The following is a 60,356-nucleotide window of genomic DNA, read 5'->3' as shown; positions in this document are numbered from 1 at the left end:
TTCCCCTCAAAAAAAGAGGCTGAAAATCTGGTGTGTCTTATAAATTGAATATAGCATTTTTTGCCTCCCGAAACCCCATCCCCTTCACCAAAATGGCCATGCATAGCCTTTAGGAGGCTTCAGAGTGCTCCTGGGGGCTGGGGAGGGCAGAAATGACCGAAAAACATGCCGTTTTTTGCTCAACCACCCCCCTAGCCCCCAGGAGCACACTATAAGTCACCTAAAGGCTATGCATGCCTTTTTTTAAAAAACCAGGCCCATTTTCATAAAAACAGGCTGTTTTTGGGAGGTCTGCAGAGTTCAAAAACTTTTTTAAAAAAATTGCCTCTTCAAAATCTTGGTGCGTCTTATATTCCAGTGAGTCTTACACTCCAAAAATATAGTACTTGTCCTATTTCTCTGGGTCAAATCTGGAAGGTGGGTCATATTCTTTAGGACAGCAAGTGGGCCTCTCTGGTGACACAAACTAGCATTGTCTACATTTCTCCAGAACCTCTTTCGTACAGAACTTACTAAGGGTGAAGCCTGAATCTTCTCCAGCCCACTTTTCTCTATCTGTGCAACATGGATTACTTTAGGAATTATAGGGTCTCCTATATGTTTGTTGCTTCCAAAGCAGGTGTGGGTTCCGGCAGTCACTACTGCTGGTTTGCTCATAGCCGTGCGCGCGCATGCACAGTGCAATAAAAATTGCTCTGCACATGCACAGAACCAAAAAGCAAGATGAGAAACAGTTCGGGGGCGTGGCAGGCCTGGGTCACTGCTGGTTCCAGCGACCCAGGCTGCCAAACCACTACTGATTCGGCCGAACCAGTCTGAACCCACCACTGCTCCAAAGACCTTGGGAGTATGAAGACAGGACTGGGTCTCTGCTCTTTCTCCTCATTCACAGGAGGAAATGGGGAGGTGTGAGAAAGTGTGTTGATACATAATATGCTTTGTATTGTTGCTTTCAGTTCATTGCTGATGCATGCTTTACTTTGTTATTGTGAAGGGCGCAGCAAGGCAGTTGAGCTACTGCCAGTTCATGCCATTTATACATTGTGGAGGGCTTTTAAGTTGCTTTGGATCAGAGGAAAATAAGTTGTTCTTCCTTTCCCCTGCTCAGAGCTATAGCAGTTCCTACAACATTTGTAGTCATTGTTTTCTCCATAATACAGGCATTAAGAAGAGACAAGAGATGGGCATATCAGAGGTAAAGACTCTGGAAACAAAATTGCTTCAGGCTTCCCTCACTTCCAACTTATCGTTAGCAGATTGTTTTACAGGTTCATAGCCGAGCTGTGAACAATGCAGCTTTAATCCTGAAACCGGTAATTCTATTTCTGTCGCCAGCTGCAGCCGAGGCGCAGATGAGAACTTGGGTGGAAATGGGGTGGGGAAGGGAATGAAGAGAAGTACACGATGAAGGACAAGGGCTTGTAGAAACCCAGGGGACTAATTGTATGAAACCTGAAAAATTCTGCTCCTGAAAATACAGAATCCCTATTCCTCATGTCCTACTTAAAGCCTTTCCCCTCCCTCCCGAGAGACGATAAAAAACCTCATTTTGCAAACTCAAGCCCTGCAGGGAACAAAGGCCCCCTGACCCAGTTCACTCTCGGTGAGGAAGTCTTGAAAACCAAGTTTTGGTTACGTCACATTATGGCGATATAGGGCAAAGTTATCCATTTTCCCTCTCTCTCAAAGATTTGCCTTTTCTCTCTTTTTAAAGGTCCTCTACAGCAGCAGTCACCAACCAGTGGTCTGCAGACCACTGGTGGTCCAGAAGAAAATTTTGGTGGTCTTCAGAAAAATCATTTGCATTTTTAATATTGCATTAAATACTATTTACGTATCTTCTTAAAACATTCATATTAGTGATCCACAGGATTTAAAATTATGAATTTAGTGGTCCCTGAGGTCCGAAAGCTTGGTGACCCCTGCTCTATGTTCTCTTCCTCTTTGCAAGCAAGAAAGTCAGGTTGTTCTTGCCATAACTGTAAACTAATCACTTGCAATCAGCCTTGAAATTGGTTAAGTCCTGCCTATGCTCCTGGAGCTGCAGATTGCCCATTCCTGGTTGTAAACAGAAACTCACAGCCTGATTCTCTGTTCTGCTTTCCATCACGTGTTATATTTCTGGGCAAGATCCTGAATGAAATGACATTGCCCTAGAGTAGACCATCCTGCCACAACCTAGTGCTCCTTTGATGGATAGATTTATATATGGGAATAGGCATTAGATTTTTGTGCAGGATTAGTAGTCCCAGTTCTTCTAAAGGGCATCTGGCTAGAAAAGGACTGATTGTTTCAATCAGATGTTATCTGGAAGGTGTATCTACAGTTTATATGTTCATGTATGTACATGAAAAAACAATTACTGCCAACCTGCCTTCCATTGAGGACCTGTACACTGCACGAGTCCAAAAGAGGGCCGTGAAAATATTTACAGATCCCTCTCATCCTGGACATAAATTGTTTCAACTCCTCCTACCCTCAAAATGACACTATAGAGCACTGCACACCAAGACAACTAGATACAAGAACAGTTTTCCCCCCAAACGCCATCACTCTGCTAAATAAATAATTCTCTCACCACTGTCAAACCAAGGCTGCATTACTATTATTATTAGTCTTCTCATTGTCCCTATCACCCATCTCCTCCCATTTATGACTGCAGGACTGTTTCTTGTATCCTGACGACTTATAGTGATATTGTTTCCTGATTGCTTATTTGTACCCTATGACTATCATTAAGTGCTGTACCTTATGATTTTTGATGAATGTATCTTGTCTTTTTATGTACACTGAGAGCATATGCACCAAAGACAAATTTCCTGTATGTCCTATCACACTTGGCCAATAAAGAATTCTATTCTATTCTATTCTATTCTGTTTTGTTCTGTTCTATTCTATTCCATGTGCAGCAAGTTTTATTTTATGATAGCTATGTTTCCATCCAAATGCTTTGAATTTAAAAATCATGTTCTGCAGAATTAGAAACCATTAAAAAATAGAAAAGCTAACAATTATTTTGAGAATTTAACAGGGACAGGACTAATGTCTTGCTTCATCTAAGCTGAAAATAATAGCATAGCACCTAAGACAATTTAACCAACGCTTCCTGTATAGACACCCACAGCTGATCCAGGCATACAGAACAGAAATAATTTCCAGAGACAGAGAAACAGGCTGGCCAGGTGAATTTTAAAACTATTTCTACGCAACGTATAGAAGTGAAGATGAGTTCTGTATGAGGTTTGGGTCATGCTGTTCCATATTTATTTGTAGGAGATAGGCTGGATTTCTCTAAAGCCATAGAGCAGTAAACCAAGAGCTGAGGTAGAAAAATAATTTTTCCCCACTTTACTCCCATTTACCTTACATATTTTAATTGCTGGAGGACAGGACCAGATGTTGGTTGATTTCTATTCCTTACATCAGATCAATAAAAATGATTTTTAGGATTGGAAATAGGGGTGATGTAGAAATCTGATTTTCAAGGGCAGACCATGTGCATCAACTTGCTGAGGTCATAAAGACATGAATTTATATCCTATCTGCTTTGAAATTAAAACCAGAGCTAATGTGTGGCCCCCTATGCTTATTGGGTGGTCTCCTTCTGGCCTCCATGGTGGTGACTTTTCTCCCAGGAAAAGCAAACTAAAGAACCTTGAGGGCAGAAGCTTGAGGAAGCTTGTGGAAATGAGTCAGCAACCTGGCAGTGAGTCCAGCTGCTCAAGCAGGGATGGAGCATGTGATGGTGGTGTATAATGGAAATGGCAATCCCAATTCATCACTGAAGCCCTATCTCCAAAAAACCCCACCCCATCCCCTTCAGATTTATTGGTAAAACAGTGTGTGAGAGAGAGAGCCTTCCAAGAAACAGCTGCTGCTTCTCCTTGCTTCTCCCCCAGGTCGACCACTCCCCTCATGCATCCTGATCTTGGGGATACAAGTTTTTTTTCATCTGATAAAATCATGATCAGAGCTTTTTTATATATATTATAAGCAAACTTGGTATTCATGGCTCTCAAAGGCTGAACAACATGGCTTTGGGAAATGGTCAAACCAGTGGTGAAGACTGGCCTCAAATTTCCAATCCCCCTTTTCTAAAAGCAGCCTTCTCAATGCCATTCCCCATATTTCCATGTTACCACCATGATCCTCCCCTCCTTCTCAGTCTCATTTTCCCCTTTCAACCTGAAACACTCAACAAGGCTACCTCTCTCCCTACCCATCTCCCAACCCTTGGTCCCTGTTAACATTCCCACCATCTATCCCTTCCCAGTGACTGTTTTCTGGTAACCATCTAGGGTAGAATATTTGTCATGCCTTGGAATTTAAATCTCGATATCATAAGTTAGCCAAGTCTTTACTGCCTAAAGGAGGCTAGGCTAGCTGGAAAAAGTGAATAAGAGAAGTCATCATAAATGCTATTACATACAAAGATCCTTTACCTTTACCTTTACCTTTATTTCGATTTTATACCGCCCCCTCTCCCCAAAGGGACTCGGGGCGGTGTACAGTCAAATGAAATAGATAAAATGGATTACAAACATGCAAACATAAAAGAGGAGGCAATACAACACTGTACAGGTAAAGCAGATAAAAACAGTATATAAACAATCCTAAAAAATACCCAATTAAAATTACCCAGTTAAAATATATCTGCCAAGAGGTATAATGAGGTTATGAATGGTCCAGGGCGGCTAAACGGAACAGGTGAGTCTTCAGTTTTCGTCGAAAGGAAAGTCGGTGGTGGTTCTGATATCGGGGGGGAGGTCATTCCAGAGGGTTGGGCCCATCACAGAGAAGGCTCTACTCCTAGGTGTCGCCCGTTGGCACTGCCTAGTGAACGGCACCCGGAGGAGCCCCTCCCTGTGAGAGCGAATCGGTCGCAGGGAAGTGTGTGGTAGGATGCGATCCCGCAAGTACCTAGGTCCTGAGCCATGGAGCGCTTTAAAGATGGTGATTAACACCTTGAAACGCACCCGAAAGACCACAGGCAGCCAGTGCAGCTCGCGCAGGAGCGGTGTTACGTGGGAGTACCTAGTACTCCCAAAAATAGCCCGCGCGGCTGCGTTCTGGACTAGCTGCAGTCTTCGAGCGCGTCCCAAGGGAAGCCCCATGTAGAGGGCATTGCAGTAGTCCAGCCGAGACGTCACCAGTGCATGAGTGACCGTGCGTAGGGCATCCCGGTCCAGTAGGGGGCGCAATTGGCGCACCAGGCGAACCTGGTGGAACGTCCCCCTTGCCACGGCTGCCACATGGTCATCCATTGACAGCCGGGCATCTAGGACGCCCAAATTGCGCGCCCGTTCCACAGGGGGCAATTGCTCGCCCCCTATGGTCAGCGATGGAATCAACTGACTGAACCGGGGTGCCGGTAGCCACAGCCACTCAGTCTTGGAGGGGTTGAGCTTGAGTCTGTTGTCCCCCATCCAGACCCCGACGGCTTCCAAACACCGGGTCATCACCTCGACAGCCTCGTTGGGGTGGTCTGGGGTGGAAATGTACAGCTGCGTATCGTCAGCGTACAGCTGATACTCCACCCCAAAACCACGGATGATCTCCCCCAGCGGCTTCACATATGCATTGAACAGAAGGGGCGAGAGGACCGACCCCTGAGGCACCCCACAAGTGAGTGGCCTCAGAGTTGACCTCTGCCCCCCTGCCAACACACATTGCGTCCGGTCGGAGAGGTAGGAGCCGAACCACCGCAAAACGGTGCCTCCAACTCCCATCCCCCCCAGCCGGCGCAATAGGATACCATGGTTGATGGTATCAAAAGCCGCCGAGAGATCTAATAGGACCAGGATAGAGGAACAACCCCTATCTCTGGCCCTCCAGAGATCATCGACCAACGCGACCAAGGCCGTCTCCGTGCTGTGTCCGAGCCGGAAGCCGGACTGGCGTGGGTCTAGATATTCGGATTCCTCAAGGTGTCGTGGAAACTGCTGTGCCACCACATTCTCTACAACCTTCGCTAAAAAAGGGAAGGTTGGAGACTGGACGATAATTAGCTAGCTCCATTGGGTCAAGGGAAGGCCTCTTGAGTAAGGGCCTCACCACCGCCTCTTTCAAGGTGGCAGGAAAGGACCCCTCGCTCAAAGAGGCGTTCACCAGGCCCAGTAGCCAGCCTCGTGTCACTTCCCAGGATGCCAGTACCAACCAGGAGGGACACGGGTCCATTAAACATGTGGTCGGTCGCAGCCGTCCACGCAACCTATCCAAATCCTCAGGGGCAACAGACGCAAACTCCTCCCAGAGTGGTCTCACAAGACTCACTGTTGGCGGCTCCTCTGGTCCACTGAAGGGGGTCCATCCGCTCCGGATCTGAGCGATTTTGTCCTGCAGATATTCCCCAAACTTCTCTGCTCTGCCCTGTAGAGGGGCTTCCAGCGTCCTCTGTGATAAGAGAGAGCGGGTCACCCGAAACAGGGCGGCAGGGCGGTTATCAGCGGACGCAATAAGAGTGGCACAATGTCTGCGTTTAGCTACTCTTAATGCCACAAGGTAAGTCCGTAAATAGGCTCTTAATTGTGTTCGGTCAGATTCGGAGCGTGAAGACCTCCACCTGCCCTCTAGGCGTCTCCTATGGCGCTTCATCACCCTCAGGTCCTCGGTGAACCAAGGAGCCCGGGTGGGTCGTCGCCGCAGGAGAGGCCGCAAAGACGCAACTCGGTCCAGGGCCCCAGCGGCCGCCCTATTCCAGGCGGCCACTAGGTTCTCGGAGCGAGAGCGGGTCAGGGCTACAGGGAATGGCCCAAGCTCCGTCTGGAACCTATCCGGTTCCATCAGGCGCCTGGGGCAGTACCAACTTGGACAGTTTGGTTCCGCCTCCTCGCGGTGGGGGGTAGCGCCAGGGAAGTCCAGCCGGAGACATGAGTGATCTGACCATGACAGGGGAGTAATGGTTACATCCCCTCTTCCCAGATCACTCGCCCACTGTTCTAAATATCCTAAATATTCACATGAAAAAAATAAAATAAAGCTTGCTTTCCTCCATATGGAGTTAGATTAAAAGCACCATCAGTTCAACTAGGCATCTGGAAGACACTGAGCTGGGAATGGCTGACCTATTTGGATTATTAAGTATTGCAAACCAGAAACTTTTTTTGCTAGATATTCTGCTAGCAAATTTATATCTCTGTGAAGTGCTTGCTTCTAATACGTGTTGTATCTCTACTGCTTTTCAACTGCGTCATTCTTGACCCTTCCTTTTTCCCCTCTGTGATGTTGCTGGCTCATACAAGGCACTGCTTCCATTACAGCCTTTCCTGGAGACATTGCAAGGAAGCATAAGATGTATTCCAGTTCAGACAAGTGCCCATCTGAGCACTCAGATGTTTTGCATTGTCATTTCAGTTAAAGCAAATAAACGGAACCAGAGTTACCAAACAGGACTAAACAATGTAAAGGCCAAAGCAAGGTTAAGAGCAAGGTTAACTTTGAGGGGGGAAAAACATTGCTTGACAATAGCTTAATTCATAAACTTGACTGCTAGGTCAAGATAAACTTCAAGCTTTTGGCTGCAACATCATCATCAACAACAAAAAACAGCATATCATTTAATGTTTACTTTTTAAAGAGGGCCATTGCTTATATTATACCAAATACATATTGGAGAGAATGAGTGTTAAACAGAAGCTTCTATTGAGCATGGACAAGCAGCTGTTACAATATTTTGTAATACCCTTGAAATCTATTCTGAAGCTTTGGCTGATGCAAAATGCAGCAGCAAGAACAGTTTTGGGAGCCCCCAGAATGGCCCTCTGCTCCATAAGCTTCATTGGCTACTGGTCTACCTCCAAGTGTAGTTCAAGATGTTGGTTATGACTTTTAAAGCCCTTAATATCCAGGCTACCAGTCATTCAATCATCCAACGGCCCTGCTCCAGTCAGTTTCTTACTTCTGATGCCTTTAGATCTTATTTTATTATTAGTTTTAGGATTACATTCCTCCCAAAGTGTTTGGTATCTATCTTCTATTCTGTTTCCAGATATTTTAATCTTTGTCTAAAAACAGTTTTCCTGCAGCAGTTCAAGAAGCACTGATTTGACTCGTTTCTGCTTTGTCTCTGGCCTGCTTTTAGGCTCACATATAAAACTAGAGCTAGCCTACCAAATAGGTCCCTTTACTCATTGCAAACGTTGGACTATTAGCAAATAGCAGCTGTCCAGAACAGCACGGTCAATCAGACACACTAATGCGAAGTCCTTGTGTAGCTTGTTCTCTTCCTACAGAAGCTACAGCTCACCTACAGCTAAATAAGAACCACAGTCAGAAATGCAATGTAACATTTATTGATACAAGAGATGAAATTTGCACTCTCCTTAATGCGAGGTTTTATAAGTGAACCTAAGTAATAATTAGCAATTTATATAGAAGTTTCAGTCTGTTACATCAATGTAAGCTTAGGCTGATTTTCTGTTTCGAACATATAAATACAAATCCTTTCTTTCTGGAAGGTCAGGGTGGCATACAAAACCCTGTTCCCTTGTCCCATAGTATAAATGTACATCCTGGTGACATCTTTTCACAGACATGTCCCTATAACATTGCCTTTCTCTGATCCCCAGCTAGAGGCAGATTTAAGTGGTCCTTAGCTGTTCTGCTGCCCAAGTATTGTTTTCCCCTTTAAGACAGTGGACACCCACAAGGCATATATCCCTTCCATTTTGATCAATAGTAAGGCTGAGGTGCTATGGCTTCACTAAATATACTGAAACGCACTGTTGATGTTACCTAGTTTGATAATGTGCAAGAAAACAACCAAGCTCAGAGAGCACCAAGGTCCCTGCAATTCAACTCAGGGCTACAAATGTTCTCTTCTCTTAGTACATCACTAAATAGATAGTACAGTAATGTGGAGGAATCCTTCACATTTGCTTAAGAATGGTAGAGCTCCATTGTTTAGCCCAAGGGCTGAGTCTCTGGCAATTTTGCTTTAGCCATGTACAAACCATTTCCTGACACAAGAACATGACTTCCTGTAGCACATATTTACATTGACAGCCAGTTAATTTAAGCAACCATTTATCACAATTACACAATAGCGCTAGGCTGCCCTACTGTGAGCATTTTAACCCTGTGGCCCTTATTGGAATATACTAATGCTGAATGAGAGTGGAATGAAGGAACTGATCCCCTGGTCCATTTCTTTTCCAAGAAGAACCCAAGATGGTGGTATTTATTGGATAAGGAAGGAGAGGATAGAGGAAACCCTACATACACAAATTGTTTATTGATCAGCTCCTTTGTGCCTCTTATTTTCCCCCCTTTTAACTACGGTATTTCCAGCCTGAATTACAACAAAATGGAGGAGAGGACAAAAGGCACACAGAGAGAAGGAAAAGCATACAGAGAGGAATATAGCTATATGCTATAGCTAAGTAACCATAACATGAGAAGTCTAGTCCATAAGTACCTTGCTAAGGGAAATGGGAAAGATTTTCACCAATCACATATTGCCTATGCATACTTGGGCAAATAAATAGAAGGAAGAGGGAATGGCAGTGGGGAGAGCACATTTCATCCGGATTCAGTTTTCTGCCAACTAAAGGAGTGTGTGTGAATTTAGATTGCAAAGACCAGTAGTTGCTCTCCAACTACCATATTATCCTTGCAACTGCCTTAAATTAGATTCACATTAAGGACTGCTCTCAATTTTCAGCACACTTTTTGAATTTGTACCATCCCATTCCCAGTACAAGGCTTTGGTTAGTCACAGGGCCAGATAATCATAGTTTATGCTTAAGTAGGAATACACCAGATGGCTTCTTTGCTCAACCTGTGTGGCCTGAATATTGCCATTCCTAGGTTAAGCTTTAGCATACCATCTTCATATAGATCTGACTGCTGTTGCTAGAGGAACAAACATAAAGCAGCCCATATGTTATTTTCTAATTTTGTCTCCTGTAGTTAGTGATGGCAAATGTCGTGGGCAGGTGATATCCCATGTGTCACGCAACTCAACAGGGTCTGTTTTGAGTTCTGCAGATAGGGGAGAAAAAGCCAGTTTCAATGTTTATACTTAATTTTGTAAATTGTGGTAATTCAATTCTCCCAATTTCCTCCAATAATTAAAAAAAATTCTAATATCCAGTTGGAGTACTAAACCAGATGAGTTTTGTTGTGATTCAATATGCCATGTTGCTAATTGTTGAAATACAACTTTGCTCATCAGCATGAATGAAACCACAGTCTATTAACAATAAAACAGCAACCTTAATAAGCATCTCAAATCTTTTCTGGCCAGCATTTTATTAGAGTGTTTTTGACTAATTACACTAAACATAGAAAGAAAATTGCTAGCAAATCTAGAACTTAGAAGGGGATGTACCATATTAAATAGTTTCCAAACTTGATTGGTATATAGACCAAAACTGAAGGCACTCACCACTTCCTGTACACTTCCAATATTAAATCAATCTTTTAATTATTATTTATTAATTATTTCAAGCACCACCTTGAAAAATAGTTAATACAGCAACTGAAACATTTCCTTTCTTTAGAACGAGAGCTTTACGTTCACGTTTATGACATATCCCACATGTTTCTGGATTACTATTCACTGGATGTAATATAAAAGAAAATGACTACTTATATTCATGAAATTATATACCATAGTATATTTTCAAAATTATTTCATCCATGCAGGCTGCAGTTCCATCTCCTTTGCTAGCAACAGATAGTAAGATGCAATCCCTATGACATTTTCCTTTTTACCCTTTTTTTCATCACATCTAAAATATTCAGATATAGGGAAACTGCTTCCACAGTAAAAAATTTAGACACTGGAATTTCAATTGCTGTGTTAGCAGAATATGCTATAGCTAAGTAACCATAAAATGAGCAACCTAGTTCACCTAACATGCAAAGACAATGGCTGACTTCCCACAATATGTGAAGCCACAAATTGTCTAACCCCCCTTTTAGGCTACTGTGTAAATGACAGCCCTCTGCAACAGAGATTCAAGATATTGGGAAGGTTGGGGTTTGCATTTAAGGCTCAGCAGGGGATGGAGAGAGAACAGCTGTATTAGGAGACAGGGCAATAATACAAAATGGGGAAGGAAAAATCATTGTATCCTTTTAGGATTTTTGAGGTTTTTTTGGGTGGGTAAAGATTTCCTAGTAAGACATTTATATCAGATACACATAGATTTTTTTTTAATTGCGGCAGGATAAACTATAAGCTAATCCCAGTAACCCATTAGCCTTCTTCAACTTAGTGCTATTTGGTTTCATTAGGACTACAACACCCCATATTGTTATGTTAGGGAAAACTAGACTAGTTTTTCTTTTTTAACAGAAGCGTTTACTTTTTTAATTTGATTTTTATCCCAACTTTATTTCTTTATAAATACAGGTAGTCCTTGACTTACAACACTCCACTTAGTTATTATTCAAAGTTATGATACTGAAAAAAGTAAGTTACAACCATTTCTCATACTTATGACTGGTGCAGCATCCCCATGGTCATGTGGTTTACATTTGGATGCTTGACAATTGACTCACACTTGACACGGTTGCGGTTTCCCAGGGTCACGTGATCCTCTTTTGCAACCTTCTGACAAGTGATTCACTTAACCATGTTACTAATTAAACTACTGCAGTGATTCACTTAACAAATGTGGCAAGAAGCCGTACAATGGGGCAAAACTTAACAAATTTCTCACCTAGCAACATAAATTTTGGGCTCAATTGTGGTTGTAAGTTGAGGACTACCTGTAACTCAAAGCAGCAAACATACTTGATACTCCTTGTTCCTCCTGTTTTCCCCATAACCACCACCCCGAGGCGAATTGGGCTGAGAGTGAGTGACTGGTCCAAAGTCACTCAGCTGACTTTGATGCCTAAGGTGGGACTAGAACTCACTCTCCTGGTTTCCAGGACAATACCTACACTACTACACCAAACCAGCTGTCATAATGTAGTGTATGATAAATATACAGTATACTAGTATAATGAAATGCATGACCGTTTACTTTTGGGGTGTATTACTGTTTCTCTGATTTTCTCTAGGGGTAAAAGTGACCATTTCTAAACTTGCAGAATTCCTGCTGCCTAATAAATTGCAAGATAGGGCCCCTCTTTTTTAAGTCTCATGTCACAATAATGTGGAATGTTTATGCATATTGAGTGGGTATTCAGCACAACTGGAGTGTTGGTTTGATAAGGAAGTTATATATGAAAACCAAAAAATTGTGGAAGAGGAAAAACGCTCAGCTACAAAAAATGAAGATCTAAAGCCAAGGTGGAAGGAAAGAGGACAACCAGCAGAAAAAGTTTGTATTCAATTAGTTACACGCCTTTTGCACAACCAGATGAGTATCTAAATCAGTGGTTCCCAAACTTTTTCAGTCCACTGCCGCCTTGGTGCTACAAACTGATCCTCAGTGCCCCCCCCCACCCAGTGGTGGAATTCAAATTTTTTTACGACCGGTTCTGTGGGCGTGGCTTGATGGGCGTGGCTAGGGGAGTCATGTGACTGGGTGGTTTGCATGAAGGAATAAAGATAGTAACAGTAAAATTCAAAACTGTAACAATTAATTGCACATTTATTCAAAATCCAATTTAAAAACCTTTGTAGTTAGTTAATTCAACAAAATTGTTGAACATGATCCAGTGATACCAAGTTTCCAAAGTCTGATAGTCATTTATCAAGAACCTTAGTAACTAGTAACTTAGTAAACTTAGCAAAATTTAGTAACTACTTCACTGTTCAATAAATTCTTAATGTGATGGATGGGCTTGATGAAGTGATACCAGTTTTCCAATGTCTGGTTTTAAGTCACTTAGCAGGAATCTTAAATTACCACATTCAGTAATCTGGAGTCATTTTCTTTGCTTGGAGACCACACTGAAGCCATGTTCCACCAAATATGATGATGGAAATGCAACAAGGAGCTTCTTAACCACTGTCCATAGAGCAGGATAGCGATCAAAAATTTCTTTCTGTAACTAAAACTCTTGGTACAATTTCTTGAACTTTGGCTTCAGCTCAATGTCACCAACATTTGCTTGAAATATTTGATGAGATTATTGCATGGTACCTAGGGATTCCCAATATGGAAAGTGAGAATGGGAACATTTTAACAGATCTATATGTTCTTGGGTTATAGTTTTCACTAAAGAACCATGGGGATGAAAAGGGAAATATAGACAATGGAGTCCAAGGCCCCTCCTCAACAGTTTGGAAGAATAACTCTAGCAAAATGTAGCCTTTTACCTCTTTGGGGAATCATTATTATTATTATTATTATTATTATTATTATTATTATTATTATTATTATTATTATTCCCAATACAACTCATGCAAAGGGTCATCCACAACTACATTACATTTTCCACACTCGTATTTGTGATTCCTTATAACTTCTTTAAATTAAACATTTTTAGTACAAATCAACGCATTGACATATATATCACTAATGCAGTTTCCTATCTCCATTCACATAATTAACACCTTATGTATTGAATACAAGTATATCAAGTATAGGTTAAGCATGAATTGAATAACATCTAATTCAAATGTATAAGCTGTGAATTTATTATATAATCACAGGCAAACATTGCACTTATGCCTAAGTCCTCTAACCACGCACATTATAAGACAGATAAAACTATCTTAGCTGGCTGTTGTAAATATTACTCTGCTAATTCAACAAGAAATGCTAGTGCATGAATTCTTAATGCAGAACACAACTAAAAGTGATTTTAGCAATTTTCTTCCCAAGTTAATTCAAAATGTATATCCAAATGTTCCTCTTATTTTTTCCCCAAGCACTAGGGAGGATTATATTCAAAACCAGACACTTTTGCTGTGTGCGGCCGGGCAGGCGAGCAATGGAGGATCAGGTAGCTCTCTCGCTCGCTTGCCCCCCTGGCTTCCCCGCCGCTCTAGCTACCTCTGTCCGTCAGCGCCCACAGCTGCAGCGACCTCAAGACAAAGTGGGAGCGAAGGGAGGCGAAGTGGCCTCCCTTTGATCACTCGCTCCCCCGCCTGTCCGCACTATGCTAGCCCTGCGCTCACTGATTGGCTGGCTCACCAATCATCCCGCCCACCTCTAAGAGCCCTATCTATAGAAAGCCAAGCAGAAAAAAAGATAACTAGGTTTAGATAGGGCTCTTAGAGGCAGGTGGGGCAATTGGTGAGCCAGCCAATCAGTGAGTGGGCAGGGCTAGCATAGTGCAGATGGGCGGGGGAAGTGAGCGATCGAGCAGCTTCTGAATGGGCGGGGGTGAGTGAGCAAACTTGTTCTGAATAGCTCGCTAGAGGAAGCCACCTCCAGCACTCCTTTGCCGCCCCCCCTTGCCTCTTACCGCCCCTCTTACCACCCCCCTAAGCCATCTACCGCCCCCCCAGGGGGCGGTAGCACCCACTTTGGGAACCACTGATCTAAATGAACCTACATTGAGCTGTTAACATTTCCTTTGGTGGGTCAATGGTGGAATACAAATATACACACACACACAACCAACTGGCAGTTGGTTCTCTACCTTGATCATATTTGCTGTCTACTACAACCAAACAAAATAAAAATTACAGAAAAAAAGATGGGAGTGGAAGCAGACAGTTTATAGGGGGGAAGTGGCTAAGACATCACTCAAAGCCAGAAACACCCCAGAACACTACCGCGTTTCCCTGGAAATAAGACAGGGTCTTGTTTTCTTTTGACCCTCGAAATAAGCACTTGGTCTTATTTTCGGGGAGGTCTTATTTTTGAGGTGCAGGAGGCGGCGAGCATGGTCACCTCAAGGCTGCTGCTGTATCACGTTTTGGGTGAGGACTTATTTTTTGGGGGGAGCTTATTTTAGCACATCTACTCAAAAGCTCTATTGGACTTATTATCTGGGGAGGTCTTATTTTCGGGGAAACAGGGTATGATTGCTAGATTGAAGACAAGCATCCTGGGGTTCAGAACAGGAGTTCCATTCAAGGTAACGGTTGCTCTACAAAAGAAAGTTTTTTCTCGTGAGTAGAGATTGAGCTGTTTAATTTGCAGAAGTAGCTCAGTTTTGAAGACTATTAGGGCTTTCATGACATTGAGGGACATGCTAGGGCAGCGATGGCGAACCTTTTTTGGCTCGCGTGCCACAACTGGGGGGAGCGCAGGGGGGTCGTGCCGCACCCATAATGCCATGCGCCCCCCCAGTGTGCATGTGCGCACTAAAGGCACCCCCCCCATTTTACATGCTTTTTCGGCCCTCCCCAGGCTCCAGAGGCTTTATAGGAGCCTCGGAGAGCGAAGAGCCTCCCCCCAGCCCCCGGAGGCCCTCCAGAGGCTTCAGGGATCGTCCAGAGGCTTCAGGGACTGTCTGGAGGCTTTCCTGACGCCTTCGGAACGCTTAAAACAACCCTCCGAACAAACCGGAAGTCACTTCCGGTTTGCTCGGAGGGTCGTTTTAAGCGTTCCGAAGGCTTCAGGGACCTCTGGAGGGCGGGGGAGGCTCTTTTCGCCCTCCCCAGGCTCCTATAAAGCCTCTGGAGCCTGGGAAGGGCGAAAAATGGCTTTTAAAAATGATGAACTCAGCTGACCAGTGCGCACATGCGCGCTGGCCACCTGACAGGGCAGCGCCTCGCATGCCCTGACAAATGGCTCTGCGTGCCACCTATGGCACGAGTGCCATGGGTTCGCCATCACTGTGCTAGGGCAATGCCAAAGACATATCAGCATGACTCTTGCACATGGAAGAGCTTCTGTCCACTTTCTGGAGATTTCCAGTAGCCCAATTAGTGTAATGGAGCAATACACTAATAAAGCATGCATTTTAGGGAATACCAGAAAAGGAAATTAATATTCACATAATGCTGACATACTGAAAAATAAGGATTATTTCTTAGGTAAACTGGACTTTGTTTGAATATACCATTTCTAGTGCATGAGTTGTCAGAATTCAACATTTCTAGTTCATATCAAGAATCTTGATATGAAATTACAGTATAGGACTTATTGCAGAGGGACCCAGTTTAACTCTGAAAGAGCCTAGGTGTACTGAACCCATTCTCTTCCCACTTCCCAAAGCTATTGGGATGAATGCATGAAGGTGAAACAGCTGAGCACTGATAGCAGGAAAAGTTTGACATCATCTCTTTGCTCAAGTTATTCATTACTCTGTTGACTAGTTTCTAGGCAACCCTGAGAAAGGGATACTGAGCTCCATTTTTTATAAGCTGGCCAGCTGCTGAATCCCATTCTCCCATTAAAGATTTAATGGGCAGTATATTCTGGAGCCAGCTAATGCATATTTCCTGTCATTTACTTGGTAACAGATATGTCCTCCTCCCTTAACTTCTTTAAAAAGAATGATGGAAGGAGGCCAGCAAGAGTAGACATCTTCACCTCGGCTTTGAAATATAAGCTTGCTTATGTGACTTTAAAAATGCATAGCTACACTTTTGCTCCCTTTTGCTTCTGAGACCTAATAAAATGCTAAATCTAACCATAATTTAGGAGAAAGTAATATAATGCTGTTTATTTTAAATTTTGGGTTGTTTATTAAGTGAAGGCAGGAATTCCATAGTACAGAAGCATGCTTTGCAGGTCCTCATATCTGGTACCTAGATGAGGAAAGGAATCACTTGGAGTATTATCTTCAACATAAGAACTTTTGCAGAATTTTAGGAACAGCTCAAGGAGTCTCATAAGCATGGTCATTGTTAAATTTTGTTCAGGAAATCTGTGGAAAAAAGATATCGAAGTTGGGAGTGAAATTTTATAAGGTCACCCTTATAGATTTGATATGGTGGCTACATATAGTTCACAGCTGAAGCCACATTTGGAATTAGGAACTTATGGTCTACAACTGGTTTGCTTATACAGGTGAAACTCGAAAAATTAGAATATGTGCAAAAGTTCATTTATTTCAGTAATGCAACTTAAAAGGTGAAACTAATATATGAGATAAGACTCATTACATGCAAAGCAAGATAGTTCAAGCCATGATTTGTCATAATTGTGATGATTATGGCTTACAGCTCATGAAAACCCCAAATCCACAATCTCAGAAAATTAGAATATTGTGAAAAGATGAAATATTCTAGGGTCAAAGTGTCCCACTCTAATCAGCTAATTAAGCCATAACACCTGCAAAGGGTTCCCGATCCTTTAAATGGTCTCTCAATCTGGTTCAGTAGGAATCACAATCATGGGAAAGACTGCTGACCTGATTGTTGTGCAGAAAACCATCATTGACGCCCTCCATAAGGAGGGAAAGCTTCAAAAGGTAATTGCAAAAGAAGTTGGATGTTCCCAAAGTGCTGTATCAAAGCACACTAATAGAAAGGTGAAAGGGGAAGGGAAAAGTGTGGAAGAAAAAGATGCACAAGCAGCAGGGATGACCGCAGCCTGGAGAGGATTGTCAGGAAAAGGCCATTCAAAAGTGTTGGGGACTTTCACAAGGAGTGGACTGAGGCTGGAATCAGTACGTCAAGAGCCACCACACACAGACGGATCCTGGACATGGGCTTCAAATGTCGTATTCCTCTTGTCAAGCCGCTTCTGAACAACAAACGTCAGAAGCGTCTTACCTGGGATAAAGAAAAACAGACCTGGTCTGTTGCTCAGTGGTCCAAAGTCCTCTTTTCTGATGAGAGCAACTTTTGCATTTCATTTGGAAACCAAGGACCCAGATTATGGAGGAAGAATGGAAAGGCACACACTACAAGATGCTTGAAGTCCAGTGTGAAGTTTCCACAGTCTGTTTTGATTTGGGGAGCCATGTCATCTACTGGTGTTAGTCCACTGTACTTCATTAAGTCCAGGGTCAACATAGCCATCTACCAGGAGATTTTGGAGCACTTCATGCTTCCTCCCGCAGACGAGGTTTATGGGGATGCTGACTTCATTTTCCAGCAGGACTTGGCACCTGGACACACTGCCAAAAGCACCAAAACCTGGTTCAATGACCGTGGGATTACTGTGTTTGATTGGCCAGCAAACTTGCCTGACCTGAACCCCATAGATAATCTATGGGGCATTGCCAAGAGAAAGATGAGAGACATGAGACTGAACAATGCAGAAGAGCTAAAGGCCGCTATTGAAGCATCCTGGTCTTCCATAACACCTCAGCAGTGTTACAGGCTGATAGCTTCCATGCCACGCTGCATTGAGGCAGTAATTGCTGCAAAAGGGGCCCAAACCAAGTACTGAGTACATATGCATGCTTATACTTTTCAGAGGTCCGATATTGTTCTATGTACAATCCTTGTTTTATTGATTGCATGTAATATCTTAATTTTCTGAGATTGTGGATTTGGGGTTTTCATGAGCTGTAAGCCATAATCATCACAATTATGACAAATCATGGCTTGAACTATCTTGCTTTTCATGTAATGAGTCCATATCATATATTAGTTTTACCTTTTAAGTTGCATTACTGAAATAAATGAACTTTTGCACGACACTCTAATTTTTCGAGTTTCACCTGTAATTCTCATGAGAATTAAATTTGAATTTCCTGGAATGCAGAGGGGAAAATCCCTACTAATAATTCATGATTACTATACATGGAAGAGCACAATCTGTGGTCCTACAGTCAAATATCCCTTGCTAGTGATATAGGTTTTCTGATAAATACTAACCATACCAATACCTGTGTGAAACAATACAAGGACATTAGAAAACATTTCTTAAAAGGCTTATGCTTTTGAGCCACAGCTTTGTCAGAAACATAGGATGAGGTTTAACTCAAGAATGCTTGCATCTTTTGATTTTTGTCTGAAAAGGTACCACTTGATTCATTGTTTTGCTACTAACATGATTCTCCTCATATAATGTCCACTTTTATAAATCTATAGTTTTTTTTTTCTACTTAGGTGAAGGGACGGAAGAATATACTCATTGCATATAGAAGATCCTAGTCAATTCTTGGCATCTAGGATGACTTGATAAACTGCATGAAACCTGGGAGATACTGTTATTCGGATTTCACATAGACAAGCAAGGCCCAAAGTCTAGCCTAGTAGGTAACACTAAGGAAAATGACATTTTTAAAGATTGGCAATATGGGATCCAAGAAAGGTATTCCAGAACAATTTATTGCAGCAAAACAATGTATTATGCTTACTTACATATTGAATCAGGTAATAGATTTGAGTTAGAGCCTTGCAGCAATTATATCTCATCCTATGTAGATTCATTTTGAAAGTCCTAAATTGTGTGGAACAGAAGGATTTTGTCAAAAGCAGTACTTGATCTCAATTGCTCTGCCCCAATGTCTTTCCTGGAAGGAGACAATTTCCTGCCTAGTTATCATGTTAGTAAAGTGCTCAACTCCTGATAATTGCATGGAGAAACTCAGTTTCAGAAGTGTGCTTAGTTCTCTTTTTATTTATTTACCTGTTTGTATGGTGTTTTAATCTTGGAATCACTTATCAATGTAAAGTTGTTGGATAATTAGCCAGATAAGCATTTTAGAAATTGTAAAGGCCTCTCTTGGAATTTTCAGGAAACGGCTTTCTTAAGGATGGTTATGTTAGAATTGGCACATAAATCTCCATGCTATAAAAGCACCCGTGAAGAGTAATAAATCATCCAATTTATTGGGACTTTATCCAATCTGGGACCTGTTAGTTCCAAGAAAGTGATATAGCTCAGTGAAAAAGCATGTTCTTATTTCAAAGGGATTTATGTTTGTATAACATCTCTGGACAGGGCTAGAGAATCACTGTCAACACAAATATTTTGCTAATAGGCCTACCAGTAATAGCCTGACTTCTTAGCATCCTCTTCCTATATAAAAGGTGTGTTTCTTTGTTAGAAAACATACCATACTCCATACCTTGACTCTATCTTCTAAAATACAGGAATCTATGTTTATTTTATAAGATTAGCCATTAGCATCAGCTGCTTTGGAGACTAGACTTCAGTATACAGGAAGTTCCCAGAGTAAGAACATCCAATTTAAGGACAACCCTTAAATACAAATGGGCTGCCTATAACTAAAAGTTCAACCACTGAGGCTGTGCAATCCTTTTAGGAACTGCTGAAACTATGTTTTTAATGTACAAATGGTTTTCAGTGGTTACTGAAAGCACTGTGTGGCTTCAGCAGTAAGTCAGCTTAATAACACCATTGGCCATTTTTAGTAATATGCCATCTGTCTGTGAACTGAGTTCCAACTTACATTCAAATTTAAGTTAAAGATATAATTAGCAAGTGAACTAGTTCTTAACTAGGAGACTGCTTGCTTTTTATTAACCTGTATAATGCCAACATGCACTACCACTCAAGACTGAATTTGTCAATTGCACCCAAATAAAATATATGGAAGGAGTGAATTTCAAGAATAAAGCTTTGAGTTCCAGGACTTCCTTTTTTTGCCGAATCTTTTCAGAGAGATCCCTAATCTTCCAGAGAAAATACAGATACCATCTAATGGAATATAGAGGGGGGAATCTAATACATTCATGTAGATATTGAAACCCAAGAAAGGGAATTGAGCAAGGTTTCCTATACCATCAACAAAACTAAATATGATGAATGTATGTTTCCAGGCTTCCACGTCTATCAATTTTTGCATAAAATGTTTCATACAGATTTAAACTAATTGTTTTAATAAGATGTTTCTTATTTTTTGAAAACAGAATAAACTATGTTCTATAATTATCTGTACAAACTGGCAAAACAAACAACATAGCAATACAGGTTCTTCAAATATCTGGAACAGGGCTGTCAAACTCCTGGCCCGTGGGCAGAAGCGTCACACACTGGCCACGCCCACACCATTTTGCAAAGGGGAAAAAAGTATCAATACATCACGTGACGCCGCTGTGACGTGAGTTTGACATAGAGATACCACCTTTTCCTAAAGCCTTTTACAATCCTGCAATATAAGTAATCATCACCCTGATTTTAGTGAACATGTAAGTCAGGGGTAAAATCAACTTACCTTTGCTACCGATTCACAAATGCACACGTGCAGAGCGTCAAAAACGGGACGTGAAGACGTCTGGGTGGGTGGGTGGAGCTTCCCGCCACCATCACTTTGCCCGAACCGGATAGAACCGGCTAAATTGAACCATTGATATAAGCATGAAACTGTTCCAAGTAGTCTATACAAACACACTTTCCCCAAATATACTTACTTTAAATCTTTCTGTGACGACTGACAATTAAAAACGATTATATTATTATTTTGTTGGTAATTATTTTTAGGTGCTACTGCTTATTTCTAATCCTTAACAATACCACAGAAACACACTTTAAATCTGCAACACCATTGTACATCCCCGCAGCAGGCAAATTTACAAATCAAACGCACAAGGATAGTAACTGATTAATAACATTTTACTGAGACCTGTGATTTCTACATTATTTTCACTTAGGATATTATACATTGATTATCATATGCGTGCTTTTAAAGCAGTTTTCTACAGAAATATGATAGAAATTTCATTACTTCAGTGTACTTGAACAAAAATAATCTAGAACCATACAATACTCTTTTAAGAATGAAAAAAAAATATTTCTGGTAAGGAATAGTGTGCAGTTCTTAACAAACCCTTCCGAAGTAATTTGTTCAGCTGTTCTGCATGTGATTTCTTGCTATGACATTGCTACTTACCTTTTCAAGAGTCAACTTCCTCAGCAGTGGACGCTGAAATTTCAAGCACTACTGCAAAGCAATCAGAGTCCAACATTTTTTCGACACTGGTCAAACGTAGCTTTGCATTACCATTAAAGGTTAAGCATTATGATTTTTACTAGAATGATACATTAGTAAGTAAGTAGTAGTAGTGCAGTAATATTAGTGAATCTGGGATGTGAAGTTTTTATTTAAAACTTTCCAATTTCAGCAAAAACAGTTATAGAATGGGTTGTGTGTAACACTTCTTTCAGGTAGAATGGCAGTCATTTTCAAATTTTAAAAAAACCTGAATGAATTATAATAGTTTTACTTTCTCACGTTCAACAATTCTCCAGACCAATAATTATTTTGCATGTATGTTACATTCAAGCCAAATTTTGCTCTTTGTAAAGAGATGGTTATATCTTTGTAATGATAATTCTGGAACACAAATATTTAGCTGCCCAGAATTACCCTGTAGTAACATGGGTGGGCAATAAATTTTATAAATAAATATCCTCCAAAAACCAAAACCAGAAAAACATGAAACCTCCAAGAGACAAGTTAATTGACGAATAGCCAATTACGAGTTATAAAAAAAAAAGTTTTGATACTCTTTATTTTGTATATATTTTTTTCTCTTGACAAGTACGTGCTGCACAATCTCTTGTTTTGAGACTCTTGAAACTAGACATTTCACTCATCGGATACTTTAATACAGAAGGATTTATATCCAATATTGTGTAAACATTTTGTTTTATTCTCATGAGATTTTATTTTCCTTGTCCTATTATTGTTTTTCACTGTTATATGGCCCAAGGCCTAATCCAACTCACTGTTGTAAAAGTTCTTCACATAAGAAATATGAGTTAATCTTGCATTGACCAAACATATCCCTCTAAATTCAATCTGAAATACGAATACATTTTTCTAGAGACCGGGGGAATCCCATGCAGGGGAAAGCAAAGGGAGATTCTGCTGCATGAAAAATGTACTCTGCCCATTTCTAGTATGTAATCTGTTAACTAAAATCCAACCATTATTTGAATGTCAATCTGTACATTCAGTACTTACCGGTCATGATTAAAGACAACTACTGTAGTCACCTGATAGCAATTAGAGAACCAGCATTAGCTCTCTGAATCAAGTTTTATTAGCATATTTAACTCTTCAGTATATTCAATAAAAGGAAAAAATTCAAAGCTACATTGAGCCATTTAAATCAGCCGTCCCTTTCAAATATTAATTTTTAACTAACTGTTATCATCAGTCTAGATGTTATTAATCCTGAGATTAAAATAATAAAATTAATAATGATCGAGAAGGAATGACTAAGAAATAGCCTGCCAAAAAATCAGCAGGCACTGTTTTGGGATAGATAACTCTTCCCTCCCCCCCATTATTTTGCAACTAATGTTTTGGTCAATATAAAAGTTCCTTAATAATATCAAACTACTAATCCATCCGGTCATTTTCAAGTTAGGAATTTATCAGTGCAAAATCCACAAGCAGGAAGCATTTTGTCTAGTTTTGTGTGCATTTTGCTATTTCATACTGTATTGACAATGAAATCTTTATACAGCATCTTACTAAGATAAAGCATATTCTCCCTGAAAGGAACTTAGCTACTATAAAAATGTGAAGTTCTGCTTTTAATAGCTGGATATATTTATATGTGCCTCATCTTCCATTAGTAGGATTCAACTACATATATAAGCAATTTATTATTTCCATCCTTCACCATCATTTATACAGTTTCAATTGTTAAAGAAAATGAAACTTACATTCATAAGAATTATATAACCTGAATGAGTTTTGAGAAATTTCTAAGTTTGTTTTCAAGAAAAAAAAACCCCACCTGAGCAAAACTGTACAAAGCATATCCAAAAATTTGCACACTCTATATCTTAATGTTGCCCTCCAAGTATCCATGCTCAAATAACAATAGTATAAAATATAAGTAATCACTTTGTGAAAAAGGAGTTGTTTAAAGGAGCTTCAATGTCTCATACTGAAATATGAACTGGGACATAATCTGATAAAACACAGAAGAGATGTGCAAGTCATAAAAAAACCATGTACACAATAGGCATCTGGCAGTAATTTCAGACAACTTTTAAAATTTATTCTGACATGCTATAAAGGAGTAAGTTACACTGTTATATGAATCACCAGCAGTAAGAATATTTTTCAGCTGGATTGGAGTGAAAAGATAGCCTAAGGTAGTAACCAGTAACCAATGTGAGAAGCTGCCTGAGACCAAGAGTAAACCTGTCATATTTGTGTCACAAGAACACAAAAGAACATTCTTCCTTTTTCATACCATTTTAAATCTGCAAAAAATAAAGAGTCTAGCCAATGCAGTTATGGCAGGATTTGTAAGCTGTTGCAATGGGTCTGAAAAGATTCCTTTATTTTCATCTGATCTCTTGTTACAGCAGACTGGGTATCAATGCAACAGATTATAAAAATGCAAGAGTGCCCCTCCCCATCAGGAAAACAAATACAAAATTTATTTAAAAACAAAAGTGAGGAAGAGTTACAACACTAGATCTAAAATGATTAAGAAACAGGACTGTTGCTGTAACAAATGGTATTGTAACTGCCATTTTAAAAAAAGGTGGTGTCTAATTTAGTTGCAAATTATCAAGGCAAATTAAAAACAGATTCCTAATAGGAACAGTTTAGTTTTTAATGAACTTGTAAACAAAAATGCTCCCATTTCAAAATAAAAACAAAATCCCAGATCTTCTAGATGTTTACAGTGATTACATTTATCAAAGCAACTTTTACATAGAGTTTCAATTGGAGGATGTTAACTAAATTTGTGACAAATATGCTGTTTCTCCTTTTATACCAATAACATTATAGAGTTAATGCAAAGTCCTAAAGATAATCTAGTAGTCGCTAAATTTCTCTTGTCTTCACTTTAGATGCTGTTATTTCTATGCACAGGTAAGCAGGCAGAGTCTTTCATATGCTTAAAACTGGAATCTTTGGTTACTACCACAATAGCTGGCTTGTTACATCACTCAAGTTACCAGCAATTTAATGAATGTTTTAAGTGTACAACTTTCAGAACCAGGGAGGAATACTCAGAAGGAGTGCACAATTGTGAGCATTTACAATTATCGCAACTGTTCTGAAGACTTGTTCATGCCATTCTTCCAAAATAATGAGATCTCATAAGCAGTGTAGTTCAAAGTAAAAAGGTTACAAAAATTGGCATATGCACAATTCTCTCCACCACTTGTGTGTCAACCACTCGGTTAATTTTTCCACTTGAAAAAATGCAATAGAAAACTGGACACCATGTTCAACTATCTCAGTAATATTCACAATTACAGCTGCTACAACTCAGAGATGCAGCATCAATGGTGCTGCCCAGAGCCAGTTTATACTGAAAGCAAGTTCTTTACATCAAGTAGATGGTTGCCCACAACCACTGGTATGTGTATTTATGAACTAAGATTTCTAGGATTTGGGAGGTGATACATCCTGCTCCATTCAGCTCTGCCTCATCTGTTCTCTTCTTCATGCTCAAAAACCTGGAAAACAAACAAAACACTTTGATATTTGGAAAGAGTCAAGCAACTGAGTGGAAAATCTTAAAAGAGATTGTGATTTTAATAGGAAAGAAATCCATTTGAAATTAGACTGATCTTCCACTTGGTAAGTGCTTTATTCCGTAACTGACAGTAGTGCCCCCAGGTTGAGCGTCCCATTTATGCACCAAGAGAAAAACATGCAAGAACCCTACTTTTCAAGGAAAACCGCACCCAGCCACCAGCTTTTTTGACAGGTCAACACTGTTAATTTGGCAACTGTATCAAATTCCATGGAAGATCAATTATGCTCAGGCTGCCAATCAAAAAGTATTTTTAGTTGAGAATCCTTTTGAATTAATTAAGTATACTTAAAAACAATTTTGCATATTGCCAGTTTCAAATACTGCATCACGTTGATTAAGTCATGGTTTAAATATTTAAAAACAGACTTTTCACATGTCTCCTATGTATACAGAAGAGAATCATACTCCTAATATAGTTTACTAAAGGGCATATCTTTTGATGAACTACTTCAGATACACTATATAATGTCCTGCAGAAAAGTGATAAACTAAAGCAGTTTACACTGCATATTAGTTCCATCATCTGAAGTTGCCCTCATTTAATTAACATTTACAACCCAAAATCAAATATATGTAAGTTGATACTATAAGATTGGCAGTAAGATTCACAGATAACAGTATAACGTTGCCACATAGGCTGTTTGTTTGTATGTATGTTTATTTTCAATATACAGTCTGTACATGGAAATACATCTTCTATATATCCAAAATTGTAAAAGCATAGATCTTGTCATTCCAAAATGGCACATATAGGAGATCTACAGCATTATCCAGCTATTCCCAGAAAGAAGATTGATAAGCATGACAATATTATTACCTACATAAGTTCTAGCCTGTTCGAATAACAACCCATTTTACTGGAACTACTACATGATCCAGTTACATTTCATGTTGTCTATAACTGAGTTGAGTTACTTCACCTGCTTAATAAACAGCCTTAAACTTTGAAACAAATCCTATCGCCATTTAATGCTGTTGCTTAAAAATTACAAGAAAGTTACTGTTACGTGGTTCAAGGCATTGTATCAAACAAATGAACATAAAATTAGACAATGGTATTATAATTGTTTTAAATTTCTAAAAAAGAATGTAGTCTTTCAAAATATCAATGGCTATGGAAAATCAATTATGTTAAGACTGCCAAGAGTAATATCTAGATGAAAGCTACCTAAAAACAGTTGACATCTAATAACTACATTCTCTGCAAGTGTACAGTTTGTTACTTTCCACCCAAAAGGCTCCAATCAACACTGAACTGCACTGCTGTGAAATTACAGGAAATCTTTCATTTCTACAATTGAAGGAAAAAATCTTAAAATCTGAATAATGAAAGAAAGAAATGGAAAGCTAGGATAGGTTAAGAAAATTAAATGGAAAAAAGGTTACTTCTGGCTCCAGATTATGATGTAAAATGCCTGTACTATCTTTTGTTAAAGAGCTGCAATCTCCCTAGCTAAAGTAGCAGACAGGATGAAAATATCTTCTGACCATTCACTAGAATTTTGGGAGCAAGTCATTATACCTATATCTTCCACTCTACAATGCTGTCTGGGACGAATATGTCTGGAAAAAACATTACAATACATTTTTCCATCTATTCAAAATTGTATAGTTATCCTTTTCTATGTATCACTAACAGACATTCAATTAAAACTGATATCTCTTTTTTGCTATGTCTGTTAAATGGAATATTGACCTGCCTAGCAGAAAGTGTTTAATAAAGAAATGTTAGATGATACTTTTAAGAATGATTCTAAAGAATGTTCTGCTTTATGATAATATCAAGGCTGCGAAGGCTTTGAAAAAGACAAAAAGGAAGCTCATTTTTTCCAGACTCATGCAGAAATAAGATACTTAACTGTCTCTAGTCTTTTTCCGTTGAGTCTAGATCTCTAAAAATGGTATTTTTTATCAGTTTTTACCTCAAGTAGAATCATCTTTATAATTGAAGGATTTAATTTATCTGTACAATTTATAGGTCAACTTTGGGGGACTCACAGCTTAAAAAGTAGGAAAAGTATAAAAAAGAGAAATAAAAAATTAGTGGCCTCAGAGCAAATTTTTGAACATTTCACCCATCCAACCACATTGACTGAGAAGTATTTGAACTAGAGACTTCATATCAGTCCAGGATTCTCTGCCCATAAGGGCATTTAAGGGCAGTTCGAATAAGCTGCAACTTAACCATACTGACTCACCTTCCACTCTTGATTGTACTTTAAATAAAGGTTACAGCCTTCATTAAATTCTATCTTTTCCAGATATGAGTTAGACACTTAAGCTGGTTATCACAGGTAGAAGAATAAATAAACATAAGCACTGTCTCTAGGATAATGTTCTAGCCCCCCCCCCCCCCCCAATCATTTGTTTGGAAAATCAGATATGGATGTTTCCATGACCATCTTGCCCAACTACACTCAGGCAGCTACGTTGTATACTGAGCCAAAATAAATACTAGAGCAATAAAAAATCAACGACATCCTCCTCCAAAACTATACATGAGGCTGCACCTAGTACATTCAGTACCTATCGCACTGGTATTTTAGAGAAAATAATACTGTGGTCAGAACAATTATTAAGTTCAATAAAGGGTGATGAAAATCTTACTTAACCATTCCTTATAGATAAATAGTCCAGTTGTTTAAAGCAAAGTTGCAAAGCACTACAGAATACACAAGTCTGGAAAGGTATACACAATCATAAAGCTATGACTGGTAATTCCTTACAAAATACTCAAATCAGAATAAACTTAACATTTTGATTATTCTAGCTACTATGTGCATATCAATTCCCATCTGAATGCAGTCCTGTAAAAAAGAGTGACGTTTTGCAGACTGGCAACTAAAATTAACTTGCATTAAAGTAGTTATCAGACTTCAGCCTTTGGAGTTTTTCTCGATACGTTGTTTATTTAATAGGTAAATCTGCATCCAATATAGTACAGGTAGTCCTCAATTTACAACAGTTCATTCAGAGACTGTTTATAATTACAACCACTAAAAAAGTGGCTTCTGACCATTTTTCACACTTACAGCCATTACAGCATTTCCATGGTCACGTGATCAGAATTCAGATGCCTGGCAACTAATGACAGCAGCAGTTTCCTGATGTAATGTGATCATGTTGTGACCTCCTGACAAGCAAAGTCAATGGGGAAGCCAGATTCACTTAACAACTGTGTTACTAGCTTAACTGGGGTGATTCACCTAACAACTGTTGCAAGACAGGTCGTAAAATGAGGCAAAATTCACTTAACAATTGTCTCTGTTACCAACAGAAATTTTGGGCTCAGTTGTGATCCTAACTTGAGGACTACCTGTACCATACCATATGTAAAGAGATACTGTAAAGAAAATTAAGTCCTTTAAATTAACTATTTCAAGTGGATTATATTAGTGTTTTTCCAACTTTTTTAGTTAGCAATTTTTACTCATATAGTGTACAAACAGCCTTTTTCATCTTCCTTCTGATTTTTCATTCTTGGATGAATAATTTGTAAATGAGAAAAAAGTCTGAATTACCCACTGAAGTAGCAATTGTAAATTAATACTTTGCATTTAAAAAGCTTTTAATATAACTCTGTTTTATTGTTCCTATCATCCGAATTCCATAAATCTGCCCTAATTCAAAATTCCAATGGGAATGGTGCCTCTGCCATAACAGAAATCTAGCTGTGTGCATAACATTATAGAATAAGAAATATAATTTGTCTTTCCTTTTAACATACAGATATCAAGCAAGATGATCTACTGCAGCACCATATTTTCTGGTGTATTCCTGGCATTCTGTTCACCAAAACAAAAAGCCAACCAACCAGCCAACCAACAATGGAATTAAAAAAGCCTCACTGAGACATTCCAGATTATGATCTGGGATATATATGAAAGATGGATTGATACAACTTGAGTTGTATAACATGTAACTTAATATATTAAGTTTCAAAATGCTGAGGTTCAGAGCCTTTCAGAATGCCAGCCTCACTAGCGTTTTCCTCTTTGGAAGATAAAGCACTAGTAATTGCCATCATTCTTAGCTTGGAAGATTCCTTCTCCAAATTGCACAGGCAGAAGGGTCCGCATTCTGCTGGGCCTAGCCGATTGATGCTTCTGGTCTCGTGGCAAGTTTCTGCATGCAGAGGGCACAGGGCCTCCTGCATTCCCAGAACCAGTACCACAATGACAAGAGCTCAAAGCAAGGCAAACACAGGGCTGCCTTGTTTAAATGATTGCAGCGATTTATGACTGAAATCCCAAGCTCAATTGTGGCCGTAAATCAAGGATTAAATACACTTTCACACTTTCTACCATCACCTCCCTCCCCAAGATATAATTATTGTAGTATTTGTTTTATGTAACTCTTTTTCCTGCTAACACGATCTCAATCAGTCACGAATTCCAGCCCTTGTCCTCCTTCTCCAACATAATCCTTCCACTTGCAACTCCACTGGTGGAAACACCTTTCTTCCTTCTCTTCACCTCTTTCCAATTAAGCCATCTCTTTCCCCATTTTATGCACATTACTACAAGATAGATGTTTCTTTCAAATCTGTGCCGTTTGAGAGGATTTTTTGGTGTAGTCACTAGGAAAATATCTACTACCACTACTATTTACAATTTAGGTGAAATTAATTAACTTGTTTTATTCTGGTTTTCAATAAATTCAAACAATATTTAACGAACATATCTCTGAACAGTTAGCTATACACATAAAATGCTATTTTAAACAAGTAGAACAGGTAGAACAAATCTCATGATTTGTAAACTGGAAAAAAACATTTCCTCTTTTCAAATCGCAAATTACTTCTGAATTTAAAATGAATGCAAAGAAAGAAAAGACTTTTCTTTAAAAGTTCAGATAGAGGATACTGTTGTTAGATAAAAGGATTATCATTCCAGTAGTCTGAAATCGAATACAGGAATATTGCTTTTAAAACTTTTAAAGAAAAAAATGTTCCTTAAATAGATCTGACTAGGCATGAAACTAAGTATAATTGGTATATTTTAGCAATATCAATAGCACTTAGACTTATATACCACTTCACAGTGCTTTACAGCCATTTTGATGGGTTAATTGCTGGCCATCCTTTATATTTCCTTAAAAATATTTCTTCTATATTGAATACTGAAAACAATGAGAAGAAAATGAGTATAGATTCTCCTAATTAATACTTCATGTTAATGTCTGCATTTAGCTCTGTCTTTAGAAGATTTAATTTAAAATATTGGTCAATTCCTTTCGCACTTCAACAAAACAGCCAAAATGAAACAATATTTTCTTGCTCTTAGTTCAAAGAGCTAAGGGGATAGGTTCAAGGAGACTGCATATGTTTGTAGGTTTGCTTTAGTCCCATCTTTTCAAAATACTGGCTATAATTTTTCTATAATACTGGCTATAAGCATTATTATCCTTACTTCTGGAATAGCTTGAAGGATAGTCCAGAAAGTGGTATTTTATTGGTTTTGGTTTTCTTGATTTCTGTATCTTCATTCTGATATCTTCGCATCATTATGACAAAAATACATATTAGCCTTTTAATAAAATATTTTTACAGTTTGGAATTCTTGCTAGCATTCAATAATACATACATTTATGTCTCAATAATTTAAGTAAGGAAACAATCCTCTTTTTCTGTTGATTCAAAACATATACGATTGGATTATTGTGAATATGATCACATAGTTCAACCAATAGAGGTTCCTTCTAGATTTGCACACTTTTGTATTATCTTCTTATATGTTTTATCCAATAATTTCCTTATGAACTTTGTTTTGCTCTGATGGACTGCATCCTGGCAAAGAGAGTGTATTGTATCAACGATATGTTCTCATCCGTAAGAAAAAGGGACTGCTGCATAAAGAGAGACACTGTTGTCATCAATTACCTCTTGCTGTAATCTGTTATCATAAATTTATCTATGCCTATTTGTGGATAGTAGGTTTCTATTCTTCTTTTTCCAGCTAAATGTTTTTCTTTTTTCAAAAAATTTCTGACATATTTGATGTAATTGAAATATTTTTAATCAGGTAATTCTAAAATGGTGGGCACTGATGATATGATTGAAAATGGTGTGTGCAGTCAGTTATCAGAGTCCTGTATAGAGTCTCCTAAATAAAAAAAAAGCATCATTAGTACTGTGTTTTTTTTAAACACATTCTTTGTTATATGTGTACTTATAAGAGGAATGTGCATCTTTTTATTTCAATTGAATAAAAATGGAAGCACTGATTTGTTTTATTTATACACAATTCAAAAAATAAACCAACCTCAAAACAGAGAAAAGTAAACTCCCAATTTTGAAAAATTATGACAACAATATTTACTGACCTGAAGATCTTGCATGTGCAGACTTGATTTGTTTTCCTTTCCAGTTCTCTTCAAAGAGGACCAAGCCTCATGGCGTTTCATTTGGATACTCAGGGCTTGCATTTCTTTGTTACACTGTTTGCATTTTGTGTGCTTGCCCATCTTATTTACAGATATAGAAACATAATTAAAATATTCCCAAATGTGATCCATTTACTGCCTGCTGCCACAGAAAGTTGCTTTTTATTATTTTGTCAATAAATCTCATATAGATCTATAATTAAAATTACAGACAGAGCCCCCAGGAACGTAGAACTAATTTCAGTTGAATTTGTTTACTTTCTCTCCCCCATCCCTTATATATACATATATTTGATAGATTCTGCCTAAATTTAACCCACCCTCCTAAATTGTCTGATCGTTATCTTTCTTGTCTTTTACTGAGGGAGAGGGGTGAGAAAGGTTTGACGTTTGTGGAAGAATATGGGAACTCTCGTCTCCCTGTAACATTGTTAGCTACACTATTCAGAGAATACATCATGTATGTCATCATGCTGAAACTGTCTATGTCCTAATTTTTTTTAAAAAGAAGTAACCTAATTTTACTTATTTATTTAATAATGTACATGCTGCCTCCTAAGATTGTCCGTATTAAAATTGATGTCATTTACCAGGGTGGGGAGGAGAAATATATTCAAAGAAAACGTTTACCTCTGGGGAAGGGGAGTGTTTCCCCCCCCCCAAAGAAACCCATACCAAAGCCGCATCTATAACGGCCCAATACAAAAAGTAATAGAAAATTTCATCCTTAAAATGTTAGGTCCAGGATTTTTGTTCATATTATGTTCCCAACACCAAGCCAGCTTATTTTGAAGAGGGGTTAATGAGGGAGCAGAAGATGCAGTGGTTAAAATGACCCAACATACCCAAAGAAATGATATGAAAACAAGGACACTTGGTTTAAAGTTAGTAGTCAAATTTTCCAAGGACGTCCATTTTTTAAATACTAAATAGCCAAATAAGTGTTTTTAATGACCTCCTTGAGCTAACACGTATCACCAACAGGATCCAAATTAGTGTTTATCATTTTTGGTCTGTAACGTCACTTGGTTCTTGGCTACTAACCTTTCATGTTATTCTTGGATTTGTCAGTTTGCTTGCCTGTGGGGGTTTGGGTTTGTTGCCCCTGCCCACTGGAAGAGGCTGCCTGCTGTGCGGCTTTCTGCTTTAACATTGTCCAGTCAAATGTGTAGTCATATTGATGATTCAGAGTCCTACAGAGGGTACAATTTAAAAAGTAAGAATACCATCACTGAAATATAATACTTGAATTGCTGTTGCATAAGCAGGTTTAACTGGCATTCAAAATGTACCATTTTGTAAAACGTTGAACATTAGGCAGGGTGGTGGCTAATAATTAAACTATGCTTGCAGCAACTTTCAAAGTCCTTTGTACTTCTAAAAAAATGCACAGAAGCTTTGGCTTGAGTAGAAAGAGTCCCATGCATAGTGTATAAAACCCTTCAAACTGGTTAATAGAGGAAGGGGAAATACCAATCTTCATCCCCATTTCTCTCTTTTTTTAGCAGACCCCTGCACTAAGTGCACAGATAAACTTCTGCAATTCTGCAAATGACCATGTATGACTATTGCGATCTTGATCACTCACTTTAACCTCCTCTGCAGTCAACATTAATTTTGAGCAAATTCAGCACTGCAAAAAATAAATAAATTCACTAACGGTTACAGCACAATACTAATTTCAAGTGTAGTTTATGTTGAATTGACTAAATTATCATATAACCAACCTTTGTAGACCAAAGAAAATACTTCCTAAAATGGTTGTTGCAGAGTACAGCTTGCTTAGTTCCAAAATAACTGATATGACCAATATAGCCAATCATAAAACAGACATCACGGAGCAATAAAAGGTGGGCTACCCAGTCACAAAATCATTTTGATACAGTATCAGTAAAGGACCTCTTCCCAATGAAGTCTGTTTCTAGTATATCCAAATTTATTTTACATATTTTTATATTTTCAGCCAAACCTCTATAATGATAGAGTGTTATCTAGCCAAGCTAACCATGTGAACAACGATTGTTGTTAAAACTGTTCTATTTGAATATTCAAGAAGTATCCTACAAGACCAACCTGAAAAGGATACGGAATAGCTGCCTCAGATACATATAATCAGGAGCTTCTTCAAAGCGCAGGCCACGGCAGTAGTTCAGGTACATTGCAAATTCTGCAGGAAATCCCTGTAAACAGAAGAAATCAAAGCAAGAGTTGGAGGCAGAATCCCCGCAATTTTTATACTCAGAAATTCAGTTCTGTACCATTCTTTTTTAGGAAAATAGTAAGTAATGGACAAAATTAAAGATAGATCAGTTATAACTAAAGAAAATTCTACTAGTGCGTGCAATTAAGCATCTATATAATATTAAGTATACCTTCCAACATTATTGGCTTATTTACAAAAGAAAATGATTCATTATCAAAGGCTTAAATTTTTTTAAAACAGTTTGTACCTTACACAAAACTTCAACAGGAGTAGACATCTTCTTTTCACTAATCTTTTCATATTTTTGCTTTTTTGTTGCAGCCTGCAGAAAATATGGAGAGAGAGATATATATATAAATGGAACAATACTACCGTATTTTTGTACTATAAGACACACCAAGGTTTAGAGGAGGAAAACAAGAAAAAAAAATCAGGTGGAGCCTGAGAGGACCAGATAGGTATCCTCTCATGTGCCAGCTCTGCCTATTGATCCCTGCACTGCAGAAAAGAGCTAGAAGAGGCAGGCAATGAAAAAGACAGAAGAGGCGGGGTTCAGCAGTGTTAAAGGACCCCACCGCCACAGCCCAGCTGCTATTCACCAAAGGACTGGCACAGTTTCCCCCACTTTTTTTTGGGGGGGGGGGAATACGGTAATTTTTTAATTATCTAAATTAAAAAATTTAGGGGAAATTTAAAGGAAATTACCAAATTCCAGAATTCACTGCAAAAAGAATAAAAATCTTTCTTACATGCTCTACTGCAACTTAATTAGCTCATGATAGGATTATATGGCTGTTTCTAGTATTTTTCCTATACAGTCAGGTTATGAGTAAATATAGAAATCTCATAAATGCTCTTGGTATTAAGATTGCATCTGATAGCTTAACATTGCTAGCACAAATTGCTTTCTACCATCAATATACTCAAAATCATCATCTGAATTATAAGTACCAACAGATTTCTCTCTCTCTCACATACACACTAGTACATTATCTCAATTAATGTGAGTATATGCATGCATATCTCTCATTTTTTAAATCGCAATCCACCGTCCTGAAGATGGCGAGGCTGCAGTACTTTGAGCAAGGCCTGAGGATAACCAAAGTTCTCTGGACAGGGACCACTTTTCCAAATCATTATTCAAACTGCACACTGTCCTTCAAGGCTATCCTACCCCTAATGCCTTTCTCCGAGCATCTTCTAACTGTAAAGTATTTGTCAGAAATAAGCAAATAAAAGAAGCAGCCTTGACCATACTTGGTTTATACCTATGTGTAGGTATGTGTATCATGCCAGAGAGTATATCTATTCAATTGTATCTGAATTACAAATATACAATATTGTGCTTGTTCATCCAATATTTTAGTATGGTGTTTTACAACTCTGTATGAAATTTTTAACATACCTTTAATCCTTGCCACGGCAGGCTGGTTCTGTTAAAGTACATCAATACATATCCTAATGACTCCATATCATCACGACGACTGAGGAAAAAAGTTTTATGTGCTTATTCATAAATTGCATAATATTACTTCTCAGGTCTCAACAAGTTATGAAAATGAACTGTCAGTAAAATGTGCAACACACTGATATCCAACAGTAATAAATAAGATTTATCAAACTTATTTGGAGAACTGTGAAATTATGCATATCTTATTCTTCTAATTCTTGTTTTTCTTAGAGATGATATAGCAATACACTTCAAATTTTAGCAAACTGCTTAACTATTACAGAAAACCGCATACCAGTTTTTATTTTGCATATCCAAGTTTTTATTTTGCTATTTTTCTCCTTATCAAATGCTAACTTCAATATAACTGAAAACATCCAAAAGCTAAATTTAACCGTATGAATTTTGAAAATGTATGATAAAAATACTGATTCCAGAAATAATCCAATGTTTATGCTTGATGATTGATACTATAATGCCAACAAAGGCATCGGAAAACATGCTAAGTCCAAAAGTACTATTTTAAAGGAAGTTGAACACAATTTAAAAATTACAAAACTATCACTAAAATGAAGGGAAAGGTATTGATTCACATATTATGAAATGTATATGAAAACTCTTGATCTGTTAAGGAAAAAGTTAACTTCATCTGAAGTACTGTATTTCAGGGCTGAGAATCTTATTAGATATAAATTAATACCAAATACACCCAAAATAAAATTATTTTGAAAACAAAAATATCTTCAGCGGATAAGAACAAAGAAATCTTAAGTTTTAAGGTCTTTAAGAAATAATTTTAACTTGAAAACGTAGGCTATTTCTGATGCAGTTTTTCCATTTTTATTTAATATTGGCGTTTTGTAGGAACAATCTAAGGGTGGTTTTATGTTAGATATTTGCTCTGTTGTTAATTAGTTGTATCAAATGATTTTACTTGTTAAGGCAACATGTAGGTATAAGATGGATAGATAAAAAATGTATCTTCCATGGATATTTTGGTGTCTATAAAGTACACAATGCTATTTGCTCTACTGTAAGAACATTTAAATTAATTTTCCTTTTTTGTGTGCTAAAATGGCTATTCAAGATCCCAAATATTATGGCACTGGTAGGAAATGTGTGGTCTTCCCAATATTACTAAACTATTATCTCAGCCTCTTTATCTGACAATTGATAAGGGCCATTAGAAACAATTCAGAAATTTCTGGAGTTTAACTTTTTACAATTCCTAATCTAATTACAGAAATCGCTTGGATACTTACCTCTGTTCAATGCCAAGATGTGCATTAATGCTTGCATATCTAGCTGTACCAGTGAGATTTTTGTCTTCTCTATAAGGTATGTGTTGCCTTGTTCTGTTGTCCCGGTACTTTTTGGCCAACCCAAAGTCAATAAGGAATAACTTTAAAATAGATAAAATAGATTCAAATTTCCAGATGTCATTTGGAAATACCATCAGAACTTTTAAGTATATGCCTAATAGATAATTCACACCAACAAAATTCAATTCAATTATAATTTAAAGACAATGGAAAACAAAATCACAACTCATAATTCTTACTTGAAAAATAAAATATAAAACAGACCTAACTTTCTCATCTACTTGGAAAAAACAAAAATATTCGAAGTGAAACTGTTTTATGAAACTGTTTTCAGTTAATTTCTCAATTAATTTTGCTTTTCTGCCACTTACTGCTATAATTTGTTTCTACTACACTGAAGCATTATTTCATATTATCAAAAAATATCTGAATATGTTAATTCAAGACCAAAGTGTCACAGAATAATTTATTTTATATTTTACTAATTAAAGTAATTAAATTTAACTAAAATGTTCAGTTACAAATAATCTGGGAGTTGTTAGATGTGGCAAATTAAAAGTATAATAAATACCATATTTTTCAGAGTATAAGATGCACCGGAGTATAAGATGCACCAAGATTTTGAAGAGGCAAATTAAAAAGAAGTTTTTGCACTCTGCAGGCCCTCCCTAAAACTGCCCGTTTTTTGCAAAAACAGGCCCGTTTTTTGTCAAAAAAGGGCATGAATAGCTTTAAGAGGCTTATAGAATGCTCTTGGGGCACCAAAAACGACCTATTTTTTGCTCATTTTTGCCCTTCCTAGGAGCACTCTGGAAGCCTCCTAAAGGCTATGCACGGCCATTTTGAAAAGGGGGCGGGATTTCGGGAGGCCAAAAATGTGGTATTCAGTGTATAAGACACACCCAGATTTTCACCCTCTTTTTTGAGGGAAAAGGGTGTCTTTTATACTCGGAAAAATAGATTGTCTAATTAAAAAAAATATCTATTTCGTTCTATAGAAAACTAAGACTAGACTACTGGAGTAAGACAATTTTTAAGAGTTTAGTCTAGAGCCGTGATGGCAAACCTGTGGCACGCAGAGTCCTCTCTGTGGGCAGATGTGCTGTTGCCAGCTGCTTTACTGGTTTATGATGCGCGCTTGCCAGCTGACCTTCACATGCGCCGAAGCCCCGGAAACCTGACAACTAGCTGGCTGGTGCGCATGCCAGCCACCTGGTCTTTTGATTTCTGGCGCGCGTGAAGACCAGCTGGCCAGCACAAATGCGCGTACCAGAAACCAGAAGACCAGGTGGCAGGCAAGCGCATACCCACTGTCAGCTGATGTTTGAGTTTCTGAGGCTCCGGCGCACATGCGCAAAAGCATACACACACGGTCCGGTTTGGGCACTTGGTGCCGAAAAGGTTTGCCATCACTGGTCTAGAGTCAAGGCAATTTTAGGAAGTGTACTAAAACTCCTGTACATTTTTTTGTAAAATATCTAAAGCTAATACAGAAAAAGAGATTTTTTAAAAAAGGAGAAAAAATGTTTCCTAAAGTAAAAGCACCAAATAATTGACATAACTAAAATTAGAAAACAACGGAAAACAATAATTTAACAGATGTTCAGGTAACTAGTGTCTTTAAGGAACATTTTATTATTAGTTTGTTTAATAAGGAAGCAAGTAAATAAATAGTTGTTGGGCCTTTACAATTTGCCATAGTGAAGAAGTTTAGATGCAATGAGAGGAAGAAAGACTTTAAAGCAGGGTCAACAGGCATCGTCACACACCAGCATTTCTCTAATAGAACTTATTTTTAAAAATACATCTTAAAAGTTAAAAAAAATGGTTAACATTTACTGACATCTCAAGCACAAAAACTGACTTGGATATCCCACAAGATTTTGCTCAATCTTAAAAGTATTAATTTTGAAGATCAATGAGTGCTATCCTAGTGTGTCGCAGGCATAATACTGTTGACTCCGGATTTAAAGTTAACTGAACACTTGTGTTTATGTTATAGATGAATGTGGATGGATGACACTTGACCATTTATGATAGAGGACCTGAAAACAGGACAAAACACAGAATAACTAATTGATTCAAATAAGTACACCTTATAATGTTGAAATATGAGTAGGCCAATTAGTATTTTATGAGATCCTTCTCTTTATTAGCACAAAGCAGGAAAGACATTATGATTTTTTAAAAGGTATAAAAGAAATTGACAATATAATTTTCAGAGATTTATTTTCTTTTTCTTAGTCTCTGATTTGGATGAATACAAGGCATAGAAAGACCATGCTCTTAAAAAGCACTTGGCAAAACAATTACTTCACATGAACCAGAATGGCTATTTTCTTTTAGGAGTTTTGAGATGTTTCAGATCATCTGCGATACACCTTCATTAACAGAGTATTTTAAAACATTATAAAAAAGCCATTTTGGAGTTCTATGGCATCAAGTATTTTAAAAATGAATTTATCAGATTTCAATTGCGTTAAGTATTTGATTTAATGCTAAGGATACATTATGGCAAGGAAATAACTCTGCCATTTAACTTTTCCATGATGATATATTCTTACAATCTGACAACACCAAAGCCATGCTTCATTACTGGGGAAAATGCTAGGGAGCAAAGTTACTTAGCAACATAATAACACTTCCTCTTAAATTGCTTTGGTTACAAGTGAGGATAGTACTTTTGAGATTACATATGCTATTATTCCATCCAATATACCACACTTCTCCAAGCTACTGCTTTCAAATCTTCCTAATTTACTCTCCCCCTCCCCTCATGAAGGTCTGCATGAATCTTGCTGATTTAGTTTCAGAGTAAATAAGGAAACCCAGTCAGAACTGGAATGATGAACAGAGAAAGGAAACTCAATGGTTCCAATCTGAAACTGGCAAAGTGCTTTTGCTATTTACTCTGGGATAAGGGCTCTTATTTGTACTATTATATTCTCCAAGATAGCACATTTTAACCCAAAAAGGATATTGTTATTTATAGTGCAAAATATATCTATTTTATACTTAGCTAAATCAATTTTAGAACAAGAAGTATCACTTCCTTGTTAATTAGCATAGGACACTGCCTGTACACTGGCTCAATTATTATGTGGTACTAAAACATTTCTGGCATGACCAGATCAAGCCAAATGGTTCTTAATAACTCAATGAGTCTCCATGTTTGCCCTTCTACCTTACCCCTATAAAATAAAGAAAAGGACTTAAGCCAACTTTATTTCTAAAATGTTTTTTTCCACTTCAGGTCTGTTTTTTTAAAAAAAAGTTTTATTAAATACAAACAGATGATCATGCATGGAAATAAAACCACGATTAAGCAATTCAGTTTAAACAGCTGACTTGTTAATCTCTTGTTCTTCTGTATGTAGCCAACTCCTATGACAATTGAGATCAGTCTCCTAACATTCTCTTCCTCTGCAGAAAGATATATTATAAAATCCTAAAGCCCAGCTTGGGGCTATATTGAAGTTTGAACAAGTCCAATGTTATAAATTAGATAGGTACTGTAATTTGATCCACAATACAGCATATAACGACGCTGCATAAAATGAAAACTATTCCAATTGTCACATTTCTAAATTCATGGGCCCAAAGTATCATAATAAAATTAATAAACAGCTATTTAAGGAGCTAAGAAACCACTAACTAAAATTTGGTAAAAATCTAATACGATATAATTATTTTAAGCATGTTTTTGGGGAAAAAGTATAGTAGGTCTCGAGTCTTCCCATCAAAAGTGCATTTTTCCCAAACACACTGATCGCATTAATGAAGAGGGAGGCAAATCTCATCAAGACCTACTAACAGACCATGCACTCACAGGCATCTCTAATTCTTCACAATACATTCTATATCCTCCTTGTCATATTTCAGAACAGAGCTACTCTTCTAGGGTTAATACAAAGTTTGGGCCGTTATCCTTAATCATATTAACGTGGATAAAAGTAGAACCTTTTATCTTACAACAAGCGCTTAGTAATGTTACATGTTTGCCAAGTATGTCTGAATAATGCCAACATAAGGTGCTTTTTGCAAACCTACATGTTTTCCGAAATAAAATAAAATGCATATGAGTTGGGATTGAGGTTGGAATAGAGACAGTTTCAGACCTGGTTTAATCCTGAGAAAGATGGGTCCTGAGAAGTACTAACAGTCATGCTTCTTTTCCTCTTCCCCACTGGAGATTCTAAACACTGAACAAACAATAGAGGGTGGCAGTGCATCAAACAGTATTGCTTACATTGCAACAATGGCTGGCGCAGACAGGCAACACCGAGGCGTTAGAGAAAGAATAGGGTAGCCAAATGCCATCCTTCTTCCACCAAGCACTACAGTTTTCCAAAGGAGAATCGTAAGATAGAGAAAAAATTTAGATGTGGCAAGATAAATTTGAGCATGCCACTTTAAAATGACACTGCCTTGAACAAGGATAGCAATGGCAATATTTGGCTTAATAAAAAGTAATTTTGGCTTTTACATATGTACTGCCCTTCCCCCAAACAACATGTGGGAAAATAAATCTTCAGTAAGGAAGAGGTAGAAGGCATTTAGTCACCTTAAGTTCACTTTCGTAAGCATGCAGGGCTTATTGTAGGAGAGGCTCAAAGAAGATCATATATTAGGAATAAGACAATTCCTAACACATAACATTTAAAAATAAATTTTAGAAATAAAGCATTCCAATTGTATTGCCTATATTTAGTTTATTATGAACTTAATTTATTGGAACATGATTAACAAAACAGCCTCACTAACCATACCATGTCTTAAAACAATGGACATGTGATACAAAATCCATCTGTATTTTGGGATAAAGGATGAAAACCATATCAATGTTTAAAGAAACTGCTGATTTCACACTTTTAAAGCTTTAAATTCTGTGTGGATTAAACAAAGGGGGTTAGCTTATGTAGAGGATTATTTGTAACATCGAATGAGCATCTAAAATTTAATGCTTGTCACTCTTTATCTAAATGGCTGCTAGGACTGAAAAATGTGGTCCTTTTTTTCATCATCCAACGTGACTCTAATAAAGTCACCTAACAAAGCACATTTTCAGACCACATTTCCACATCGTAAGAAAACAAAGTGTTGCAATGCCAGCTCACTATAACTGTCAAAGTATATGGAGAAATGGCCCAAAGAGAGGAAATATCAAATCAAGACTGGTTTAATTTTTTTCTAGTTATACTTCCAGTTCTTGTCAGAAAATTGAAAGACTGCATTAAAGAAACAAGAATGTGAAATTTAGAGATAAGGTTCAATAGAAATAGAACTGACAGTGTCTTTTAAATTTGACTATTGCAATTTCTTCTCACCCCAACTCCCCAAAGTTGTTTAATGCTTCACTGAACGCCTTTAAAGCAGAATTCAACAGGTGGTTGTTGGTTTGATTTTGCTCTCAAGTAATGGCTCCAAGTTGGCATTCATACAGGCAAACAAAGGTAACATTTTATAGCTAATATCAAAAAGGTAAACGCTGATGGCTTATGAAGAATCAATCTGTATGGGAATGTTGCTGCCAATATAGATTCAGTTCACATAAATTTACCCAAACTTCATAATTTCTATTTACCAGCATGCTTTAAATGCATTGCCAATGCTGCCTGTCTGCTCGAGCTCAATGTAAAGTATCACAGTTTACTCTCACAAGCTAGCCAAGAATATTTCCAACCAAAAGTTTCAAAAAACATGCATTTCCAGCTCAATCTCTATCATCCCCCTCTACCCCCACTTAAAATCCAATAAAATATTAAAATTCAGTAAGCAAATGTTAACCTATACCTACCCATTAACTGCATTCTGAACTTCCACAGGCTTGTGATCGCACAGAAAGCAGTTGCATAAACAAGGCTCTGTAGTATTACAAATCAATATTTCTTTATAAATTGATTCTACTCAATTAAAATCTAGGTAACTGGAAGTCAAGAATCCACCATGCTAGAAAATAAAGCAAACAATACAAAATCGCAGTTTATGGCAAGCTGTGCTACTGTAATTCATTGATTTTGACTAAAAGGATATTTATATAGAAATAACTTAAGTATGGAAAGAAATATAGGTTATATAACATACTGATTTGCTTAATTAAGGTCTGAACAAAGGCTGAGATCATATGATTTGCTTGCAGTTGTATCACTGAAAATCTCATCTCTTGATGAATACTATTAACCAATAGCTAACTCAAGCAGCACAACTTTTCAATAAACTGCATTTTATGACAACTCTTTTCATGCAAAAAAGGGTGTTAGACTGACCTTATTACAGTGACGTCCGATACCCATTAGAAAGTTATCTGGTTTAATGTCTCTGTGTATAAAATTCTTTGTATGCACATATTCAATTCTACTGATCATCTGTAAACAAGAAGAACATTGGTCAAATTTAAAAGCACTTCAGGTATGATTTCCAATTTCAATCTTTCCTTCTGTGGGCTAAGACATTTTTTGCATGATGATTTATTTATTTATTTGTCAAGCATATACAAGGTAGCCCAGGGATGGTGAACCTGTGGCACGCCGAACCATTTGTCAGGGCACGCAAGGCGTTGCCCTGTCAGCTGGCCAGCGCACGCATGCTGAGTTCAGCCTTTTTTAAAGCCATTTTTCGCCCTCCCCACGCTCCAGAGGCTTTATAGGAGCATGGGGAGGTCGAAAACATCCCCCCCCCCGGGAGTCCCTTCGGAGGCTTCAGAAGCTTCCCTAAAACCTCCGGAGTGCAAATAAACCAAACCCGCCCTACGGGCAAACCAGAAGTTCAGGGACAGACTTCCCGTTTGCTCGTAGGGCCGGTTTAAGTCCTCCGGAGCCTTCAGGGGCCTTCTGAAAGCTTCCCTGAAGGCTCCGGAGGACGAAAAACAACCCAACGGACAAACCAGAAATCACTTCCGGTTTGCTCGTAGGATTGTTTTTAGTCCTCCAGAGCAAAGGCTCGTAGGGACTAAAAATGGCCCTACGAGCAAACCGGAAGTGACTTTCGGTTTGTCCAATGGGGTGTTTTTCGTCCTCCGGAGCCTTCAGGGAAGCCTCTGGAAGGCCCCTGAAGGCTCCGGAGGGCTTAAACCGGCCCTGTGAGCAAACCGGAAGTCCCTTCCTGAACTTCCAGTTTGCCCACAGGGGCATTTTTTTGCGCTCCAGAGGCTTCAGGGAAGCTCCTGAAGCTTCTTGAGGGCCTCCGTGTGTGTGTGTGTGTGTGTGAAGGGGATGCTGTTTTCGTCCTTCCCAGGCTCCTATAAAGCCTCTGGAGCCTGGGGAGGGTGAAAAAAGCATGCAAAAAATGGGGATGAGGGGGGTGTCTATCAAGCGCGCAGGGGTGTGTGTCGCACATTGCATTATGGGTGTGGCACGCCCGTGCACAACCCCTCCTGCGCTCCCCCCGCTTATGGCACGTGAGCCAAAAAAGGTTCACCATCGCTGAGATAGCTGGTGTAAACATAAACAAAGGAAGTAAGTACAGATAAATGGGGACAGTTAAGACAGGGATGGTAGGACCCGCTGGTGTGCTTATGCACGCCCCCTTTACGGACCTCTTAGGAATGGGGTGAGGTCCATGGTAGACAGTTTGAAGCTGAAGCTGTGGGGGTTTGAGGGTGTAACAATGGAATCAGGTAGAACATTCCAGGTGCTGACCACTCTTGCTGAAGTCATATTTTCTGCAATCAAGTTTGAAGTTGTCACAACTGTGCCTTTTTTTCTTGTTTCTCAAGGTAATTCTCAGACCACGACAAGAGTACATTTACACAATTACAGTTGCTGGGCTAACTGTAATCCCTCTTGATTTTTGTGTGTGTGTGTGTGGATATCCATGTTACTTCCTATCATGACCACTGATTTTTTTCCTACTATGACTATTTTTGAAAACTGGCCAGAAGTTGTAATTAGTACAATGCTGCAAAATACAGGGATGACTTGATGATGGGATTGAATGATGTTTATTGGTTGCTGTTTACTTACTAAATGTAGTTTAAGCTATTATTATTAATCAGATATGTACAAAATCTACTCTAATGGAATACTCAAGCAGCTCAGATCTCTGCTGTTCCTCTGGATCACACCAATCTAAATTTAGTCCAACAGTTTTCCTGAAGTAAAACTGGTGAACTGGAAGTAGCTTATGCTGTTCTCAACAAACTAAAGTTGGACTATATCTAGATTTGGTGCAATCCAAAGAAAGAGAAAAATTCCAGAGTTCTCTCCAGAGATGTCTATTATTCACATTCTTGACATTAATCTTTAAAGTCCTGAAAGAGCTGATGATTATCCCGTCTTCCAATGAAATATGCTGAATAGGCTCTTCTGAAGAAGCTCTTAAATATCTAACTATTTGACGCGTGAAAGACAGACTTCTATATTGCTTCATGGCGTACATTTAAAAGAGCCACTGAAACATTTTGCTAGGTTTTAACGGTTAAGTTATTAATTTTCATGTTTTAACTTTCTGGGTTACAAAATTTGATTCTTGTCAGCATCCTTGGATATCTGCTTGAGTACAAAGGCAGAATATAAAACAGAGCTATTCTGTTTATTCTATAGAACTAAAACATATTGTTTCTCTCCATAAAATCTTTAATCACTTTGAGCCTTTATTATATACAGAATGAATTCATATTATTGACCATAGAAAAACAAGTTATTGTTATTCATGTTTAGTCTATGTATTGCTCTATATTAAAAGAACTTAATTTTCTGTTATTAGCCGTATCATGTTAAATGATTAATACACTTCCATAGGCCTATTGGAGAATTTTTAAAAAATAGGGGCATCTGTAGCCTGCATAGACCCTTCCCAGTCTCAACTCTGCAACTATACTTCCAACTCTCATCCTCAAAATAATGTGGTTAAAACTTGGTAGCATAGTAGCAATCTTGTTTTCCCATAGAAAATGAGCTTTTTTTTTTAAAAAAAGCGAAGTACACCTCTGATTGGAGTATTTGATTCAGAAAGAATGAAATAACAGCAGAAGTAAACTGCTGTTCAACAGGTATTCTTCTGTAATTGCAAGAAGCCGTAGCTTTAAAATATTTGCATTATACTCTCTTAGTTGAATCTTTATACAAATATGCTTCATTGTAGGGCTGAATGAAAATGGTTAATTTTTCTTCTTTAACATTGCTTCAATTCACCATCTTTTATTTGGCAGTTAGAGTCACAAAAGCATTTTGGCACAGCATGGTATACAATATCAGTTAATGGAGTTCTAACAAACCAAGTGACTCTAGGACAAAGGAAGGCTATCCTTCTCTGTTTATCTATGTTTATTGTTGACTGGAAACCACTTATATTCATTTGCACAAAACAGAAAAAAATGAATGAACATGATTTATGGCTTTGACATTAGAAAAAATAGACAATAGAGAAAAACAGCTTTATTGTAACCACTGAGTAAGACATAATTTTGTAATTGTATTTATAATTGCTGTAAGCAAAATCAGAAGCTACTACTTTTTATTATTTTTGCATGTGTCTCTTTTCCTTTAATTTATATTCGTTCTTATAAAATTTTCTTTTCAAAACTCTTAAAACTTTTATAAACACAAGAGATATAGCGTAAATTATTGCAACTATTCTTTTGAATTTAAGATTTAATACAACAAATAATGTTAAATATGAAATAATATACTCTGTATTTCATGATTTGGTCTACAAATCTTGTGCTATTCAGTAAATAATCTCCCATTCATAATATTATTTTTTCAGACTATCTGACTCAACTACCTATCGGACCACAGATATTATAAAGTCAGTAAACTTTATATGTATTTGAAAACACAAAGCAAACTACATTTCAGGGAACTTCTAGTACTCCTTATCTAAACAAAGTATTTGCACATACCTGGTCTGCTAACATAAGTACTGTTTTCATTGTGAACCTCCGAGAACAGAAGTTGAAGAGATCTTCAAGACTAGGTCCAAGAAGATCCATGACTAGAACATTGTAATCTTTTTCTTGACCATACCACCTGCAAAGAGACAGAAATCATTATTAGTGTTAACCTAGATACAATTGAATAGCATTAATTTGTTAAATGTGACTTCAATAATAAAATACAGTGTAGTTTTCTTAAAATTTTGAAGAATCCAATTTTTCAAAACCCATTTAAAACCATGCTGCAAATTTATAGTGTAGAATATGGTTCCTATATTCAACAGACCAGTATTAACTTTCCACACTGTCTAGCATTTAATGATTAATACACCATGTCTAATATTTTTCCTTATTCCTTGTTTGGTTCTGCCTCTGCATTTGCCCCTATAAGCAGTGAAAAAGCCAAGATTTATTTATTTACACACACACACACACACACACACACACACACACACACACACAGTAGCATGACGACATTGCAACTTGCATCAATGTTATAGTCTCCATCATCTGGATGATTCAATTAGTTTATAGATAATCTAATTTTGAATTAGATTAAATTACTTCAAAAGCAACGTCAAAATAAGCAAAAAGGTATTTTGTAGTCAGGAGGCTAGTTTATTTCATTATCATGAAAAGCAACAATATATGTATAATGACTTGAATAATTCCTCATCCTGCACTGCAAATCACATATCGAGTATAAAACCTGATTATATGTCTCCAAAATCCTTTTCCATTTATGTTTGTATTTTCAAGTTGGGAAACAATACATCTTCAAAAGTAAGGTCCATACTGCTCCATTCTGCTCCAAAAAGCATAGACAATATATGGTGCTGTATATACTGGGGGATTACAACTACAACTGTCCATTACTATAGGACAGCAGAGGTCCCCACTAGCCTACCACTTTAAAATAAATTCTGAAAAAAGGCAAATAGTAGTAGTGGTAGAATTTGCACAATAAGTACTAAGCAGTTGGTTAATGATCAAAAGTGAAATATTTTTAGAGGCAAAACTGAATTATTTTAAATTAGGCTGTTTAAAGTAACAACCCCAAGCCCTTAAAAGGTCTAGCAGGAAATAAAACAAGGTTTCCTAGCTCAAGTCAATCATTAAATACTATACTATCAAGATAGCATAAAAGAAAGAATTGGACTGTATGATTTGATCATCAAAAATTCTTTGAGGAGATGTTGATGCTCTATGAACCTAGTTGTTTTCTTGCGGACATTTCATTACCCAGCCCATGCAACATCAGGACTCAACCCAAACTTCTTCTGAATTTAGCCAAAAATGATCAGGCTCAAATCATTGTATTTTGGACATGCTATACAAAGACCTCGCTTTATTGAAGTCTATAGTGCTAGGAAAGATGGAAGAGAAAAGAGGATGTCCAGCAGCAAAGTGGATTGATTTAGAGTCAGTGGCAATGTATACACAACTGGAAGATCTGAAGTTGGAGATAGATTGTCCTGGAGAGAAAAACCATTCTTTGTGATGAATATAGGGGAATGTATATACATATTGATCTTTAGGATAAGAAGCTTTATGCAGAATATAATAAGTCAAATCAATCAGATGCATGAAATAAAAAAGAAAATGGGACATAACTAAAACCAACATAATTCATTATACTTTTCCATACTTTTCTAGCCTTACCAATTATTCTTGCTACCATATACTTGTCTATCATTTCATGGAAGTAAAAATGGATTCTTAAAAAAAATGGCATGCTACTGCCAACCTGAATGGAATAATGGAGGAAAAATGTGATGATTTTTAAAAAAACGTGGAAAAGTTCTCCCAATAGAACTTGCCTCTAATGGGAAAAAAATGCAAATTTGTGGAAATATAATAAATCTTAAAAATTAAAATATGTTTTCTCATTTAGAATGAACCTGTTATATTAAGTACTACTTTATATATGGTTTTTGCCTCCCCCAAATGTTTTCAAATAATCCCATGAATGAATAGTATTAGGCAATTGTAATTTGCACTGTAAAGAAACACATCACAAAAATCTATATATACTCTGTACATACTGTTGAACAGAACTGAATACCGCAAATGGTATCCTCAAAAAGAATGGATGCAAAATTAATCAATGGTATGAAAATGCTGAAAATGTTAAAGGTGCAATTTCTAGTATAACTAGAAAAATATTATAGCATGGATGTGATTTGCTTTTAGAATACAAGACCTGTGCAGTTTATTCAACATATGTACATCTATGTCTGATAAAAGAAAGGGATGTTGTTCCAAAGTAGAAAATTTCTACAAAAGTAGAAAAGGTTGAATGAGATTAATTTATTTAGTATACTTGGGAAAATATTTGGGCAGCATTTTAACTGAAAAGTATTAAGAAGTAGTAATGAACACAACTAGTGAAATGCAGTAAGCCTTCATATCAGGCATATATTGCTCTTCAACAGATCACTGAGAAATATATAAATTGAGATAGTTTGTATATTTGTGGGTTTAGAGAAGAAATACAGTAAAATGAATATGTAATTTTTGTGCAAACATGAGATTGAAGGTTGGCTTTTGAACAGTATAAAAACCGGCTCACTATGGAATGCTTAGCAAATGGTTCAATGCTGGTTGTTTAATGAAGTATTTCTCAATCTTTTTTCATCCATGACTTTTGTTTTTCTCCTGTGACTATTTGCCCAGGTCATATCAGTGAAAAAGATTGCCATTTATACACCTGACTTTACTTCTCTGTGGCCACCTCAGTATTGCCTCCATTACATGTATTTCACTTATGATCCACTTGAAATATCCGAGCTCCCACCCCCACCCGCCATAAGCCTTGATTCTCCTTGATTAAGCTTCCATTCATTGCTTCTTGTCCCGCCTTCATTATTAACCATGGCAAATAGTAGCTTTCCTTAAGCAGATGAACTTCTGAAGGCTTCCAGGAACTGCAAAATCCACCTAAAACAGGGCTTTAAGAGTTAAAACAGATTTACTGTGAACTGCTTGCCAAATTTTGTTCACATGATCACAGGGATGCTGTAACAGCTGGAACTTTGAAGACCAGTCCCTTTGTTCAGTGCCCATCATATCTTTGAACTGTTGTTGAACAAGTAGTTGTAACTTAAGGAATATCTATATAGAAAAACTGATCATAACATTTTGTGTTGATGAATAAAAACTGTGCATGAAGGCTGTAATTTTTGGTTAATTATTGCTTCTGTTGTTTGCTCTGGATTGTTTTTAAAAAATATGGCTAAGATATAAAAACACTGGGGACATATAGCTTCAACTCTATCCTCAGCCACAGATACTCAGGAGAGTCAGGATGATTTCAGGCCAAAAAATCTTTCAGACCAACCTATATATATGATTACTATTAGGAAGAAAAATTGGAATAGAAAACAGGATATAAAATGAATGACTAAATATTTAGATCAACGGGCTTAGAAATTTCCAAGATTTAGAGTTATATGAGACATTCCCAGAATAAAAATCAGCAGTTTTCTCTCTCTTATCTAAATATGCCTCAAGACCATAAAAATGAAGAATATAACAGAATATCTGAACAGAAATACACTACAACTTTTTGATCAAAAGACTCAAAACTGGACTTTTTCAGCATTAGTACTTACTTAAACAAATGGTAACATATAATGTGTTTCAGGAAAATTCTTGTTTACAGAAATACAGCAGTATTTTGCTGGTTTAGAGAATGGGATTTAAAGTGGAGAACAAAGCAGAATATTCTGATCATGTCCTGTGAAGCCTGGGAGGCTCCCATCACCTAGCCCTCTTCTAGTATTTAAGAGCATGCAACCAGTGGGGTAAAATGTGGCTGGAGCCCAGCAAAAGTGAATGTTGATATATGGAAAAATGTTTTGTTTTGGGGAAATAAGAGTTTTTGTTTTTTAGAGGTTTTGAGTACTTTTATTATTGATTTTCACATGAAATGGACAGCCATGTATGTTTTTTAAATAAACCCCATAATTCAGAAGTTATAAGTTATAAAATGCAATTTTGCAGTTGTTATAGCTCTGTTATTGTCAGATTTTGTAGGGTCAAATTTTACCAAGTAATTCCTAAAAATGTAACATAAGTAATGTTCTTTTCCAATTCATTTACTATATAATCCTCTTCCTTCGACTATGCATTATTACACATGCATCTATAAAAAATGGATTAATTAGTTAAAGGAGTTTTAGAGATAAAGAGATTAAATTCTAGATTCTTTAATTATACAAGCTATGAGAAGTGTTCCACCTGTCAGCTCTGAAAACCAGAACAAGCAAGCTGGATTGAAGCAGAAGATTGTTAAAAATGTGGACACAATACACTGTTACTTATGATTATATCTTATGATACTAACAGGATTTACTGCTGGTTTGGTGGAATTGTTCTGGATTGTCACTGAAAAATCCCTGAAAATGAATGAAATAAATCCTGTTCTACGAAGTGTGGATTTGACTCAAAAGAAGGGACAAAAAAGTTGGGTTGTTGCAGAAAAAATATTTGAGTCTTAGAAAAGTAGAAAACAGGAATTAGGGTCAGTGCAGTGACTATATAGACTGTTAGGTAGAGATGTGATTATATATGAATGTTGTTATTTGGATTTGTATGGCTTCAATTGATGTATTGTTTTACTGTTTCATATTTTTAAAATAAAAGCCACCTGGATGTAAGCCATCCAGAATCTTTATTGGGATGGGCAGCTATGTAAATTTGATTGATAGATGTTACACAGGCAATATACAGGCAGACACAGACAGGTAGCTCTCTAGGCAAAATGAGCCGCAGATAAATTTACTAAATAATAGATAGATACTATGATCCTGGTTAATTAGATATTTCAATTGGCTTGAAAAACCAGCTCCTAACTCTTTTGAACATTGGGACAATGTCCAATTTCATAGATATTGATAAAGCAAATACACAGTAATGCCCTAGTATTTATTTAATTGTTCTGTCTTCTTCAGATTAGTAAATGAAATTTCACTGATATGTTGGCCAAGGATTTTGTAGTTTATATGGATGATACCGTGTTTTTCAGAAGACATTCTCTACATTCTAAGTATGTTGGGCATGTATCATAGCATCCATGCAAAAACGAATATTATATGGTACTCAATTTCAACAAACTGCATTTAATCCTAGACTTATTTTGGCATTGTTCCCTCTATATAAGTGGACAGATATAGTCTACAAAAGTTCAAACTATACAAATGACAGGCACCTAGAAAAATTAAAAGATCTGCAGTATTTTCTGTGTTTTGCCAACTTTTACAGAATATTTTGCAGTGGCTACATAGCTGCTAACTCAAACTTTGAATAAGATTGCCAATATAAGTGGTCTATTCTAAAGCTTTGGTGAAGTGTGAAGATTTATCTTGCACCTTTTACTTGAAACTCTTTCTGGTTGAGTGGAGCTACATCTTCAATAGAGTTACTGGCAATAAAGCAATGTTTCAATAAAGGAGACATTTCACAGAGGAGGCAACCCATCCAGAATAGGTAACCCATCCAGAATAGGTGCAGACAAGTCACAAGAAATTGGATCATCTACAGCAGCGGTCCCTAATGCTAGGGCTGTGGCCCACTATCGGACTATGGCCTGTTTGGAACCGGGCCACGCAAGTGTGTGGCTCGACTTGCGTGGGCAGCAGCCTGGTGTGCTGCTCAACTTGGGAAAGGGAACTCTGCAGAAGCTAAGGACAGGGTGGCAGCCAGCAGAGCTTTTGAACTGGATTCACTTACAAGATCCACTTCTCAGGTTTCAGATGGAATTTCTTCTAAGCCCTACAGATTGTTCCGCTCCTTTCCCTGTGACTAAAGATTTTACAATGCTTATTTGTATGCTCCTTTTCCCTTCAGGGAGATATATTGCAATTTTATCATGAAAGTGAGATTATAGGATATGGTGGGGGATGGGAACTGTTCAGAAGATCACATCTACTCGAAAGTTTTGGTGCCCAAGGGTGAGAGTACATTTTAAAGACATGTTCAGCTGTGACGTCTGTTACCAGAGCAAGTACTGGTTAGTTTTAACCACTCCATTCGTTTGCAGGACCACAGATTCCTAATTATATTACTGATATTCCAGAAGTGCAAAGATTTGATGGTAAGGGGCGTTGGTCTTACCTGATACGCTCCTTCTCAGTGTGCTGGAAAGAAAATCCAAAGTATGGGATTCTCTGCTCTTCTGACTCAGCCTACGACCAGAAGAGCAGAGAAACCCATACCTTGGATTCTCTGTCCAGCACAGTGGAGAATGGATTTGTTTAGTAATACGGCTGATTTTGTTATATGTACACAGTACTGCTTTAGACATTGCAACGACCTTTCTAGACATTTTTAGTAGGCAGGTAGTTCTCGCTTAATATCCCTATAATAGCAATACAAAGGGGGGGGGGAATCTGGAAGCCTTCCAATATTCAATCAAATTTGCTTAGAGATTGTTACTTATGATAATTGTATTTCAGCATTTTTCAATTTAAAACTTTGTATCCCAAATATGTAATCAAAATGATCATCAGACAATAGTTATAAATTTTATTAATCTATGTTGGCAAATAAACAATTCTACTACACTACATTTTATAATGGCAACCAAAACAAAGATAGACACTACATTTCATTTTAATTTAGGTATAAAACATGTCACTTTGTTACAAAAGTATTAGTCAGTAGAACTGGCTGGTTCTCTCTTACTTTTTGCCAAAATTACCATGTTACAATTTTGTTTTTAGATTTAATGTTGATATTTCTCTTATTAGCTTAGATTGTAACTTTCTAATCCTTATTATGTTTGCATTCTCAATTATCTTGGTTAATTAACTCCTAATATTAACATGTCAACTTAATCTTTTTGGCAACATGAAAATGCCAATGTCATATTTGGGGTGGGGGGTTACTTCTCTGTTTTAGCCTACAGCACTGGTATTTCCTCTTGCCAAAATGCTAGTTCCTGAATTAGGACATAAACAATGTTCAGGGTATCAGAATAATATTTCAAGAACAAGGACAGTTTCAGAAAAAGTTTTCATAGATATGACTTGATGTGTTGTTTTTGGAATTCTAGTTTTGGACATACAAAATTCACAAACTATTTCTGTACTAATTAGGGACCAGTGCATTAAGCTCTGCAACAAAAAAGTTGCATCATGGAGAGAGGTTCTATTGAGAATTCCAGCTAGCTATTCCAGGATGTTCCAGTTTATATCACATTCATTCTATTTTATATTTTCTATGTGCCAACTCTAACATCCTGTGGTCATCAAAACTGTTCAGTTCTCATTAACTTAAATGACAAATGATAGAAAATGTTGGTGCTTAAAAAGCAATGACAATGCAGCTTTATCCTGATACTATATTGCCATACAATTTCAATAACTGCAGTTTAGTGAACTCTCTTATTCACAATTTATATGCGGAAGGAATTGTGTGATACAATTTAGGACTGAAAATATTATTTTCAGTTTTTCACTGGAATACAGGCTTAGATAATATACTTTGTATTGCTCATAAACAAGTTTGCAATTTCCAAATTATGGTGCGCAACATTCTGGAAAAACTGTCAGTGTTATAAAACAGATCTGCTGTTTCATTTCAAGTAACTGACAATGCAAAAATATTAGCATCACTGAAGAAGCAAAGTTTTGCTATTCTCTGTTAAGTATATTCTCTTCGATAACATTATCAACAACCAAAAATAAATGCTTACCTATCTGTATTTAATTACAGCTGATTACATAAAGCCCTCCAAATCATCTTACAAAAATGCAAACAATAGTCAAAACAGAAATATCAGACAGAATTAAAAACTAACCAATAGTTAAAATATTTTAAGAATTTAATATCTATATAACAATGATTTATGTGTATTCATCCAATAATTATCTTCATAACTACGAATTATAATTATTGTTTAAGATGTCAACACCTATAAGCTGAGAATCTCAAGAAAATGTTATATAGGGTACACAAGGCAAAAAACACAATCTTGAGTTTCCAAGCTTACCATAGTATGCTTTTGTTTTCCTTCTTCTGAAACTTCATCTTACCAAATTAATTTTTGGAAGAATAACAAACATTGTCAGTATAAACTTAAATGCTAATCAAAGAACTGAAAACACATCAGACGCTAACTATGTTAGATAACTGAAACAATGCACTGACAATTTAAACCAAATCATAATAATTTTTCTCTATTCCTGAACTGAATAATCAGCTCTAACAAACTTGATTCACATATCTAAAAAAGTAAGATTTCTTTAGACAAAGTTTATTAAATAAGCTAGAGTGACTGAGTCCTAACATCATGCTATGCCACAAACCAAGTTTTATAAACCACAATTTTATATTAAAATAAACTATAAAACTGACAAAAATGTTTTATCTTTTTGTATATAAGTGTAAATCCACTCAGTAAATGTAACTAATGATATTTTTTTAACATTTAGAACATAGACAAAATTATACAATATTCAAATTTAGTCTTGGGTAATTCAATGCTAAGTATTTCTCTAAGCAACTGGATATTCTTCAGTTATCATGATATAAACATTAAGGCATCTCACCTGCATTTAGCAAGATTAGACATACTTAAGGCAATATCTCATCTTTACAGATCAATTGATCTGACAAAACAATGACTAGGTTAAATACCATACTTCATCAACGCCTCCCATATCTTATTCTGATTGTTTCAGCCACATAAAATAGAAACAAAGAAAAAAGTTTCCAGCACTCTTCTTTTCACCTCATAATTGCAAAACCAGGATAAGTAATAGTGCTATATGTTGAGTACTACAAACAAGTCAGACAAAAAAAAAAAAACCCAGAGAAAGTATTCAAGAGGTTTTTTTTAGAAAACTCCCATTATGGAAGTATATGTTTCGTCCTCCTCCTATACTGTCTTCCAGGAATTCAAGTACAATGCATCCTTTACTTTTCACTTTGGAAGATGCTTAAAGAAAGGATTGTAAAAGAAATCATCAGGTTCGCTCTTTAAAAGTAAAAGCACCACAAACTTTACTCTAAGAGCCAGTACCCTATAGTGGTTAAGATCTGGATTAGGCATGGAGATCCAAATTCTAGTCTTCCCTTAGGCACAAAAGCTACCGGATGACCTTGGCCAATCACTTTCTCCTAGTCCCCAAAGAGCATCAGCTCTTTGACAAGCTGGCTTAAAAGCCAACCCTTCATCAACTCATGCACTGATGGCTTTGTTGTGGGAACATACACAAAGCAACCAAGCAGACCCAACAATCAAGCAAGACAAATGGTAAAGCATCCACTATTATCATAGACTGCAATCTCCCATATATCCCTTTTCAAATCAATTATCACCACCAAGGCATGAGATAATTCATGCGGAAAATGAAGGCCACTCCAAGAACTCAAATTGGATTTGTTTCAAAATAAACCCCTTCTTAATCTAAATTGTGTATGCCTAAATCTACTGATGCCCCAAAGTCAGCAACATTCTTCCAGGATCCAATATTTAAAGTTTACCTACAGATTACCTCCTTTACTTCCTAGCACCTGGCAAGATGATAAAAGTAAAGAAGAAGAAAAAAAATTCAATTTCTCCCTAGATTATTAAAGGCAGGGAGGAACTGTTGGTCAGGAAAGGCCCCATCCTGAGAGAAACACATACAAGAAAACTGCTCCTTACAAGTAAACTGCATTTTACATCAGTAGCAGTAAAATACATAAATAATCATAAGCTCATATTCACATACTTGCTGAATAAATAATTATTGTTTTTACATTTGAAGGGCTAAAGAGGACAGAATAACAGCAAAAAGCAAAATTCACAAGTTTGAACATCCCTTTACAGCAAAAAACACTTACTAAATCAATATACAAAAATATACACATCATGTCAATCTGCCTAGCAAGCAAATTAGCATAGTATTTTGAATTTTAAGTATATCTGAAGACACCACAAAGACGCAGAAGAGACTACTGAGGGCAAATAAGATATCAGATCAGCAAGTCAATCAGAACTTCCATTTTGGCCTTTCAAAATGATCACATAAACAAAAACTATGTTTTTGAGCCTATGTTCAAACAACCAAGCAAATCAGTGCCCCAATCAAACCTGTATTATATGGATACTTTTTACATTTACATTTCATCTTGTTTTTCCAAAAAAATTATACATATAACAAAGGTACATGAACTCCAACTTCTTATGGGAATCTTTAATCAAAAGAACCCTCTCACCAACTTTCTTGACAGTTGAGAAAATAAGTTCCTTAAAATGCTTCCTGCTTTGTCCCAAAACTTCACCTCCAGATCACCCTACCCAGTCTAAGTCAATACCAACAGGGGCACAACAGGTATTTCCAGCTCTACCAGGCTAGAAAGGAAAATTCAAAGTATAACATTCCATGCTGAAAGACAAAACACTGTTCCACTCAAAACAGCCATATTATGTTTTGTATTTAAACCAAAATTTAGTGAAGAAATGTGTTTTATTCTGAGTCTAAACCTGCTTTATTCCTTTTTTCAAAAGTAATGTTTTGTTCCATTCCAAATGCATCTACTAACAAACACTGGGATGAAGTCTTTGTTAATAGATACATTTATCAAATACCTTGTATATACCTTTTAAAACTTATATAAGCATTTAAATATCAATTTCCTTAAAGTGTACACCAGAAAAAAATTCAAGGCAGCTAAATGCCTCTGCAATTTTTCTTGCAAACTCTGTACTGCAATCCAAAGTTTTAAGCGAAATCATCTAGCTACAGAATGATTATAATTATATTTAACATAGGACGGGCCTGAACAGAGCATTTTATCAAAGTTAATAACAAAAGACAGAACATAAAAATCTGTTACACAATGTACAAAATTTTATCATCACAATTAAATAGTGTAATTACAGCTGAGTTAAAGGAGGGAGTAGTTGCTTCATATGAATGTGTCATCAAATAATCGCATATTCATTCTGTAAAAGACAGAGCTTTATGTCATAATACTTCCTTGCAGTTTATGAATTTCACAACTATACAGCCTCCTATAAAGGCAAAGATATCAACATTTCCTATTGTAGTTTAAAATGACAAAAGTGATTTATACATAGAAAATTCAGAATAAATCTAAGTAGCAACTTTTTAAAAAGATTTGCCAACACACACACACACACACACACACACAAGCTTAGGTATAAATGACACATAAAACACAGTATGTGTCATGTACATGAAATAAAAGCTCTTCCAAAGATTTTAGAAAAAAAATTGCAGTTTTTTAGCAATCTGCGTATTTCCTTGTTGTAATATACTAGCAATATTCAACATTAAACCCCAAATACTTGTCTTCAGATCAACAGATGTAAACAGATGTAAAAGTTTCAGACACTATAAAGTATTTTAATGAAAATATTCCTTAAATCTTTAATGCAATTCCTTTATCTAGATATTAAATTCTTTCCATTTCCAAAATCAAGCATTCAACTATATCTCAGAATAAGATTCTAGAAAAGTATTGATCTTCAAAGAGCAAAAAAGAAAACAGCTGCTTCAACAAGAGTATATAATTAGTTCAGTGATGTATGGTCTTCTCAGTAACAGAAAGGGGCTTCCACTTATCTCCTCTCCCTCATCTTCACAAGCCCATTTTTCTGAATATCTCGTTATTATTATTAAAAGGGAATAGAAAGAAATAACATGCCCTACTTCTCAGGAATGTTAAAGTACTGACATCCGCCATTTTCTTAGCAAAGGAGGAAGACATGTTGGAACAAAAACACAAAAGAGAGCAGCCATTTCTATTGGTACATCCCAGGAGTTGCCAGCTACTCCCACTGTATTTCAGAAAATGATCAGAGAATTTAGTTGGAGGGGGGGTTATGAAGGCTGGGGGGATGGGGAAGTATGAAGCAGCCAAAAGAAAAGCTCTCAATATCTTTTATACATGTAGTTTATCACACTAGGTAACATATAAACACTTCCTCTAATGCAGAACAAAGTAAACTGATCCTTTAAGAGAAAAGTAGTAAATATTCCACCTGCCTAAAGCTATAGCTCTTACCTTATATGAGGGATGCCAACTCCGCCTTGCAGAATCTTGTATAGTTTGCTTTCATATAACAGCTGGGGATGCCTGGCCTTCTGTGATTCTAACTTCACAGCTACTTCCTACAGTGGAAAAGGAGATATGGGGGTCAACAGTCCTACTAATCAGGAGGACTACATCTCAGTGCTTCACAAAAACTGAGAATAGGTGAAATGATTTGTATCACCCCCCCAGGATTAGCAATCTCTGCAAATATATTCTACACAATACTTGTACAGAAAGCCATTCTCAAAAAGAATGATATTGGGCACCTAAAGTTACTCTGGAATATGTTAAAATCGTGTCCTATTTTTTGGGGGGGGAGGGGGGAAACAAGATCAGGATGCCAACATGAAAAAAACAAGCGCAAATCTTTCCACAAGAGTTTTTTACTGGTTCCCAGAAAATAACCAGAGCGCCTATGCGTTATATATTTACTTCATACATCAACTACCCTACACAAAAAGTGTGAAAAGGGGCACTTCCCAATCCTTCGAATTAAAACACTGCAATCCCACAATATCTTAGCTTTTGGGGTTGTTGTTTTTTAAAAAAATCCTCTGCCCACATAATTTTAAATTCCTATTTGGCAGAAAAATATCCGGCATTTTGCTTTAAACGTTTACCAAAATGCCAAAAATTAAAGCAGGGGAATGAAAGCCCAAACGGTAGGTTCTCCAAAATCGAATTACAGACAGAGGAAGACGGCCAGACCTCAAAAATAAAAGTGCAACCTGGGGACAAAGTCCACGAGAGAAGCTTCACACTTCAAGAGAAACAGCTTCCTCTCTTCCCAACCGCGCCGCCACTCTTCCCACACAACGGACACCCGGGGCCGGATCCGGAGCCCGGCACGTGAAGCCCCCGCCTGACTGGAAGGCGACCTCTACTCCCACTGGCGAAGCATAGGACATCCGAAGGGAAGAAGGCGAAAGGAAAGGCCCAGGCACCGTTCGGCCCTTACCTCCCCGTTGGTGATATTGATGGCCAAGTAAATGTCCCCGAAGGAGCCCGAGCCAATCTTCCGCACCAGCTTGTATTTGTTCCCGACAATGAACTCGGCCTTGGAGCCGCTGCTGCTCGCCATGGCGACGGAGGGGATGGGGGGGGATAGGGGTTGTTTCCCACGCTTTTGAGAGCCCGCGGGAATTTCCACGGGGAGCTCCTGCTCGACCACGGCCAGGGACGGGGCAGGGGAGGACTGAAGGAGGAGAAGGGGCTTCGGTCACGGCGGCTTGGATGGCGCTAGGCCTCTCTGGAGAGTAGACGTCCCACGCACTTTCCCGGCTGACAGCGCGGCTTTTCCCCTTCTGAGGAACAGAAGGGGGTCTCGGAGGGGGGGAGGGGGGGAAAGAGGGAAAAGAAAAGCCCAAGCGAGTCCGTCCGTCCGCCGCCACTAACTGGCGCTTCACTCGGCCGCCGCCATCTTGTCTGTCTGTCGCTCTCTCGCTCGCTCGTTTCCCCTCTCGCTGCCGATATCCAGGACACAAAATGCCTCCAGCCTGCGACCGCCGCTTCTTCACCGCGCTGAGTACTCTGGGAAACTGGAGAGCACACCAGCCTTGCGTCTGCGTCTCCCAAAGGGAGGAAAAGAGGACAAGCAGGAAGTATCTGTGATCTTAACGCTTTGGCAGGGCGAGGCCGGTTCAAAACATGCGCATGCGCAAAAAAGGCGGCGGGCTTGTTCTTTGAAGCGTAGAAACCCCGCCCTCCTTTACAGGGGGGGGGATTAGAATTACGCAGTTGCCATCGTTCCACACATGCAAAAGAGGTTTGTTACTGTACCTTTCAAGTACCAAAAGAAAAAAAAAGGGCTGGTCATGCGCATGCGCTTTCTGAAGCAAAGGTGCTTTAGGAACATATCGTGAGAATCGTGTGAC

At 37.6% G+C, this 60,356-nt stretch overlaps 1 protein-coding gene and 1 long non-coding RNA gene across 5 annotated transcripts; both read right to left on the bottom strand.

The window, feature by feature from the left end:
- Positions 1-16,468: 16,468 nt before the first annotated feature.
- On the bottom strand, positions 16,469-20,493 carry LOC309384402. Its single transcript, XR_014174050.1, has 2 exons — positions 19,067-20,493; positions 16,469-16,674 (listed from the first exon to the last, which is right to left on the bottom strand). It is a non-coding gene; the product is annotated as an uncharacterized lncRNA (long non-coding RNA).
- A 3,163-nt stretch (positions 20,494-23,656) lies between these two features.
- Positions 23,657-60,131, bottom strand: CSNK1A1 (casein kinase 1 alpha 1; the record flags this gene model as incomplete). Of its 4 annotated transcripts, none has more annotated exons than XM_081937904.1 (11): positions 59,441-60,130; positions 58,453-58,559; positions 46,396-46,522; positions 42,821-42,919; positions 40,673-40,756; positions 36,495-36,634; positions 35,188-35,266; positions 34,030-34,104; positions 33,653-33,759; positions 32,624-32,772; positions 23,657-25,112 (listed from the first exon to the last, which is right to left on the bottom strand). In XM_081937904.1, exons 1-11 carry the CDS (start codon positions 59,561-59,563, stop codon positions 25,105-25,107), a joined length of 1,098 nt encoding a protein of 365 aa, XP_081794030.1. In that variant the 5' UTR covers positions 59,564-60,130. The 4 variants fall into 4 exon arrangements, with proteins under 4 accessions (XP_081794030.1, XP_081794032.1, XP_081794033.1 ...); XM_081937906.1 differs by having other exon boundaries at positions 32,660-32,772; XM_081937907.1 differs by lacking the exon at positions 40,673-40,756 and having other exon boundaries at positions 59,441-60,127.
- Between the last annotated feature and the right edge of the window lie 225 nt (positions 60,132-60,356).

Source organism: Natrix helvetica, assembly GCF_964273705.1.
Source record: "Natrix helvetica genome assembly, chromosome: 1".
Lineage (NCBI taxonomy): Eukaryota > Metazoa > Chordata > Lepidosauria > Squamata > Natricidae > Natrix > Natrix helvetica.
Note: the sequence above shows the minus strand (reverse complement) of the source record. Positions and strands in the feature narration are given on the sequence as shown.